Source organism: Thermobia domestica, chromosome 2, assembly GCF_964235325.1.
Source record: "Thermobia domestica chromosome 2, izTheDome1.hap1.1, whole genome shotgun sequence".
NCBI lineage: Eukaryota > Metazoa > Arthropoda > Insecta > Zygentoma > Lepismatidae > Thermobia > Thermobia domestica.
Window position 1 is genome coordinate 367,775,256 of NC_137455.1, and position 72,089 is coordinate 367,847,344.

A 72,089-nucleotide genomic window follows, 5' to 3' on the forward strand; every position below is an offset into this window, starting at 1 on the left:
TATCGTGTAGAACCAGTGTAACTAGGCAATAATGGTCAACCAATCAATTTTCACCAAATTTAATCACACAACATGCATTTACATGTAACCACGTGTTTCGAAAGTCAAGATACACTGATTCTACACGATACAGATCACATTTTCGAATGAAAACTTTACGGATCATTTTCGCAAAACTTCTCCGCCAAAGTTACAGCGTTTTGTCACGACACGGCAGATATAAAGGTTACATATTCATTAAAAAAAATACTGGGTGATCCAAATTAGCATTGGGGTACCCGGGCACCTGGCCCACCAGAATCGACGCCCTTTAATGAAACACAGAAGTGTTTCCACGAGTGGACAAATGAGAATCTCCCCTCCCTCATATTGAGTGTGTTTTGTAAGCTTATTAACAGTATTTAATACAGAAAATGAAGATTCCTCATAGCAGAATATGAAATATAATTGTTGTTTTCTTATGAATAGTGTAGCTTATTGTAAAGTTCGTACAACCTATGGATTATATAGACTTTTGAGATTCATGTTTCAACAAGTCAGCAAATTTTAAATAATAATAATAATTATAACATTTTACGTCATACGTCATGCCCCGAAGGATAAAGTTGACGGCAGATTAATGAAATTGAAAGAATTTGAAGTAACTGGTAAGAAGAGACTGTGGAAGAAAACAGGAGAACCCCGAGAAATCTCAGGGTTACGATGTTGTTCTCCACAAATTTACATTCGTTGGGATATAACCATGGATTCCTCGTACCAGAGGTGAGTGTTCTGTTGCTGATCAACCATGCTCTCAATAAGGGTAGTAATAGTAATGGATGTATTTATGGGGAACTATTAATGTTTTCATTTTCTGGAACAAAACTTGGATTCCTTTTCTTATGTTAGAGCTTAGCCCCCTAAAAAAGGCTTTATCCTAACTTCCCGATAGAAAAATTTGCTTGCTACACCTCTGGAGGAAAAAGAAATTAGAGTGAACATTAATCTGCGAAGAACTCGCAAAAGAGTTAGTAGGGTTCCGCATTCTATCTCCCAGATTCCCATATAGTATGTCTGTCAGGCATACTTTTAAAGGAGACTACTAGTCACTAATTTCTAGCACTAGATATAGGCTGTAAGGCAAAACGATGAATAAATAGATTTAAACAAAGAAATAATTTATATTGAATAGTCACCGAAATTTTGGAAAATCGTAACACGTTTAGATTCTAGTAACTGAAAAAATGATGACTTCAACTGAAACTGAAGACCAATGAGTGGAAATCAAATTTTCCTAGTACTTGGAAATACTTGTTGTGTAACGAATTGGGATCCTTAAAAGACAAAATACGTAGAAATTCTGATCTCTGCAGTATATTAGGGCCGTAGTGAGCAACAATAATTAGCGTTCTCAAAAATTAATTTTCCAATGATAAAAATTAGTGTCTGAAGGTAGGAAAGTGCAATTATGAAAGAATTATCCTTATGTAACTGTAGTAAGTTCACACACTCTATTCACTAACTTGACAACCATCGTGTCCCCTTCTGTGACGCGAATGGTGAATAAGACAACAACGTTTAAGTTTCCATATCTAGTTCCGATACTGTAAAAACAATCTAACAGTGAGTTCGTTGAACTTCCTACCGAAGTCCGCCCATAATTAGTGTGTTTATAAAACAATTCCACTGAAAGTACACAATACGCACGAAGCTCCATATTAAATGCAACAACATACATATTACATTATGACAATACTGTTGTTATTTTAAATGTTCAATGGAACTAAAAGTAAATAATACACTTTAATTTCTAAAAGATCTTCAATACGTATTCATAATATATATTTAGTATCAAAGTCAAAATGTTAAAAGTGCCTTATGATAGCATTCCACTAGAGAAACCTGGTTCGGAAAAATATAAGAAACAGAGAATATACTGAAATATATTCTCTTTTAATCTACTATATTAACTAATATTAGTTATGAGAGGTGTATTAACCACGTTTATTTAACACGAAGGAGCCATATGCAATTCATCATCTATTCCAAGAATAGCCAATACTTTGAACGGAAGTTATGGAGAGCTAAAACATACTTGTCTCTGTGGTAGAGTCTGTATCGATTACTTTTAATAATTCATGATTTCATCTAGTGGTTAGTGATTAAATGAATAGGACATAAATGATTTGTGAAAGGAAAAGTAGCCCTCAAATCTAAAATGGTTTAGCGTGGAGGTCCTGAATTCGATTCGGAAGAGCACAAAAAGTTTAAATATCATTCATTTTCATTAATCATCGCTCTCCTACTGCCTATACGAAAAAACGTACGACATTAACCTAGAATATTAAAATTCATATTATTGTTAAAAAAAATGTCTTAAATATGTTATCTATTGCAAACATACACCAGAGCTGATCAAATATTAGAGACCTGTAAAGAGCCTCTACTGATCAATCAGCTTCTTTTCAAAAATTATAAAAACTAATTTTTTGTTTCCTCTTTTACAAAATTACAGTACTTTCTAGTATAGTCAAAGAAGCAGTATAGTAAAAGACGGAAACTTAAATTCATTTCACACTTACGTTTGTAACTGATCTAAAGCAGTAAAATGGAATATTTTTTTTTGCTTTAGAAGTAAAGTTTTTAATAAATCTCGGAACTTGTTTTTATTACTTGTAACAAATTCAATAGTTCGTAAAATGTTATATAACTAATTCGACCAGCCATCTGGTACCAATAATGATGTCAGTTCATATGATGCGAATATCTCAAAACATAATATTGTCTCTTCCTTCCTTCTTCCGTCGTTCAACAGCTTATTGTTTGATTGGTTAGTTTGAGATTTGAGTTTCTCTTCACCACTAAGGTTATATGAGACGCGGAATTATAGTTTTGGGTGTAATATAAATCACTGCCATATTTCAGGGCTATTAGATCAAGAATCAAACCTAATTTCTCGTGCGTAGTTGAACCTCACATCAGTTTCTCGATATATATAGTATGCCGGTATACAGTGCCAGATTTACGTTTGATGGGGCCCTAAGCTGTTGAATGTAATGGACCCTTTTTATATATCTAGCTTTCTATTTCTGCTACAAAATAAAGGACGCCGCGAGGGAGGTCGAACTGTACCACCGCCCAAGGTAGCATGTCTAATGGGCAGCAAAAATTTATAAAGAAAAGAATACTATCAAAATATAATGCTTCGTAATAGGCCCGCACGGGAAAATGAAATTGTGTTCAAATGACAATGTAATTGAACTTACTTCACTCACAATCAGGAAAATACTCACCGATGAAAGTCAGAGCATACTCCCTCATTTTCAATTCTGAAAACCCACAGGTATTTCGTTCAATATTTGTCCTGCAAGGCGTACATAAAATTTTAGGCTAGGGTGGATAAGATTGTCAATGCATCTTTTATATTTTTTCCCTATTCAGCATTGTTCTCACGCTCTACTCCAACTTTGTACACCCTTACAAGACGCCGTTCTAGCGTACAGTATGTAGAGCCATTTAGCTTCTAGCAGCATGCTTATAACTGATTTTCAAACTGTTCATTCCAAATTTAGGAAATCGTACAGCATATATTTTCTTGAGAAATGTCTGCTAAAATAATTTGCGCAAATCTACATACATTATGGGATTTTTCCCTTTTTTCATACACATCTTCCTACTTTTCTTCTGTCGGATACCTTAACGACTACGTAATACATACACACTAGTCAGAACTGCAGTCATTAAATACAATTTAGAGCGAGTGCTAGTGCGAGTGCCTTCGTCTTTACACTTTTGTGAAAGCCCTAAGGAACATCTTTCTAAGGTCCCACAGGTGACGAAAAAGTTTATAACGTTCCTCAAAATGAAGATGAGTCAAAAGAATTAGATTTAAATTAAGAACACACTAGGCTATGAAATATAATCCAGAGGGTGTGCTCTGTGTTATTCAGTGATACATTTTTGTCTTTACGTTATTCTGAGGTCTCAAAAGTAACGAAAAAATTTATAACGTTCCTCAAAATGAAGATGAGTCAAAAGAATTAGATTTAAATTAAGAACACACTCGGCTATGAAATATAATCCAGAGGGTGTGCTCTGTGTTATTCAGTGATACATTTTTGTCTTTACGTTATTCTGAGGTCTCAAAAGTAACGAAAAAATTTATAACGTTCCTCAAAATGAAGATGAGTCAAAAGAATTAGATTTAAATTAAGAACATACTCGGTCAGGAAATATAATCCAGAGAAAGTTATCTGTGTAAGCTAGAAAAACACCTCCGTCTTTACATTTTTCTGAGGACCCAAAAGTGACGGTAAAGTGTATAACGTTCCTCAAAATTTAGATGAGTCAAAAGAAATACATGTAAATTAATAACTCTCTCCGTTAGAAAATATAATCCAGAGCGAGTGCTCTGTGTTATGCAGTGATACACCTTTGTCTTTACGTTATTCTGAGGTCTCAAAAGTAACGAAAAAATTTATAACGTTCCTCAAAATGAAGATGAGTCAAAAGAATTAGATTTAAATTTAGAACACACTCGGTTAGTAAATATAATCCAGAGCGAGTTCTCTGTGTAAGCTAGAAAACACCTCCGTCTTTACATTTTTCTGAGGACCCAAAAGTGACGGTAAAGTCTATAACGTTCCTCAAATTTAGATGAGTCAAAAAATTACATGTAAATTAATAATTCTCTCCGTTAGGAAATATAACTCAGTGCGAGTGCTCTGTGTTAGTCACTGACAAACCTTCTCCTTTTTTCATTTTTCTGATGTACGAAACGAGACGAAAAATTTCATAACTTTTCTCAAAATGAAGTTGAGTGAAAAGAATTTCATTTAAATTAAAAACTCACTCGGATAGGAAATATAATCCAGAGCGAGCGCTATGTGTTAGCCGGTGATACACTTTCGTTTTTACATCTTTCTAAGGTCCCAAAGGTGACGAGAAAGTTTATAACGTTCCTCAAAATGAATATAAGTGAAAATGAATTTGATGTAAATGAAGAAGTTACTCAATCAGAAAATATAGTTCAGAGCGACTGTTCTGTGTTAGTCAGTGATATGCCTTCAGCTTGACAGTATTCTAAGGTCCCACAGGAGACGATAAAATTTATAACATTCCTCAGAATGAAGATGAGTCAAAAGAATGAGATTTGATTTAATAACTCACTCGGCCATTAAATGTGATCCACGGCGAGAGCTCTGTGTAATACACCAATACATGTTCGTCTTTACATTTTTCTGAGTTCCAAAGGTGACGAAAAATTTTATAACCTTCCTCAAAATGAAGATCAATCAAAAGAATTAGATTTAAATTAAGAACATACTCGGTCAGTAAATATAATCCAGAGCGAGTTCTTTGTGTTAATCGGTGAAACACCTTCGTCTTTACAGTTTTCTCAGGTTCCAAAGATGACGATAAAGTTTATAAACTTTTTGAAAATGAAGATGTGGCAAAGAATTTGATTTAAATTAAGAACTCACTATAGCTTATCCAGAGTTAAGAGTGGACTGTTGGTCTTATGGGAACAGCGATGCCAAGTTGAGATTTAAAAACAAATGCAGAACAGATCGCGCTTCTATTATACTGCCGGCTGATGTTGCCAACTCACGTAGTAAAATATCCACCACCACAACGATTAATAAATAATAATAATAATAATAATAATAATAATAATAATAATAATAATAATAATAATAATAATAATAATAATAATAATAATAATAATAAACAACTTATCACATTGAATCAATTGCACTCTAAAGGATCGATTCCTTCCATATGTTTTGTCTTTCCACTCTTTATCCACGGCTATCCCAATATTTACCCACGATTCCCCCATGTATACTATGTTTCTATTTTGGTTTCGAAATTTTCTTATTTGCCGTAGATATTTGTGACGCAACGACACAATATTCTCTCTGCATGGCCTTACTATGTCTTTTCTCATGAACAAATTCAAGCTCTTTTAAACGTACGTGGAACGTGGATCTTTTAAAGTTCGGCCAATCGGGATCTGAATCAGGGGCGGATCCAAGGGGGGAAGCGATTGCCCCCCTACCCAGAAGAGAAAAACTTATTTATTTTTTATATATAAATAAAACCCATCCCAAAGTTTGGAGCCCTTAAAAGTAGCAGTATGACAACCCACCGCCCCCAAGAAGTCGGTCCTGGATCCGCCCCTGATCTGAATTCACCTGTTTGAGAACGGAATTGAGTGTTGGTGGCAAATTTCTAAAGAATAACTTATGGACCTTCTGTCTGATCATACTGTTAATAAATTTATTATATTTTACAAATCGACTGTTCTTTGTAATTTTCTTTCTTAATCGCTTCTTGTTCGGTGTTACTAAAGGTCCACGTTATAACTCGCGTCGAATTTTGAAAACAGTTGTCCTGGAAGTTTTCGTGGCTTCAGCTGTTTCACTCGCGAACCAGCTTATACTTTTACCCGGGTTTTTCTGCTTTAAGTAATTAAACACTTTCATAACAACAGCCCTTTCTTTGCTCTTCAACACTTGACCACTGTTACGCTTAAAAGAGGTGCTGGCTGTAACTTCTTCCATTTTAATATATTAACACACACTCACACACATATACACACACAGACACGCCCGATTTTGTTCCCATCGCCTAAGAAGTTTTATACTTAGCGTTTATTTTTAATACAAAGCAAGTTAATAGTTTTGGAAAAAAATGGATTATGGCTGTAGCTTTGTTAAATAATAATAATAATAATAATAATAATAATAATAATAATAATAATAATAATAATAATAATAATAATAATAATAATGACCTAATAAAACTGAACTACCTGAGATGGTAATTTCGTACTTGAAAAATCATCCTGCAGATCATCCCCTGAAATTATTACTGTCTTTTTATTCAGTGTCCCCCGTGGATGAGGGTTACGCTCGTCGCCTTGTAAGCAAAGGGTCACGGGTTCGATTCCAGGTGCGGACACAAATTGTTCGAATCTCATGTTAAGCTGCAACTCCTTTTCTGCTCTCTTTCCTTTTTGATTAAAATATTTCTCTTTGATTGAGATAGAAAAAAAAAGAAAGAAAGAAAAGGAGATGGAAAGAAATTTTACTTTTTTCCAAAAATCAGAAAGATTTCATTCAATTGTTTCTGGCTGTACTTTTATTTCTTTTTAGCTACGTGAAATCAGTAGAAGTGACAATACTAATGAGCTCACGAATGTAGGTTGACACTACGGTGAAATTTTTCGGCAGTTGGAAACGCTATCTTTGAGCAGACAGTTTTAGTCACGTACAAATGGATCGGCAACGTTCTAGCAGCCATTACGCTTATCGTGTCTTCCCCCTTCAAGTTTGAAAAACAAAAACTAGCTATTAAAAGCTAATTACATACTTTATAAGGAAAAGAGAAGTTATGAAAATTATTTTTGTATCGTCGGTAAATATTTAACATTTTTAAAGATAAACTACAGAAGTGAAATCTGTTCTCTTTAAGGGGGTAAGTACGCAGAAGTAAAAGCCCATAAGCAGCCACAGTACAGACTAAACGCTGGACGAGCTATAGGGCAGGAAATGTAACCCAGAGCAAGTGTTCCGTTTTAGTCTGTGATACACTTTCGTCTTTACATTTTTTCTGAGGTCCCAAAGACCACGAAAAAGTTTATAACGTTCCTCAAAATGAAGATGAGTCAAAAGAATTAGAATTATATATATTACTGTTCGACCCAAATACAACAATAGATAGAAAATTTCAGTATACAGCGTATTTTTATTCATATAAGACCTATAGTGCAGAAACGAACAGCGAATTCCAGTAAAGTGAAGGCACTCAATTATTAATATACCTTCATATGTAATTTTGTTTAAGACGATGTTGTCTATCGCTTGATGGAAATCTTACTTTTGCACACACTCGTAACTCGCTTGTTGCAGGTTAGATTTCATATGGCCAACGGGGAAAGCAACTGAAGAAATTAGGGAGGAACTACTGATGAATTTCCTGTAAAAGAGGCACATTCTTCTCGCAGTGTGGTCAAACATTTTTCATATACGCTTTCTACGTTGAAACTGTACGTCTTTTTTAAATGCAAGTGTCCTGATGGTATTTCATCAGTAATGCTCTATAGACGATTTAAGCTGAGGTTTGCTACTTCAGATGGAAGACGTATGTTGCTTCTGCGAAGAGAAATACCCCAAAATCCAAAACAATCATTGTGATAATAGCAAGAAAAGCTGGAGAACTTAGTATGAGCCACACAAGAAGGTTTTAGAAGTACCAACGACCACTGGAAGAATCTACGAAACGTTCCATAACATTTATTAGTGCCAAAAGTTTACATTTAAACCTAACGTAAAACGTTGAAGTCATTAAACGTTTAAGTTTTTGTGGAGGAGGTCTGGGATAAAACTCGGGAACGTAGCTTCTAAATTCGGATGTGTCGGGCAAGTACCGGTATTTTGGAACGTATAAAAAGGATGTTAGTTGCTATGAGGTGCAAGCTTCATTAAAATACAGTTAAAAACCAAAACTAATTTTGTAATATACTTGGTTGGTTGTATTTCAGCGTAACATTCTTTCCAGAGCTCATATGACACGAGAACCTATGGCTTGACATGGAGTCCGAGTCACATGTTCGCTCATCGGGAATAGTAATACACTTCTTTTCTCTTTAGTACATTGCATTTGTTTTCATGAAACTTTCCCAGTTCCCAAACAAAACTATTCTGTGTTACTATGCATAAAAATTATGTTAGTGGGGTAGCATAATGATAGAATCATGCATATTGTGATAAGAACATAAAATTTTGCACAGAGCTTACTGACATAGTAACAAATAAATTTTGACGTAGACACCAAAAATCTGACGACAATTTCCTGGAATTCCAGGCGCTGGAAAATCTGGAGCACTGGAGAACGGTGTGTTATCGCTGGAATATCCATTACGTGAAAACGGCTTGACCTACAGAGACAAAATAAGACTCAAATGCAAGAGAAATAACAAGCCTTTAATTTAAATTCTATATTGTCTTAATTGAATATCATCCAGGGCCGCACGGGGGGCCCAAAATTCATTATAAAAGAAAAACCTATGGCGTACTTTTTCTTTGTACTTTTTCTTTGGTCATTTCATTAAGAAAATGTTACGTAAAATAGTAATAAAGTCAAAATTTAAATTAAGTATACCACAGTTTCTTGCTGTAGTAATTGCATCAGTTTATAGTCATTTACACATACCATCACAAGCACACAAGGCTGTGCATGGAAGGAATAGGCCAGCACATTTATACATATTAGTGCACAGAGATTTGCATACGTAACGAACAAGTTCTTGGCAGTGCTTGGAAAGTTCTGGTAGCACAGACCATAAAGGTGAATACCCTGAATCACTTATTTTCCAGCTCCACTGTTCAGGATCTGGCAAATTAGGTTGTAGCGCAGACCACTGTAACCAAATATATCCTCCTTGCAAAACAGCTCTTTTCACATGTTGAAGAAGTGCAGCCTCAGTGAGAGGTACGCTTTCCAAGTGACGACATTTTTTAGTTACAAGCATTCGACGACAGTAGTTTACATTTTGCAGGTTGCTGGTTCGACCATATAGGTACACGGTGAAACCTTGCAATTTCATGAATGTAGTATCGTCTAATTTTAAAAGTGCATGTGAAAGTTCTACAAATACAGCAGTAATTTCTAGATTTGTCCGCCACGCTTCCCAAGCTGTTTTCCCTACCTGCAAAGGCAGATACAGTATCGCATCCGGTGAATGCGTGCCAAAACAAGATGCCGTCACAGATTTGTCCCTAGTTTCTCCGCGTATTGGTGAATAGGAAGAAAGCGTTTATGCTTACCAACACCATACTCAACCCACAGGTGGGACAGAAGTAGTTTGGGGAAAGCATGCAAAGCCAGGACAACTACATCTGAATCTACCGTTTTGATGATAATGGATTTATGGCCTGCTTCGACCATCACGGCTTATGCCACACGGCCTCATTTTTGTGCTGTCATCTCAGGTATATGTGCTAATATTGTTTCTTTTAGCCATGAGCTGAGCACCATTTTCTCGGCATCATTTACTCCAAATTCTGATATTCGACGAGCAACAAGGCGAGAAAGTTCTGAAAGTTTGAAAGCTGGTGAAGATTCATCACGAGACAAGATATCTTTAATATAAGTAATAGTTTCGGTTAAAACAGCTCCATAGATTATTGCATTATTGTCCCCATCCCCAAATGCGAACTGTTTCTTGACCTTACGTGCACGGTTGTGGAACTGCACAAGATACTTATGATGATATTTGGCTTCTGTTGCGATCATATCCCCATACTCAGTTTTGCTAATAATTTAGTGTCATTTAGGATCACAGCTTCTTCGCGTACACGATTACTTAGTTCCAACGTGCGCACGTTTACTAATGTTTCATCACCTGCTTCATCACAAAAGAAGCAAGTGAATTTGACTTCACCAACTCGGAATGATGATGGAGTAGATGGTCCCGCTTGAGTGTTTTTATCTTCTTGCCTTCGTTTGGCAGCAACAGCCTGCGGTAGCTTACTTTTGTCGAACTTATTTCGGTAAGTTTTGTGAAATTTCGCATGTTTTCTACTCATCGGCTTCTCTATTCCATTTCCATCGTCGAGAAGATTAAGTTGAATGCTTGATGGAAGTCCAATCTTTTCTTTAAAATCTAGAAGATCATTGCACAAAGATTTATAGCCTGCTCCCTTGTCCATGCGCAAGCTGTTCGCAGGACAGACCAACGATTCAGCTTTATCGTTCTGAAATAAAATACACATGTTCCAGTCTATGGTTTCAGAATTAGAATGGCTGAAATCGGCTGGGATTTTAACAATCTCACATTTTCTTCTCTTCGACATTTTTTGTAGCTTTTACTGTTTGTTCAGTAGTTGTTTCTCTCTTGTAAATACCTCAAAATATATCATACCTGCAAAATATTATATATATATATATATTGTAGCATTATCAGTTCTAATTGTTATATGTTCGACCATTATATACACATTTACATACAAATTAAAATTTCACATTACCGCCTGTTTTCTGAGATATTTTGTCCAATCTGTTTTTGCCCAATCTCAAAAAAATCTAGTCAGTTATTTTACCAAAAATGTATAGCAGTAATTTGATACAAAATAACCTCAGAATACTTTTCATTCCAAGATTTTTTTCCTTTTTGATATGGTATAACCAAACCTAACCAAATATATATCCACAAAATAGAACTATGGAAGTAAATAGTCGAATACATTCCGCAGATGTCGGGATTCACCTTTTTATTTTCAGAAAAAGAAACTATTCAAAAATGACCGTAATCCAAAAAATTCAACAGCTAAGTTTTCTTTCATTTAGCATCTCACATCACAAACGCTGTTGTACCCCTAGTTGCTTAACCTCCACTTTCTAAAATCTAATCCAACCTAATGTTGGACATGTTATCGCTTGTTAGGATCATGTCAGTAACAATGTAAATTAACCACACTTTTAGACCTTGTCATAAAGATTGCGAGAAAGTTATTCAGTAGTTGAGTAGGAATTTTAATATATTCTGGTAGCTTAAACAACGAAGATTCTTGTGATATATAAATCTTCTCTCAACTCTGTTTCTGTTAAACAAAAACTTTATCAACATTACCTGAATATCAGCATACATCCCAATGAACAGCAGAAAAACCGGCTGGTTATTTAAAGTTCCACCTTCAAGCTTCTTTCACACATATGTAGTATTAAAAGGCTTTCTTGATGATAAAATATAATTTGATTTTTCAAGACAACAACCCGTTTGTCAAATATAAATAGATTTCTTCAGTTACGGCGCAAAGTTGATATCATTACAACCATATTTTCAGCTGGGAGTCACTGTAGCCAGCTACTGTAATTATCTGCAAACATCTACCTAGACGCGCTTAATTTCTCACTGCTGCCTACACATTTGAAACTGTATACTGGGAGGAAACATTTACATACCTTTGTTATGCTTCCCTCGGAGTCAGATACAACCACTGGGTGGGTCACTTTTGCACTCATTTTTTGCTCACAAAATGATAAAGTAAAGTGTGATGGTTGCAGGCTTTTATTCAATACTAACAAGAACGGAAACCAGTGGTGTAGCGCATCACTTTAAATGCACATAGCTCCGAGACTATTGATCTCATATACACTAAAAGGATATCAACGTAAAGTTTAAGGATTTACTAAACGATTTACAAGACTGTTATTGCGATATCTGTTAAACCAAAGCTCCCAGATGGATAAAACCATAAACAAACGCCGTAGGTTTTTTGATTTTTTAAAATGAATTTTGGGCCCCTCATGCGGCCCTGGATGATGTTCAATTAAGACAATGTAGAATTTAAATTAAAGGCTTGTTATTTCTCTTGCATTTGAGTCTTACTTTGGCTCTGTAGGTCAAGCCGTTTTCACGTAATGGCTATTCCAGCGATAACATACCGTTCTCCAGTGCTCCAGATGTTCCAGCGCCTGGAATTCCAGGAAAATGGCGTCGGATTTTTGGGGTCTACGTCAAAATTTATTTGTTTCTATATAAGTAGATTGTGTGCAAAAGTTTATGTTCTTATCACAATATCCATGATTCTTATGAATTTTTCCTTTAATCCACTTCACTATGTGTTACTATGTTTGTTGCATGTAAATTCTAAATATAACTTATCTTCCGTTTTTATTCCCTCCTAAAAAACCTATGGTGTTCCTTTTATCTTTGAAACATCTAGCAATTTTACACAACGTTCTTATATGGCCCCATCAGCATAAAACTGAGGAGGAACACGGGAGGATGCCATTGTCTCACTCACAGAGCTATCTATGGAGCCCCTCACTTCTTAAAAAATTACACTTGTCAAACATGGGCACTTGACGGTGTGATGTTATCGGCCTCCCTACCTTTTCAGATCAACTTTTACTACTGGTCCCCATGGAATGCCTTTTTTTAACGTTGCCCAGTACACTGAACGATATTGATGAGAACGCTTATCGAGCAACTCGATCTATTTATTAATTGATGTTATGTAAATGTTAAAACATTCTTTGCTAGAATATGTTCACTTCTAAAGGCAATTAAAATAGTCAAATTTTATGTTGACTTCAGTAATAATTTATGACAAGGGCGGAATAAAGTATTTTCTTTAAATGAACTCTGTTGTTAGAGGTTTCTCAATAAAATTATACATTCGTTTTGTTTGACTAAGTACAATATTTACAGTCACTATTACCTGTTAAATGAACATAATTTCGCTTTAATGTCTTCGATAAAAAAGTAAAGAGATATTTTAAAAGGTGTGTTAAAATTGTAAATGTTTATGTCACAAGTCAAAAGTGTCACAATTAATTGGATATGTAACTATAAATAGAAAAGTAACTAATTCGTAGTTGACAGGTAGGAAAATAATTCAAAAAGTCAAAATTCTCCCCGTCTATAATATTAAATTTGTATGTGAAATATGAAAGATTCTGAAAAAACAAATTTACAGTGTAACGATTTCGACAACTTGTTTCCGTAGACACTTTATTATATACACTATCTGTTGCTCCTTTGATATCTCTTTCCTTCTCCTGTCCTTCCACATATTCTTTTTTAGATTTTGGGGAATCTCATATGCAATTCTATCCATCACGACTCTGGAATTCACTAAAAGAATATTAAACACTTGTGACCAGACTGTATATACACTTATTTTTTTTATATTCCAAGAGCGGGTCGCATCGTATCTAGAGATACTTTTACTTAAAAGTGGTTTGTGATAACTTCAAAATACACTCAGCACACTGTCTTATATCAATCCTGAAAGTTTACTCTTCAACTGAAAGAAGCAATATCTCATAATGTAAATAAAAATAGGTCTGATTAGGAAAAAATATGCTGAGAAATATTACATTTTCTCTTATAAAGCCGTGAAAGTCCAAGGACAAGAAAGGTCGCACGGTATCTGTCTGATCTCCGTCTGTCTGTTTATCAACACGTATCATGGCAGAAATGGTAAGAGTTATTCTGGCACAGTTTTTATTTAAAGATGGTTCAGCATCCCAAGAATACGTTCCATGTTCTTTATTAACGCTCTAAGCGAACCTCTATGTTGAAGTCAACTATTTCCAGTTTCAGCACGTATTGCTATAAAACAAAAATAGTAATATGTAGCGACAAACGGTTTTCTGCCATCGATTCAGCGTTTCGAGAGAACATATCATTACCACCCACAATATCCTACCAGAACTGCTGTGGCTCACTAGTAGAATATTCATCTTTGGTGCGTGGATTCCCTGGTTCGATTCCCGCTCAAGCCAATTGAACTTTGTGGTGGTTCAAACATCGTATGCGTTGGTTTTCTCAGGGTCCTACTGCCTCCCCCACTTTATTCATTCCACCATTTTTATTCATTTCTCATCATCACCGTCTTCTTTAGCCTAGTCGACTTAAACGTAGGACGTAAAACTTAAAGATTTTATTTCAGTTTCAATACTCTACCAAAGCCGGAGGTAGACTGAAATAGACTACTTCCGAGTTAAATACTCATTTAACTAGAGCAAAAATAGCAAAAGATATCGAGAAGAGACTTTTTGCAACCCATTGAGTGTGCTAAGAATAGGTTATATATCCTCTGTTAATCCCCTATTGAAAACGGAAATTAGAGAGATCAGCAATAGTTGGTTGTAATGGGCAGAGAACAGAAACAGAATTGACAGGGGCAAGAGGTTTCTGGAATTGATTGAGCGTCCACAAGGAACACAGCATAAGCACCCGCAACGTTCTATGGATCCCAGAAGTGGTATCTACGTCCTCAATATTGACTTCCGTAGAGCCGAAAATGGTAAAAGATTCTGAAAAACGTTTTCTTGGTGGAGACCGAAAGTTCCGAGAATGATTTGTTTTATTTTCTCTTTGCTATTGACGTTAAAAACAAATCTTTCTTTATTACAACTTTTTTCATCTTTCTTTCTTGTCTTAACATTTTGACTCTATTTCTTCGTACTTTCATCCAAAACGTTCCTATAACTGTTACGATAAATCACACTTTCTATCCATCTCTATTGTCACGTATGAAACTGTCCCATTAATACTTAGGGTTAGCGGTAGGTGACTGAAGCATGAGTATTCTGGATATTCTTCCCCTGCTAAAACTCCAAGGTCTTCCCTTTTTCTCTCTGAAAAGTCTGGTAACCATACTCAGCGTTCTTATAGGACCCATGCGATACTTCTTTTTTTCTAACGTTGGACAGTATGCTGAAAGATAATGATCAGAATGGTTATAGAATATGGTTCAATATATTACTTGATGATAGGGAGATGTCGAAACTTCTTTCGCCACTATGTATCTGTCCACTTCTAAAGATAATTAATAGAACAAGGAACACTATGCTTTATTTTCCAAATTATGCTTTATTGTTAATTTCAATCATTGTTTTATATTAATCGTATATAATGTATAATATTTACTATCATTAAATATTCTAAATATCTTGATCTATTTATTAATATTGTATGCAACCAATTTCTTTCATATTTAATGAGCTTTCTACTTAATGTATTGTAAACAGATATGCTTTACTAGAGTCGGTTTCTGTTTCACTGTGCGCGCCTTAGAGGTTCATATATACAGAATGGGAAAGTAATAGATGACACTAAAAGTACAGAAAGTTCTCAAGTTCAAGACGTGCACATAACAATACAGTGTGGAGTTCTTGTATACTATTCATTGTTGGCATAAAGTTTTCTTCTTTTCTCCACATCAAATGATTACACCGAAAATTTTACAGAAATAAAAATTAGCTTTTCATTGTTGCATTGTTATGTTCTCAATTATTTTGCTTTGTAAGTATTGGTTTTAAAAAATATTAATACAGTATGTTAAACTTGCAGTTAAATAGAATTTTCCAAGAATTGTGCTATATATTTTAAATTATGCTTTATGATTTATTTTCTAAAATTATGCTTTATTATGCTTTTAAAATTAGTTTCTTCTGGACACTTAAACAACCACAACAATGTTCCAGGTACCAACCATATGTCTAAATTGCTATTATGCTTTTATGCTTTTGGGTCGCTCTAGTAATTAACATACGTTAAATTTTACGTTAATTTCTAAAAAATTACTTAAGACAATAATAGGACAAAGTATTATCCTTAAATGAACTCATTGCCATCAGAGGGTTCTCGTGCAATTATACCTTTCTTTTTCTACTAGAGTCACTTGTGTTTACAACCACTATTAACTATGAAATGCAGTTAATTTCGCTTTAATGTGTGCGATATAATAGTGAAGATTTATTTTTATACACGTATTACAATTGCAAACCGTTTTACACAATGCAAATATGTTACAATTAATTAGTTATGGATAGAAAAAGTAATCAACTGGTATTAGATAGATAGCCAGAATTATTAATTAGCCCAAAATTGCCTTCATCTAGAATAAATTTGTAGATTAAAAATGAGAGATGAGTTTCTTCTTTCCTATGGTGAAATTAAACATAAACTAGACCGTCGTATTCCGATAATCGTTGAACATTGTTTTCTTTAATTTATATTTTGTATACTGTATTATAGAATGATTTCTTAAGGACTAGCAATATTTCTAAATAACTAAAATGATACAATTTAATTTTTGATCAATTTGTTTAATATTTATTTTGGTGCACTAGAATACAACATTACTTTATCTAAAACGGAGAAGCACACTTGTATAAATATGAACAGCGTCATTTGGAGGGGAAAAAAGAGCATTGGCCATTTGGTTTTGAGAAGTGTGCTTCTTACCCTTCTAACCTATGCTATGCTTAGATATCACAAATCTTACTGAACGACTATATCAACCCATCGCACTGTTTGTATATTGAAAAATATCAAAGCAGAAACACTAAGATACACCAAAGACCAGCATCAATCAATTTAGCATCTCAACAATAGGTTCCACCTGGTGTATTAACCCTCTTTTGACCCAAAGTGGCTGAAATCAACTATTTCCGGTTTCACCGTTTATCGTCATAAAACAGAAATGATAATAGACAAAGAGAAACGGTTTTACGGAATCGATTCAGCGTCTCAAGGGAACTGAGCGTTACTACACACAATACTCCATTAAAACCGGAAGTGGATTGACATGTACTAGTATTTCCGAATTTAATTCTGATTTTCAATTAGCAAAAACAGTAAAAGATATCGAAAATATATTTCTTGGAACCCTTTGAGTGTCTCAAGGATAGGGTCTACCTCCGTTCATCCTCTATTGAAATCTAAAATTGGAGAAATCAACAATGTTCTGTTTCAATGTTGATGCAAATGAAATATAAATGGTAAATATGTTGAGGAACGGTATTTTTGCAATCGATGTAGAATCCCAAGAACAGGTTCCGTCTCCCTCGGTAAGCTTCTATTCAAGTTAGATATAGTAAATTAATATTTTTTTGGTTTCAATGTTGATCCATGTTGAAACTGTAATTGACAGGGACAAGAGATATCTGCAATCGATTCAGCGTCCAAAGAGAACACGCCATAACCGCCAACAACACTCTATGAATGCCAGAAAAGGCATCTATCGATTTAATATTGATTTTCAAAGAGATTTTGGAAACGGCAAGAGATTTTGAAGAACGCTTTTGACAACGATCCAGCGTCTCGAGAAGTTTTACCTGTACTTCGTCTATCTGGTTCAAACCGGAAGTTATGGAAATCAATTTTTTTCAGTTATAAAACTTATTGCATAATGGATGAAACGAAAACAGACAGTGAAAACAAGTGATTTGATAGTATTCATTACTTGCAAGAATGTATTTCATCTCTGATTGTATTCGTTTATTGCAAAAAAGAAGTGACAGTAATGAATATTAGAAACCAATTGACAACCTTAGTTAATATTACATTCAGTGTAAAGCGATTTAAACTACTACAAAACCTTCTTAATATTTCACTGGGAAAAACATAATTCATAACTGACTCTCAACAATATTTCCTATCTGGTACTCGAACTACTACCATAAATTATATTTTGATGGTAGGAGAAACTCTAAAGCTAAACCGACTGAGCCGAATCTAGTCAGTTCACCCTTGCATATCGTTATTCATTTGATTATTCTGATTTTATACCTTACATAAACCGTTTTCTTAAATATTAGTTAAATTCCATTTTATTATTTCATATCCTACACAAAAGAAATTTCTATCGTTGTAGAGACGAAAACCGTTAATGTCTTAAAAGAGGCAAGTTCCAGCAAATTTATATTTATTATAAGTTCTTTTTATATTCTTGATTGAACTCACAAGGGAACCTTCCGAAAATGATAGTTGCAGTGAAAGATGTGACCTATGCCAATTGGAAGAGCTGTAACAGAGATGTTCATTCCCAAAAAATTAGCTGCCCATAGCAATAGGTTCAAGAAATATAAGGGGTGGAAGTTTGGGAAACAGCAAGGTTGAACAAGGGGGAAAAGTGCCAATTCCGCAACAAAGGGGGGGCACGGCAAAATACAATGCTGACAAGTGATGTATAGAAAGAGACTTGCCACAATAGGGAACAAATGAAGGCCACCAGTGGGGTTAACAGTGTTGCCAACTGCAATGAAAAGTACATGTTTTGCAAAGAGCACTATATGAAGTGAGTACAATATTCAGTGTCAACCTGTCATGTAGAACATAAGATCTGGCGTGTATAATCAGTGGTACAATCTAACAAAATAAAATATAAAAAAACAGAAGTACGAAAGATACGGAAAAGACAGAGTTGGCCATAATGCGCCACATTTGATCACGAGCTGTGCATATTAAAATGAACAAAACAAGAAGCACCGACTATGCAGGAAACCGACGTATTTAGAGTCGAAAAGAAAAACGAGTTCCAAAGTTGGCAACACTGGCCATGAACATCCTGACAAGTCTAATATAGTTATGCCACTCGCTTCACAAAAGGAAAATTCCGGCAACAGGCATCACTCGGAATGCATCAATGCTAGAGTGATTGAGGCAATGTCAAGTCGGGGAACATGAAATGGTTGGGTTGAGCCAACAACCGATAATAGAAGTAGTGAACATTATTTCATGGTTGCGGCGTATGTGGGAATATACAGGGTGTCCCACCAAACTTTGTGACCTGAAAGATTTGCGAAACGAACTAAAATGTGACGGATCCAGTTGTGCAGGAATGTACCAATGTTAGGGGGTGATAAAAGTCTGTGAGGAGCAAGTGCCCCAAGGATCCCCACCATAGGGCCCCAGGAGCGAACTTCAAACTTTCAAATGGCAACAGGGACCGAGTAGTACCTCTCTCGATAGATCATGGAATGATAGGAATATTTGCTATATGAAGCATGTTTTTTTCAAAATGGCCGCCACAAATATATGTTGTGTCTTAATATGGCATCGAACATTGTGATCTCAAATTGCTGCGAAGCGAAAAGAGATGTTTCAAATCCAATTGCACACGAGTGTACTCATGTCAAGGGCCAAAAAACTTTGTAAGAAGCAAGTCCCCAAGGGCCCCCATCATAAGGCTCGAGGGGTCAACCGCAACATTTCAAATGGGAACAAGGGGCGGATGATATTTCTCTGGATAGATACAACACCGCCTATAAGAAACATTTGCTATATGAAGCACGGGTTTCAAAATGGCAGCCGAAAGTGCACATTGTTCTTGTCACCGTGCAGATATTTTTGGCGGCCATTTTGAAATCCCATATAGTAAATATTTCTGATATGCGTTGTTGCATATTCCAAGATTTATCGAAAGAAATATAACTCGACCGATGGTGCTATTTGAAATTTTGAAGTTGGACCCTGGGACCCTCTGATGGGGGACTTGGGAGCACTTTCATCTCACAGAAGTTTGTCATCCGCTGACATGGGCACATTCTTGTACAACTGGATGTGTCACATTTTTTTCGCTTTGAAACTATTTCAGTCGCAGAGTTAGGTGGGACACTCTGGATATATCATATAGGCGGTGATAGTACTGCAGACAGCAACACACAGCAGATCAAGCCTTTGATTATGTTTGCTTTCTACAGATGTGGATATGTGATAGAAACACCACCAAAGGCTCCGACACCTCTAGAGTACTGTTTCGAGACATTCACAGGCGATCATTGTACCATGTGTGACGGATTGGTAGTATTCCGCTGTGCTCACTGCAAATGTATCTTCTGTTTGGACGATTGTCTCATCGAACAATTGCACGTACAATGTGGACGAGCATGTACAAATGATGCGAAGGCTAATGCCTGTTGCCGGAATTTTCTTTTTGTGAAGCGAGTGGCCTAACTATATTAGAATTGTCTCGATTTTCATGGCCATTTCGACTCTAGGTACGTCGGTTTCCTGCATAGTTGGTGCTTTCTTGTTTTGTTCATTCTAATATACACAGCTCGTGATCAAATGTGGCGCATTATGACCAACTCCGTCTTTTCCGTATTTTTCGTACTTCTGTTTATTTCTATTCTCTTTTGTTAGATTGTACCACTGATTATACACGTCATATCTTATGTTCTTCATGACATATTGACACTGAATATTGTACTCACTTCATATAGTGCTCTTTGCAAAACATGTATTTTTCATTGCAGTTGGCAACACTGTTAACCCCACTGGTAGCCTTCATTTGTTCCCTATTGTGGCAAGTCTCTTTCTATACATCACTTGTCACCAATGTATTTTGCCGTGGCCCCCCTTTTTTTGCGGAATTTGCACTTTTCCCCCCTTGTCCAATCTTGCTGTTTCCCGAACTTCCACCCCTTATATTTCTTGAACCTATTGCTATGGGCAGCTAATTTTTTGGGAATGAACATCTCTGTTACAGCTCTTCCAATTGGCATAGGTCACATCTTTCACTGCAACTATCATTTTCGGAAGGTTCCCTTGTCAGTTGGGATTCTCCGATAAAGATAATGCAGTTTCACTGTGCTGCCATCTTCTCAGTAAAAGAGACCAATGCATCAGTAAGTAGTTTATACTAAACTCGCTAGATGTCACTAAAGTAGAAAGACAATTGAAGTTTGTATCATGGCGCTTACGGAGATTGATGTTGCTCTTTGTTTTATGGCCATGCAGTTGAAGATTTTATTCTCTTATGGACTTATATTGACAGGTGTAGATAATAGAGAACTTTAATATAATATGTATTAGCTTTATAAAAAGTGATTTATATGATGTATTACTTAATGTTTGGTCCCAAATTCTAGACCTGAACCTTGCTTTTGATTTAATATCGAATCTCCGTGTTGTAGATAGAAAAAGCTCATTTAAATGCAGTAATTAATATTGTTTTTAGATGGCAAATTACTCAAGTATCGTAATATTTTTCACAAACTTAATAAACATCAGGTTTAAACATCAGACTTAATTAAATCAGATTTAAAATTTTATTTAAACATTTTACTGGTATCAGAAAATATGGATACATAATATCCTTACCTGCCAAACGAACTGAATTTAAGTTTCTCTCAACGCATGGCTTAGCTTTGAAAACTATATTACCAACAGCATCTTTAATAACTACGATTTTGTATTTCTTGAGTAGATGTTTAAGATAAGTTTACTTTGTACACATTTCTGATGTTGAACAACACAGGTTGTACCCAATACTAGTAGGACAATAATTAATGTTCCCTAAAGAAACATAACGACAAAGTTTTATGGGTTTCGTCTTTACAAGCGGTAGATGTACTCCAAATTCCTTCTAATTATGACTGCAGCAGATTGCATTACAAGGCACATTTTCATTCCTTTGAGTGTTCGAGAGTAATTTTAGCTTAAAAAATACAATACCTAGACCTAAATATCGGACATTCGGTAGAAGCTCGCATGTGTTTTCTAGGTTTTTTTCTAACTTTAAATAGAAATAAAATATGATGAAAGCAAACATTTTCAATAAATAATAACTTATAAGGGCCTGGTTCGTATTTTTGGTTAATCTTCTAAATAACACAACGCGTTTTATCACTTTCTTAATTGACTTTTAATATTTGACCATGATAAGTATATATAATTAACTTTTCTGCACATATAAAAAAATATATATAGACCTTCGTACACACTTATCTACTCGTTAAGATGTCTACGTATATGTACCATTATTTTTTATCGTTGCTATAGTAACAACAACTCATATTTTAGCTACCGATTACAAAATAATAATCTCGAAATCTCTACATGTCTTTCTTTTTCGTTGTACATTATATTGCTCATATAATTCGCCTCTGACCCCTTTCTGCAAATAGGCACAGATTGCCAATGATACATACAACGTTATCGTTGTAGATGTCGCCTCGAACGGGACTTCCATAATAGTTTTACTATGAAGGAAAGAACCCTGGGTTAGATATCATGAAACATTTATCTTTTGAATAGCCCTCATATATTATCAACTTTAATACACATACATAATTAACTTTTGCATTTATATATAATATACTATAACATAACATAATTTTATATTTTTTTAATATATCTCAGTATCAATAATGACGAATTACAATTATCATAAATAAGGCTATTCAAGAATTAATCCTAACTAATAGTTTCCTTCTAGGGTACAAATTCAACTATTCCTTCATATGCAAACAACACTCTTTACGAACAAAGATCTTCATAATATTAAATATTGATAGGATCAGTCAACAAAGTTGGAATATATAAAGGCATTGATGGTCATCATTTAATACATTAATAAGTTTTGAAAAATCAAGAGATTCGATATTCGTTATTCTTATTCTTTCCATATAATAAGGTGCATATATTTAATATATCTGTCATTACTTTCATAAGTTTACATTAAAATTACGATCTTTTATTTTTAAAGATTCATAATATTCATATGAAATCCGAATGAAATAAAAACACGGAAACAATAGTAGCTTCTTACAAGAAAACTCTTAAATAATTTCTCATCAAGAAACACAAATCAACATTTTCTCAGTTAATGCTATGAAAGGAAATTGCAACACAACTATAAGGAATAAATTCAATAATATTCTCAGTTAACCGCCAATAATTAACTTGCTTTTCAACGTACATTTGAATAATAGATTGAATGAAGAACACATTAACCATAGACGTAAGCAAAGGTTATTTTAATACAAATCCATCGGACGCCTTTCTGACAGTTCAAGTTACTTGACCAATGCATTTGTTTGAGTCGCATTGAGAGTCACAAACATGAATACAATATGTCACGTTAGTTGTATCTATAGTTCTTTGCTTCTTATTTTGAGGACTTTCGTCATCTCCGGTATTTCTACGTAATCTCCGTTGAACGAGATTAGACCTTGTATTTACATGTTTCCCAGGCAAACGTAACCGTACTTCACTAGAGTTAAGTCGAGTCACACCATCACAATCACATTTACCGTCACTACTAATGTTAGCTTCGGTTATGTTACCGGTATCACATTCATTATCATCGATAACACTAGGCTTAATTCTCCTTCGTTTCCCTGAAGGTGAAATATCATGTCTTCTAATAGATCGGTATTCGTCCTTTACGTGACATCCACGGTGGTCTTTTCTACCACGGTTTCCTTTTCTTCTATAGGTAGCCTTGAATACATTATCGGCATACATGGATTTAACATCACCTTTTACACTGGGGTCACACGTTGGTCTCCCCCGGCCACTTCGAACTTGGTTACGAAGATTAGTTTGATGTAAACTATTACTGCATTGAAACATTGATGTATTTTCTAATCTCTGCAGCAACATATTTGCATGATGGAAACCAACACACTGTATCACATGCTGTGAAAGCATAATCGGATTGTTCACTGACATCATACCTGTCATTTCGTTGAATGCACAATTCAACGGATTTAATTCATTCGCCCACCCCATACAATCATTGTTGCAAACACACGTCTTCTTTCTACATCTTATGAATACTGGAATCAACTTGTTTCTTACTAATGGGTAACGCAAACAATTAATAGCGTTCCCAAGAAAAGGATAATCATAACTCTTCACACATTGATACGTACCATAGTCTCCGCTACAAACAATATCAGTAAAGCAGTCAAAAACATTCAAACTAAGAGAGAAATCGGGATAATCCGATCTAACAAATACAGCAGTATGCTTATATGAACCTTCGGCTAACCTTATCAAAAGATTCTGCATTTGATCCTGCTTACCATCATTGCACTGCTGAAGTTGCTCTCGCATCTTATCATCGCATTGCAGCAATTGATCTAACTTTTGGTCCCAGTTTTCCAGTTTCTGGATCAGCTTCGCATGATGTTCATCGAGTCGTTGGTTAATCTTTGCAAGATGTTCATCGATACGTTGGCTAAACTTTGCTTGGTCCAATTTTGCATTCAGATGTTGCATTTGCACCGATTGGTTTTTCATCTGCTCGGACTGATTTTTTATCTCTTGAGCCAAATTCTTTAGAAGGTCTGCCGAATTGTCCCTCGGAATTCAAGATTCACACTTTGTTCATCAACCAAATTGTTACTTTCCGTGTCCACATTTCGCTTAATTACTTTTCCACTTCGCAAAATTGTGATATTAAGATCGCGTTGAAATGCCGTTTTTACTAGACCTTCGAAACGACACTTTATATGTACAACTCCCGCGGTGAGGCACCAATTTTTATAAGGGCCTGGTTCGTATTTTAGGTGAATCTTCTAAATAACTCAACGCGTTTTATCACTTCCTTAATTGACTTTTAATATTTGACCATGATAAGTATTTGTAATTAACTTTTCTGCACATATAACAAAATATATATAGACCTTCGTACACACTTATCTACTCGTTAAGATGTCTACGTATGTGTACCATTATTTTTTATCGTTGCTATAGTAACAACAACTCATGTTTTAGCTACCGATTACAAAATAATAATCTCAAAATCTCTACATGTCTTTCTTTTTCGTTGTACATTATATTGCTCATATAATTCGCCTCTGATCCCTTTCTGCAAATAGGCACAGATTACCAATGATACATACAACGTTATCATTCTAAACTTTATGGAATCGATTGCCTTCATCAGACAACAGACATCAATCGACTGCCTTCTTAAAGATAAAAATAAATACAGTGATTGTATTAAGTGACGCATTGTACGATATGTTCAAACATATCAGACTGTTCCTCTTGTGCTTTCGTGTAAGTGGTCTAGCTCCTTGACACAATGATAATGGGCCCACTTTTGGCAGGATATACAATGAATCAACTATTCAAAAATGTTCTTTTTTTCATCACCTATAATAATAAAAGGAATAACTCGTCCTCAAAAACTGAAAGAATATCATATGCAAATGTATTTTATTTTCTTTATTTTTATTTTTATATAAAAAAATCCGTATTAAAATATGTATTAGCTTATCGTTTAGCTTTAACTACAGGAATCTGCGGGTAAATATTACTGATACAAATATGGCTTTCTTATCCAGGGATTATAAAAGTAACTCTTTGAACTCAAAAGGAAACATCTTATATTGATAGTAGCATTGCCCAATCAGGCAATATGCAAACGATAAAAGAGTGAAGAAAAGTGAGAAATCCAAAGCTTTAGGGGCCGCCACCCAAAAACACAGGAGATACAGAAGAAAGAAGAATCTAGAATTATGTGAAGATAGCAATGCAAATGATACACTGGTACATAAAAAACTTCAAAATGATTAAAGTAATCAAAATGATATTTACACAATACAGGGTTTTCATAAAGTCTGGACGGAATTAATATGATCATAATTTTCATAAAATATGCTTATAATGAAATCAAATAAAGTGCAAACGGTAGCGGAAGGATTAATTTTTTAGTTGGCAACACTGTTGCGGTATCAAAGATGGCGTCGGTGAAAGAGAAAGGGCAATGTGTTCTGTGGTACGCAGAGCTAAAAATCACAAATTCTGGTGTGTCAAAAGTTCACCAAAGAGTTCAAAAAGCCGGCACCGACTGAGAGTGCAATCCGAAAGTGGCATGCTAAGTTCTTGGAGACAGGAAGCGTTCTGGATCGTCCTCGAAGTGGGAGGCCGCCAACATCGCCTGCAACAGCGAGCAGGGTAAGGGAAAGCATCATTAACAGCCCACAGAAGTCGATTCTTAGATGCGCCCAGTTGGAGGTGTGACGGTGAATGAACTGAGCTGGAGCAGATTATAGGTAAAAATTTAATCCTTCCGCTACCGTTTGCACTTTATTTGATTTCAATATGAGCATTTTTATGTAAATTATAAGCGAATTAAATCCGTCCCTATTTTATGAAAACCCTGTAGCATAGTAAGCAAACATTGTACCCACATACATCCTCAATAATAGCATATGTAATGCAGTGTTGCCAACTGAGCACAAAATGAAGTTTTGTTAAATGGCACGGAACATAAATTATAGCATGTAGAAAATCTAATTATGATTAGAACCATAGCTGTGAAGCCATTATATACCGTGTTCCTATCATTTGAAGATAAGGCTATATGAATTCCTACATTACCAACACACTGCTTTATGAACAACAACACTGAAAAATTGAGTACCAATAATGTGTGAGGTGATACAATATTACGTACATCAGAAACGTGAGGCTGCTAATCAATTGTCAATCCAAGAGCATTCATCATTTCAGTTTTGTGTGCTGTGTTTGATACTATTCTGATTTTACGCTTAGGCAAACCTGTTTCGACACTGAGCTTCGTCTCATATTTTAGTGCTTCAGTTATTATATTATTGTTTGTGGTCTCATATTTTGGATTTAACTAGTTAGAATAGTGTACTGTATGTTCTCTTCTACATCTGATATTCATGTAGGAATTCATATAGGCCTATCTTGAAACGTTCTTAATACGGGGAAAAATATAAAGGTCTGTATAGGCGACATTCATGCTTTTGGTTTTAAATACAGAAAGCATTATACAATGGGTCTGTAGTGTTATATTCATTTCTAGTGGGTATTATTTGCCCAGGTAATATAAACTTTGTAAAGTACACATCATGTTAATGGATTTCTTTTGTTGTTGTAAGTCAGAGTTATACCCTGTAGGGTAAAGAAGATGCGGATGATTGACTAAAGTAAATTGTTATTTCGCAGTCCATTCTATTCTATCCTAGGGGTCACCGTGACTCTCTGATAAAACTCTTGCCTCCTCTGCGCGGGGTCCCTGGTTTGATCCACTGCCAAGTAAGTTCGTAGTGTACATCATCATGTCCGTGGGTTTTATCGGGTACTCTCCTTTCCTTCCACACTCTCATTCCAACTATTCTTCCGCCGTCATTTACTTGCCTTAATCATTCGTTTTCCTTAGGCTAATGGACATAAACATGGAACGAAAAACTGCAAGATTTCTATTTTATTCTATTATATTCTAAAATATGTTCTATTTTACTCTTGACTGGAAAAGATACTGATCTTCGAGATAGAGAAAAATATGAAGTTTACACATGAACATATATTTAATACTATTATGATAATTTTAAAAGATTTAGCTCAGGGAGACTATGAATAAACGCGAAATGAAATGGAATTTTAAAGTTTTACGTTCCATGATTATCATCGTGTAGACCAGGCCTGCCCATGAATTGGCTCCCGGAGCCGAAGCGTGAGCGACAACGAGCGGAGATAAGAACAGGTGAGCACAGGTGTTGGTAGCTCCGCCCCTTCCACTGCATCCGATAAGTGTTGCCAACCACACATGATGGTAAAAAACCTACGGCCAAGCATGGTCACAAATTTGCACGATGTTGAAGCATTGAGCAGACGCAAGCGTGAAATGTGCAGGTGTGCTCTCCCCCTTCCCATTTCGAAAGCAGTGACGCGAAAACACTGCAGGAAATAAAATTGGTACGTTTTTTGATCTAGGAAGACGCATGATAGAGGTTACAGTTAGCGTTGAAGTAACTAACAAATGAAAAAGAAAGAAAGAAAGAAAGAAACTAATATTAAACATGTCAGCTTACAGACGTAAAAACGACTGCAAAAATCGGAAACGAATTGTTTCAGGCCTTTTTTAGCTTGCTTACACAATTCGTGACATTGCATTACATTAGCACTCGGTCTGTAACTTGTCACTCGCTTCACGTTTGCTAAGTTGTGAACGCCTTTCGTTGCTAGATTGATAGCAGAACGACGGGAGGTTGAAAATAATAATAATAATAATAATAATAATAATAATAATAATAATAATAATAATAATAATAATAATAATAATAATAATATTAATGCGTATTATTATTATTATTATTATTATTATTATTATTAATAGTAGTAGTAGTAGTAGTAGTATTCGGACCTAAGACTGATGAAAATGGGGATTTGAGGAAATTCATAACGAGGAATTGCATAGTTTATACCGCTCACTTAACATTGTTAGGGTCATTAAGTGTAGAAGGCTCAGGTGGCCATTCCGTGTAGCCAGAATGGAAGAAATTAGAAACGCTTTCATAATTTTAACTGAAAACCCAATTGGAAGAAGACCACTAGGAAGACCTAGACGTAGATGGGAAGACAATATTAAGATGGATCTTGCAGAAATAAGAGTACAGAGTAGAAACTGGATCCAGTTGGTTAAGGACAGAAGTTAGTGGAAATATGTTGTAATCGCCGCATTGAATCTTCGGGTTCCATAGGCCATAGAGTTAGTTAGATATTATTATCTAAAAGAAATGTTCAAATGTTGTTAAGAGACAATTACACAGAAGAACTGAGTTCCGACCAAACACTAATTTGCCGGAAGGAAATTCCAGTGCAGTTCAGCCCACTTTAAGCGTTATCCGTGCAATCCACGTTTCATGTTCAAGACATTGGGAATAATTCTTCGTATCATTCAGTTGGAACGTTCCCTTCCAAGTTTACGCTGTTACAGTAGGCCTACAACATCGTGACTTTCAAAACCAGTCAGTAACTATCGAAGAAAGACAAGCATGTAGCTTCAGTCGTTGATATGATTTAACATTCTTTTTCACTTTTAACAAGCCACCGGCAAGCAACCAGCCAGGGACAATATATTTTTCCTTATTAAAAAGACACTCCTTGTTAAAAAAAAAAAAAAAACTAATGGTACCCACTAATGGTCACTCTTAAAAATGGAAAATCTCTTTGGCTCTCTTAATATTTTGTTTGATTCTTTGCGATCAAAATAACATTAAAAGTGGAAAAAATGAAATGAAATCTTTGGGTTTACGTCCCACGGTTATACCGGTTAGGCTAAAGGAGACGGTGATGATGAGTAATGAATGAAATGATAGAATGAAGAAAGTGGGAGAAAATGGGAAAACCCCGAGAAAACCCACGCATACGGTGTTTGTCCACCGCAAAGTTCACTTGGCGGGGGCTGGGATCGAACCCGGGGCCCCAAGCACCAGATGTGAACGTTCTACCACTGAGCCACCGCAGCCCCACTTTAAAAGTGGAGTAAGAAATTCTATTCTTCCTATTGATAGTGTAATAGTGGCTTCTAGTCTCCACAACCAACCCCTTGCTAAGCCTATTCGTACACACATACATGCATAAGCTAATTTTCTGGAGATAATACTTAGATAATTACAAACAAGTGCTACAGTATTTTTTTTCGTATCAACAGATTATCTCTTTTCCTAAAAAGCGAAACAACATACCCACACTCGGATTAAGAACTTGATAATATATATATATATATATATATATATATATATATATATATTGAAAACTGGTTTTCCATTGGGCAAACTGGCAAATTTTTATAAATGTAAGCGATGGTTTGGTTCCACCACATCCTTCTTTAACAAAAGGAAAGAAAAAAGAAGAAAAGGAACGTACATAGTTTATCATTTGATTGCTGTTACCAGTTTGTGTTGTCTATAGTTAACGGTTACCACATTGTAAAAAACACTATACACTAAATGGCAATCAGTTACCATACATACTTTTTTTTATTTGGTAAGCTAGTGATTACCGCCAAGGTTGACAACACTTCCGCTCCTCTAAGGACAAAACCCGAAGATTCACGAAGCACGAACAACGGTGTTTGCTCGTAGAATGCTCGTGAGCGTTCACGAGGAGATTTTCCACTATCTGCTCGCCGTGGCCAGGGCTGGTGTAGACTAAAGGAAACGATAATGATCAGAATGAATGAAATGGTGAAATGAAGGTGAAATTAACCCCGAGATAGTCCACACATATGGTGTTTGTCCACCACAAATCCCATTTGGCGCAAATAGAAAACCAGGAACCCCATCCACCAGAAGTGAACGCTTTACCACTGAACCACTACTTCTTCAATAAGCAAGAGATAAAGATATATTTGCGGAAATACTGGTAACCCCAATTAAACCCAATCTGAGAAATGCCCCGGGAGAAACTTCTTGGCCTGGCGAATTTTCTCCCCGGCCACCCCTGTTATCATCAGTGTTTGTCTACATATCTAAGAGAAAACCGTTAGTTAGTTAATTTCAGTTGAGTCGATTTTCAGTTTAACGTCCGTTTCAGCAGCAAGTCTATATGAGGCGTGGACCTACTAATTAACATGAAATCCGAACCACATGAGCTTCCGCCGGGAATCGATCCCGGGTCTCCCACATCTTCTCGTTTACATGGAAGCGCAGCAAAACCATGTGTGTCTTCATGTATGTTTCAATAGAATTAAAGCGAAAATTAGGTACCACTGTGCTTCGTTCCATATGAACAAGTGTTTTTACTGAAAGATGCAATACAGTTTCTTCCCAGAAAGAATCTTTATTCGTCTTTCTACATATATATTTTTAAAGCCAATTTGGTACAGTATAAATAATTTACAGTACACTTTTTCTGTGTAAGTACTGTATTTACGTTGAATATAAAATAGTACTTTGAGTTGATTATAACACATTAAAATTGACTCTTTTGGCAACTGCAGTTGAAAGTGATGAAAATAATTTTATCCAATGCACGTACGGTATCTTAATAAAAGGGATAAATGCTCATCAAGAGTATGCTGATATTAACTACGAAATCGTATTACATCTAATTGAGCAACACTGCCAGTATTTCACGACAAGAAGCAAGCAACAAGAAAGTTTATTTTGAAAGTAATCTAACAACGCGGCTTCCTTTCTTCCTAGAAAACGACCCTACCACGCAGAAGAAATCGCACGCATCTACAAAAGCAGGAAAAAAGGCGCGCGTATGGTTTTCTTTCTTTTTCACTCCCCGTGAACTGCAAGCGTATTTGCAGAAGAAACCTCACCAATTGTCTCACACAAGCTGGCAGTTTGTGATTCTCAATTCATTTCGATCACAGGAAACAATTCAGTTAGAAGCAGAAATGATTTATTAGAAGAATCGATTCATTTGTGAAAATAATCATAATTCATTTGATTCACGTCATGATTCGTTCATAATGATCGAAACGTTCATAATCGATACAACACTACAAGACATGAAACGACGTTTATTAGTTAAGAAAATTCTATAACATAAATCCGATCACCCATCTAGTACGGATAATAATTGATCACTTCATATCATACGAATATTTCAAAATGTACTCAGTCAGTGTTTGGTTTCATTGTTCTTTCTTACATAGATAAAAATCCGATAGGTTGGTTGGTCAGTAGACATTTGGAGTACATTTCGCCAGCCCCCATCTTGGAATTTCGAATTAAAACGTAATATGTCATCGTTCGCACTACAATTGTACTGGAATGTACCGAAAAAATGTTCGATTGTACAGTTCCTGTAGAAATATATAAACGTTTTTAAGTGGGGAGGGGAGCTGTTGAAACAGATTACACAAGTCTCGCTGATCCGAACTAATTGAGGCTGCTCGGATTGCCTTGCTCGGGTGACCAGAAATTCGAAATATCTGGACTTTCATTGAGCTGGAAATTTATTCACCATCTTTAGCCTTTTATCCTGTTATTTTACTTTAATTACGGCGTGTAATTAAGATTTTACTATATACTTCATTACGTTCAATTCATTTTCTCGTACTTTGTTTATAAAATATAGCTATCCGAATTTTGGGGTTAGCGTTATTCTCATGTATTATTAGGATACATTTGTTTTCTTCTCTTAATCATGATAATACATAAACGAAACTCATGTTATCCATTCGCTTTTTAGCTGTCATCTAATCAACGTAAAGGTATAATAATTGCCAGTCCACGCGGTACATACCGGCACAAACGTGATTAAATCGATTCACATACGTTTTATTTCACGGTCAAAGCTGCGGGAATGTCGTTTCCACATTCACCAGTTTAAAACTCATACCATTCTACCGGAAGTGGTACAAGCGAAAATTGAGTGGATCATTCAGGTACAAACGTAGTACAAACGATGTGCATAAATTGTATTTCGAAATTAGAAGATGTGGACGTCCCGTTTTCACAGCCCTAAGCTTTGAAATTCTTAGGTGTTTGTATACCGTATGTGGTACAAACGTTAATTCTTGCCGTACATTTCAGTACAAACATTGTAGCTACAAACGATTGACATACGTTTTATTACGAAATTCCAAGGTGTAGGTCTACCGTTTCCACAACCCCCTTACTTTAAAACTCATATATCTTTGTACCGGAGTTGAAACAAACGAAAATGTTTACAGTACATTCCGCTACAATCATAGTACAAACGATTGGCATAAATTGTATTTCGAAATTCCAATGTGGGGCGACCGGCGTTACCACAGGTCTCCACATAAAAACTATAAGATCTTTGTAGAGATATCGTATAAACAAAACATTTTGCAGTACATTCTGGTGCAAATGTATTACAAACAATTGACATACGTTTTATTTCTAGATTCCAAGGTGTGGGACTTGTTGTTTTCACAGCTCACACGTCAAATTTCTTATATCATTGTACTGAAAGTGGTACAAATCAAAATATTTGCGGTACATTTCGGTAGAAACCTAGTACAAACGATTAACATACGTTTTATTTTGAAATTTCAAGGTTGGGAGTCTGTTGCAAAATGTACGCTGAGATTAATATCCCTCTTCAACAACTATCCTGTACGGGACGTAGACTAATAGTACAATGTTAAATTCAAACATACGCTCAAATTTTTAAATACCAGATCCTCAGTTGAACGTCATACACGTTTATTAAGCATTATTTTAAAGTGGAGTGCTTATATGGGGCCATCGAAGCTACTTCAAGTAACGGACCTAAATAGCAATTGCGTTGCGCTACTGGCATGAACGGAAATATAAACCAAGCAAATGATAGAAAACAATGACACCTTTTCCACTGTTTTCAATCTCTCCACACCCACGTATTTTTTCGGTAGCGTGGCACAGTTGTAAGGAACCTAAAAATATATAGAAATATATATAATATCTAGGCTGTTAGGCTAGGTTAGACGTGGATCAAATTCTCTAATCCAATCCATAGAACCTAGCAGCATGAATCAAACCCTGCCTCCTGCATAGGCAGCGAAGTTCTAACCACTTAGTCACGAATATTCCAATCGATATATGTTTGGTTCTGGGAACAACATATCCCCTCCTTTACTTCTTTCCTTAGTGATTACACATAATAATAAACATATATGCTAAAATGTTACGTTTGGCATATCGGGTTTGCTGGAAATCGGAGGATTAATATACAAAGAACAAAACATAATAGATGACTAGTTAGATTTGATGGTCACATTTAACGTTACAGGAAGATCAGCATTGAAAAGCTAAATTGGATGATAGTAGTAATATATAAAACACACAACAATCTATTCCTGGTATGTTATCCGTTCATCACAGGGATGATACCACTTCTATTTAAGACAATGCTTCATCATGAGTTGCGAATACTTAGAGTTGCTTGTAATAATTGTGCGAGAGCAGGCAGTGTCAGCCACTGTCCTAGTGGCAGCAACCTCGTATGAAAGTTCTAATTTAAAATAATACTTCCCAAACAGATGCGCGTTTCACGTCATTCAACATTATTCAGAAATTGCTGGTAAGAGTAAGAAAAAACGTCTTTCCTTAGTGCTCGAAAAGAAGTAAAGCATAGGGCAAGACTAGAACGTATGTATGATCATCCAATTCTATCAACCAGAATGGAAACAGTCTTTATCATACTCTCTATCGTGATCTTTTTGCAGACAAAGAAAATTGTTCAACTACTTTCGCATGTCGAAGCCTCATTTGACAAACTTCTAGTTAATATGAGCAGATATTACAGAAATTAACACAGCAATGAAAAAAGCATTAAGCCAGAAGAGAAGCTAGCTGTAAGGTAAGAATAATAATAGAGACCGATATCTTACATATAAAGCTTTAACTCTGAGGTGCAAAAAATAATACAGACACAAATAATATATAAATAAAGTACTTTTTTGCGAGAACATGCCGGAGTATTTATAGGGATATTTTAATAATATTGAAGATAAGGTGCTACAGACTAATGAAATTAAAACATTGATGACTTTTAATCTATAATATTTATTTTGTAAATATAACTCTAACTGTTCCTTGTAGTTTTGTAGAGCAACACAATTAGTAAGAAGCATATACGTTGCATAATATGCAAATGAAACTTGATTAATAGTACCATAAAAGGAGACAATAAATCATTTTGTATTTGTATCGAATTCGAATAAATATAAGTTCGAATAGAGATCACGATGAGTTCATTTATTGAGTAAGACTGAAATTCTTATAAGATATGACTATATTATTATTATTATTATTATTATTATTATTATTATTATTATTATTATTATTATTATTATTATTATTATTATTATTATTAGTTAAAGTACGAAGTTTGAAATTAGGTGATGTAATATTTTCGTAAACTAAATGATAATTTTTTTGATAATATTCACTAGCCAACTATACATTTGTGACGTTTTGCTTTGGGAAATGAAATGAATGACATTGAATACAAATATATTACAATAAAAACACTGTATATTATTAAAAATATTGATTAAGTAATTATAGTAAAACATGCTTTCCAGTAAGAATTATATACAGAGAGGATTTACTTAAGTGAAATGCAAACGAATATTCGAGTTTTATTCCGATTTGAAATTGATAACGTACAAAATAACATTCTCTTCATTAGTTCTATAAATCTTTATGCTTATCGTATTATAATTCACTTTAAAATTATGATTTTGTCATTTCAAAACGTAGTGCAAGAAATAAATGTAATGTTGAACCTAGGTATTTGTTAAGGAAACCTTTCAAACAGTAATGATTTCAGGACATGACGTGATGGACTCTGTCGACATAAATTTCACTCCCCCTTCGTGACCATATCTTCGATCATGCTCAAAGTGGACTAATAATGTTTTATCAGTTTTCTCTAATTCATATGTTGACCATTACCCGGGGAGAATTTTTTGAAATAATCAATTTTTATAATTAGTTTTTCCTTACAAATCAAAGGATAATAATGAATTATTGAACATACTTAATATTTTATTTTCAGCTGTGGGATATATGCTCCATTCTTATCGAATTTGAGAGAAAAGTAGTTGCCAAAGATTTATTCAAAGAAATGTTCTCAGTCCTCTGATGACGATAGGAACACACTTTTAAGAAAGAAAAAAAAAACGAATACTTCCTACAGGGTTTGAACACATAAATTTATGATTGATAGAGTTTGACCCAAATCACTCGACGCGCCTTTAGTGAGCTTCTTTAGACTTTTGTGTGAAGTTGTTTCCTGCTTCATACTTTTTCTGTTTATTTCGATACGACTATAACTTTGTGATGAATATTTGGGTGTTACAGATCTTGCAATGCATAAAATCTCTTTCTTACAAACTACATTGAATTGTACTTCCTAATAACTTATATACAACTGGTTGAAACTGTGAAATGATTGGTGTTGGAGTGATCGTAAATGTTTTCATAGTTAGGAGCCTGGCTATGCAAACCCGCTTAACGTAGTGATTTACTTCTGTAAAATTTGGTACTTAATTAATAAAAGTAATATACTTTTATGTATTGCGTATTTGTTTATCAATAACGTTTACTTCAATTGAATAGCTGGATTGAAGATAGGAAAAAGGCTCTATATTTTCGAAAAATGAGTTCGAATATGAAAATTATTTATTTTGTGTAAATACGCCATGTGGTGTAGAATGGAAGAAAACCTGGGTTTCCTATAAAGGGTGCAGCAAAAACAAAATTTCAGCTTTCGTAGAGGACGATTCTTTTTTCTAATTTTCATCAATAAAATGCCGGTTGACATACTTTCCTTTTCAACTCAGTGATTAAAATACAATAATTTAAATAAGACATGCTATTAAAAATTAAGAATTAAAATTCAAAGGTGAAATTTATGGGAAATATACTATGCATTATAGTGCCATTGGTTAAACGTAACATAATAAAATCACAAATAGCGTGTGCAAACAGCATGTTCTTCCGTTTTCCCCTATTTCCTTTATTAAAACATTCATTAATTATCATGATCTCCGTCTCCCTTAGCCTCTATGCACAATCATGGAATGTTAAATTAGAAAATGTATTTAATTTCATTCTCATGGATACAGCATCTGTACAATATAATATTTATTAGGGTTTGGGTACAAAACCTCGCGGCCAGAACCTCGCGGCGACAACCTCGCGGACCAAAACCTCGCCTGGGCAAACCCTCGCCTCCCAAAACCTCGCCGGACAAAACCCCGCCTTGCCAAAACCTCGCCTCCCAAAACCTCGCCTTGCCAAAACCTCGCCTCCCAAAACCTCGCGGCCCAGAATCTCGTCGGGCCGAAACCTCGCCTTGCCAATACCACGCCATCCAAAATCTCGGGGGCCAAAATCGCGCCGGGTCAAAACCTCGCCTTGCCCAAACCTCGCGCCCCAAAACCTCGCGCCCCAAAATATCGCCATACCCAAAATTTCGCCTGACCAATACCTCGTTGTAATGATCTCGCAACACAGAATCTCGCCTGGTCTAAATTAAACGAGACGTAGTGTCGCCTGGGAAAAAATGCCGTCAGGATACAACCTCTTCACGACGATTTCTTCAATGTAGAATGTTGTATATATTACTATATGTATATATTTAGTAATAACTAGACTTCGGATCGATATGCACTATAAAACGGCAAATATGCATGCAAATATGCGAAAAAAGCACGAAAATATGCACTGAAAATATGCAAATATGCACTAAAAATTGCAAATATGCACCAATCAAAACCTGATGTTAACTGAGGAATTTGATTATCTTTAGAGAAAAAAGTTATACTTGGTGTATAACTATGATGCATTCATGCTACAATACATAACTACGTAGTTTTTGGTGTTTTCTGGAAAACCTACATTTATCAGTCAAAACATTACTGTACATCGAAAATATTCCTTCTGTGTATTTCAAGGGAGCATTGTTACTTGCCGATAAACTTGAAATTCGTGCGTCCTTGTTCCCAGGAACACTTCAGACACATTAGACAATAATTTTATGGAAGGATTTTTCGCGTTTATTGAGGTGCGTTTCAAAGATATGCTTGTTCGTTTGGTCTTGGTGGCGTCTGTTTTATTATTGAATCAAACTGCTCAAATGCACTACAAAGTCCTAATCATCGCTCTTCTAATATCGTTATGATCTTTGAAATTGAACTAAAGTGAGTATTGATGAACGCAAGGCCCCTTTTTAGCTCCGCAAGTGTCCAAGGCTTCTTGAATAGATTTGTTTTCTTCGGGTTCAAACAGCTCACAGTCAGTATGTGAAATCAAAATGCATATACTTGTATGGCCTCTCTCTCTAGATCTATGAAAAAATAAGGTGCATACATATAATGGACATAGTGAGATAAAATAAAAATGTTGTACATAGGCCCACCGTATTCAATTACAGTATTTATTTATGCTACGAATCAATACACATAAAACTTGCAGTGAACAAAAAAAAAAGCCTACATACGGCTTCAAATGCTCAGAGAAAAAGTAGATGCTATGCCCTTTCCAGTGCTCCTCCTCCTACTTTTGGCTCCCTTTTGATCTATTGTGTATATTATGCTCCTTGTTTCAGTTGGGAGCATATGGGCAGAAAGTGTTAAAAATTAGTGAACACACTGAAAAAGAAACTGAAGAGCGTTGCGAGGTAGATTGTTTGTATAATTGTGGTAGATTTTCATAGTGTGTGTTTATGTAAAGTTGGCAGTTGCTAATTTAAGAAAGGTGTAAGAATTTTCGTGATTTGTGGTTTAAAGGAGCAATTCGGTAGAAATGTAAGATTCGGTTCAAGTTAAACCTGATAAAATAATAAAAAGATGTTTTGATGAAAGTTAGAGTTATATAAGAATCAAGGCAGTCTTTGGTAGAATTTTTTTAGGATGTTTAGGATTTGGATTTCTGGGCTTTCGGCATCTAAGGCCATGTAGCCCTTCACGATTTGAGGGATGACGTCCCTCGGCGAGCACACAATCCGGGGAAAGGGAAGGAAGAAAGGATTGGGAAAGGAAGGAAGCGGCCTGGGACCCATAAGTTAGGTACCACCCCGGCATTTGCCTGGTGTGAATGAGGAAAACCCAGGAAAACCTCATTCAGGGTGGCTGGCCTGAAAAAGCTGTTACACTTTTTCGACCGAGTAACCCCACCGGGAATCGAACCCGGGACCGCTCGCACCGAAGGCGAGAGCGTTAGCGACTACGCTACGCGGGGCCACAATTTGGTAGAATTTGTTTAGGCCTTACAGTTTCATGTCTCAAGACCAGCAAGAAAACGAGTTATTCATATTTGGAAATTACTATGTAAATGCACTTCGTTCAAAAAGTCGCAAGGTATCTAGGGCCTTTTATAGCAGTGGACTAAAGGTTAAATGCGTAGGGTAACAAGTAAACGAAGATCTTTACAGACAACGTAGTTCATTTACCTAACCTCTCACAAAATGTCTAAAATTTTTCTAAACGCTGCAGTCCGGAACTTGAAAATTTCCGTTAAAAATTATATTAACATCCGTTAAGCAACACAGGTTCCGCTTAGTCAAGAAAACTTTACCTTTTTTTAACTTTTAAATTCATGGAACCGTGAAATATTTCCGTTTAATACGGGGCCTGTTGAAGGTAGTTTTTACTGTATTAAAAACCTGCATTCAAAAACCTTATGTTCTTGTTTAAAAGAAAATAAATCCAATTGAAATTACTTCTTGTATCCAATTACGTGTAAATCCTAGAATCTTTTCTTCTAGCGTAAAATCGTCCGTTTCGAACAGCAATAATTTACAATGTATAATGTGGATACTTTAAATTGAATAAAGTTATTTGAGCGAGACATGGAGGATGAATGGGAAAGTTATCGAAAACCTAACAGAAGCCTTAGTAGGAAAGTTACGTTTCGGCAGACCGAGGTACGTATCAAATCAACATAAGCTTATACTGTATTTAAATATTCTCAAAGACTCCTTAAAGGAAAACTCTCCTTATCTCAGAAAGTAACTGCTGTGACAAGTTTTAGATTTTGTAAAGCAAATAATTTAATTAATTTAGATCTCATTTTCAGAAGGGTTGTTCATTTCTTCCCGACATACATTTCTCAACGGTTTCTTTGGGATAAACTCATGAAAAAAAAGCCACATTTGGTCTGTTTCGTAGTTCTATAAACTCCTTACCAAACTTGAAACTGCTATGAAAAAATAAGGCCAAAAAATAAAGCGCTGCTGAAGTTTGATGTTTTGCTGTCGATCAAAATAAAAATGTTCTCTTCTGAAAACAAGCTTGCTTACTTCGAAAATATTACTTGTTTAGCATACACTTTGTACAATATATTTTCTTCTTGAATTGTTAACGTCTCTCAACTTCAATCAATTGTTTCAAAAGATAACCTCTAGACTCATTTGGTTGTAGTGCGACATCTTTGTTCAATTTTTGTTCATTTTGTACACACAAGAAAAAATGTACCATTTAAATTAACAACGGAGGACTATTTAAAAATTTGGCCACTTCGATCACGTGTAGTGCATCTTCAAACTCGAATTTTAAGTAGCTCAAAATTTTGTCCAATTTTTATCCATCCAAGAAAAATGTGGTACCATTCATATAAACAATGGAGAGCCATTTCAAAATTTGACCACACCGATCACCTGTAATGGACATCTTTAAATTCGAATTTGAACAAGCTTAAAACTTTGTTCAATTTTTGAGCATTCATGTACCACCAATAAAACATTTTGTGCCATTAAAATAAACGAGGGAGGGCCATTTCAAAATTGGCCACTGCGATCACCAGTAGTGCGACATCTTTAAATTCGAATTCTAACTAATTTGGAATTTTCTCTATTTTTTGTATTTTTGTACCACCAAAGTAGTTTAAATTCGAATTTGAAAATGTCTCAGTATAGGTGATCAAACTGGCCAAATTTTTAAATGGCGTCCCTGGTTTATTTCAATGGTACAGAATTTATTCTTGGTGGTACAAAATGTTCAAAAATTCGACAAAATTCTGAGCTAATTAAAATTCAAATTTGAATATGTCGCACTGCAGGTGATCGAAGTGAGCGAAATTTTGAAATAACCCTCCCTCGTTTATTTGAATGGTACAGATTTCTTTCTTAGGTGGACAAAAATTGTACAAAATTCTGAGCTAGTTAAAATTGAAATTTGAAGATGTCATACTACAAATAAATGGACCCAGATTTTCCTTTTGGTATTCTTATACTGCCATAGAACCGCACAATTTTAAATCCACACACACACAGCTGTAGCAACTTTAGCTTCCGAGATGGGTGAAATGAAAATTTTATTGTAAGTAATTTGACACCATTATTTATATCTTCCAAAAAGGTGACAATCTTGCATCGTTGCCGGGAAGATGAATCACTCACCCTTTTCTTATTCTCCCTTCACATGACCTTCGAAGATATTCTAAACCGATAACAATGAACCTTTTAAAGATCATGAGTCTATTTATATTAGAAACTTGAAATTCCATTTATAAGGAAAGTTGTTGGACATGAAAAATTATTAATTTGGTCGTTCCTTTAAATATGCATTTATATGCAATAACGACATAAACATGCACTAACCTCCGAAATATGCAACTATATGCACTATAAAACTCTGCTGTTTTATCCCTAAACAGCTGAAATGAATTTCTGTTTGAAGAGCATATCAATATCACAACAGGAAAAAAACATGCAAATATGCAAAAATCCGAAGTCTAGTAATAACACATAATTACATTAAAATAATGGCAAGAAAAATTCTAATGCATGCATTGGAAATCTATATATATAAAAATTAAATGACCATGTTTGTTACATTATACCTCTTGAGCCATCCTACCGATCTCAATCAAATTTTCAGCATAGATGAGGTTCGAGCCTAGGATCTCTTTTATAATTTCACTTTGTCGGCACAACAAAAAGGAGGGAGAGTGGGATATATATATATTGGCCCACGAGGTTTTGGCGGCGAGATTTTGGCCACGCGATGTTTTGGGTGGCGAGGTTTTGGCCCGGCGAGATTTTGTCCCGCGAGGTTTAGGCGGCGAGGTTTTAGCAACGCGAGTTTTTGGCCCGGCGAGATTTTGTCCTGCGAGGTTTTGGGCAGCGAGGTTTTGGCCACGCGAGGTTTTGGCCGCGAGAATTTGTCCGTATCCCATTTATTAGAAGAATCCTCCTTTACTTTCTGTTCGATGAAGTTTCACTTGTTATTAAGGAAACTATAGATTTATATAATTGGATAGCTTAGTTCAGTCGTGTGTAAAAAAAATATATATTCATACTGCTTTCAAGAAAAACAAAGTAGCTTATAATATGTTTTGCACTTGTTGGTATATGTGAGCAGAATGAGAAAATCAAGATATTTATTTATGGAAGAAATAATTCAAAGGTTTCATGAGAAATTAAGTATTTTTATTGGTGTCCTACATTGAAATATGTATACTTACACACTGATTCTGGCTAATTGAACAGTAACTGCTTTATATTTGTTAAACATTTAAACGAAAATGCAACAGAGGAACCATTGTTTGAATGTGCTTAACCGGAGTTTTAGAACAACCATTATTGCTATTTTATTAATCACAACTCTTGACAGGCGCGAGAGACTCAGATTCGATTCCCAGTTGTAGCTCATAAGGTTTGAAACCCATCTTAAGCTGAATATCCACATTTCGAAAGATTAGCTGAAAGGAAAGCTAGACTCGATTCCAAACAATTGACTCATAATGGATGTCTTATGTTATTTATTGACTTAATTACATTTGTAGATTATTGTACCTTTCAAACCTGTCTGTGTATTACACTCTAATTGTTAAACAAACACTTTGCTCTTATCACTACGTGTACCCCATGGCATAAGCGTCGGTGGACCACCGATGGGAAACTAGAGATATCTCGCCAAAAATTGGCGGCCCCGCAGCAACGATCCGCTGTGGCCCCTCTTCCGTTTCGAAAATTATACCACCAGCATCCCGTCAGTGGCAGAGACGCGAAAAAACACCAACAAAGCATAAAATTACAAAAGTGATCTCACCGTGACTCTTGAGAAAACCTCTTGCTCACACAATTCCTTGGCAGTTTTCCTTAAATTGGTTTTCATGCCGATCAGTTTTGTGCAGGTAGCTTACTACGGTATTGTGTCCATTTATCCCTAATAGAGGACATGCTACTGTCAGAACTATGCGAACTCCGCCTAAGACATAACCCAGTATCGTACATTTTGTGTAGACGGTCAAAACCAGAATAAAAAGAAGATATGAGGAAAGTGATTGAACTGAGCGGATCTTCTTGGAATCATGACCCTCCGGGAATATATACTCAATCGGAAACGCCAGTGTTCGAGACGAACCAATTGCAAATCAGTCTCTTGACTACAACGTGAAGATAAGGTAATTGTAATTACGCTGTTTTCCCCCGCATGAACACCACATGTCTCCTGCCATGAAATTAGCAACAGTTTATTTGAGCAAATAGTACATAAAAATAATATACTGCAATGTTTTGACCAATTTATTGGTTTGTTAACATATTAAATACCTGTTACTTCCTTTATATGTCATAAGATCAATTTTAGTGTTTACACGTATTATGGAAAGTTTTTATTTATAGCTTCTTTACGTCAGTTTTCTAGGAACACACACACCGAACCCGCAAAATTCCTACAAAACATATATTCCTACAACTATTGAACTGTTCAGAAGAGTTTACTGACATGTTATTGTGTTTAAGTAATGTGAAAGCGAAGTCCATTCTTCGACCAGCGTTGACGCTTCACACATGTACTTCGAAGTAAAGTCTAAGCAACCACTAATGCGCCTATATTTTCAATCTTGTTTTAACCTCTTTCTTGAATGTTTTAACAAATTTTGTTCCATTGTCTATTATATCATCCTATGAAATACGAGTTTATTGCTCTCCGAATTATGATAATCTTAAACAGTTTCTAGTTGAACTATATACACCGTTTGGTACTTTTTAGCTACTTACTATGTTTTCAAAAGGTTTTGATACACTAACTAAAAATGGAAATGTATCTAGGAAGAGTTTAGTGCCTATGTGTAACTTGCTTCTTTTCTAGTGAGTCAGTGTTTTTATTATTTATCACAACTTTTCACTAGTACTAACACATACTTTAAGCAACAGACTCACTTTCCATTTTTATTTTTTTTTAATTGTTAGTCTCTGCGCTATCAGATGACAAACTACAAGAAGAGAGAAAAGTATCGCGCTCACCTCGTTTACAGACTTTAAAAAAAACAGTTAATATACGCAAAATCTCACTTTCACAACCGAAAAATAAATTCGGGGAGAAACAGATGTGAACCAAGAGCTGTTTGCCAATGGCACAAAAAGGAAGGCCAAACTCTACTTATTTTGCCAAATCTTCTGCCATGTGATGCCTTCTCTGCAAAGAATCTGTTATCTATCCTGCCATTTCTACTGGCGCTTCTGAAATTTGCCCATGATTGTCGAGCGCAGAAAATTTTGTTTTCACCAGTCCTCCGCAACTAATTTTCAGTTCACAGACCTCTGCAATGGTATAGATTAGTCATTATTGATTATAGTAAAGATACATGTCCTCTAATAACTTTAATATAATTTCTGTGCATGCCCGAAATCACCCAGCAAGTAGCAGGTTTGGATTATACACATTTTTCTCGATACCTGCTTACACTAAGCCTGCAACACACATGGATACTTGGATACTTCAACAGACACAAAACATACAATAGCTTATATCTTGCATCTACTTAACATATATTTTGTTCTGCATATACTTCGTGAACAGAACAACAATTGACTCCTAATAAATTTACACATCGGCAGTGCTGTCATGCGGATTTTTTCTGACCTTGAAATAATACAAAATTACATGCGATGATAAGGCTTATGTTACTGGCACCAACATAAAATATTCCTTAACTGCCCAAAGTCACCTCATTTTACAGCATACTAGAGTTGACGAAACGTTAGATACCCGAACAGTCTCTACTACCTGGTACTACGTATGTATTTCCCTTTAATACATATTTACTTTTAATATAAATTGAGCTATATATTTACCATTAAATACCAGAATACTGAAAACTTATGACCTTCCCTTGGAATATTATTATCATATATATATATATATATATATATATATATATATATATATATATATATATAAATTTTTTATGTATAAAAATCCATCAAAATTTTATTAATATTTAAAGTTTCCAAATTACAACATACTTTTATACATAGTTCTTCCTCCCAAAATGAAAATTACTTCATTATTTTAAAAATTGCAACATAGGTTATAAAAATATATTTGATATATTATTAATTAGCAGAAATTGCGTGAGTTTGGTGAGAGGAGGGTGGTTACAGAAGGAAGATTTCTTCCAGTGCCTTTCCCGGTTGAAGCGTTCCTAGCATCGCTGCAACGTTCCCTCTTTGCACAGCCATACTTAATCTCTGTATAAGAAAGACTGAAGTTCGAGTGTAGCCTCTCTTGAGAGTTATTCAGCGCCCAACTTCTTTAATAAAGTTTAGTCCTTCATGGCCCCAGGTCCCACAAGTTTCGATGGCAATGGTGATGAAGTGCTCAAAAACGTTCCGCACAAGCGATTCCATTAATTATATTGTAAGTTTGCTGCACTTTCTAGTATAGCTGACGAAACTATAGTCAGGCATGACGGAACCTTATTTTAAACTTAACGTCTATAACTGGTTCACAGCAATAAAGTGGAATGTCTTGAATTAGAACTAAAATTCTTAAATAAAGTTAAAACCCATTTTAGTAGCATATGTAACCAAGTTGGTCAGTTCGAAAATAAGTTTATATTAATTCGACGAGCCATCTAGTACCAATAATTCTCTATCAGTTCATATATTATGAATACTAGAAAACTTACCATTGACTTTTTAAATTCTTTTTTACGGAATCAATCTTCTGATTGATAGACTGGATGGTTGTTTGGAGAGTGGTATTCACGAAGTTATACGAGACACGGAATTACGGTTTAAGTTTGAATCTGAACCACTGTTCAAACTAAATTTTTCGGTTTAACGTCACACATTTTGCTGCTAAGGCAAAGGGAATGGATGTTTATTGAATGGGAATGTGGAAGGAAGAGGGAGTTGAGTTGATTTTGAATTTAACGTCCCGTTAAGCAGCGAGGCTATATGAGACGTGGAGCTACTGATTTATGTAGAATCCGAACCTAATGAGCTCCCGCCGGGAATGGAACCCGGGTCCCCCACGCCAAAGGCGCGTACGCTAACCGATTAGCCACTAAGGGGCTCAAGGAAGAAGGAATACGCCAAGAAATCCCACGGACACGATGTTATTTTGCCAAGTTTTCCAACCGCCAGTGGTAAGCGCTCCGACATTGGACCAGCATCGTTTCAATTTCAAATCTCTTCTACCAAGAACCGAAACTAGGACTCCCATGTAGAGTTTAACTTCATTTTAGTTTCTCGATATACGGTATCCTCGTAAAGCATTAAAATTCTTGAGAAATGAATATTCAGGCGGAACCAAGAAAAGACAAACGTGATATCCTTAAAACTTCAAAAGACAAGTGATTAGAAACTAACACACTGCTTTAACTTTATGAATGTAAGACTGAGTGATAGGATTGGTTTAGATTTTTTTTAAATTTATGATATTCTGTTTTCGGAATTCAGTAAACCACCGGTACATATTGTTGTACGCACAAACGAACCCGACTCTTTAGGTACATTGGAAACCTAGAATTCGATTCTAGATGTATGCCTAGTTGGCTTCAATATTTCATAATTGAACGTTCAGTTATCTTTTGTTGCTACTTCCTATGCTCGAGGACACTAATTCTGTTCCGATATCGCCTTTAATACTAAAATAAGTAAAATTATAATAGTAGTCTCAAGCATCTCACGGAAGCAGTAGTTTACCTTCCTACTTCACTCAAAAGTGAAAATGAAGTTGAGATTCAGGTTGTTTACCTCCGACCATGTTACTTGTTAAACTTTCCTGATCCATAGTTATCACCTTTTTTACTATTTTTAACACTACGTAGCAACATGCAATCTAAGAGGCACACAGGTTCGTTGCCTTCAGATGTGGGGTCACCAGTGTATCTTTGAGACACGTTTCTGGGGGGCACTAACCCCAGGGCAAAACCTAAATTGTATATCTATAATACAATAACAAATAGAATATTACTGTTTAATAGAAATACGTGCCCCTACAAATATAAGTGTGCCAGTAAGTCCCTGAATTTTTTCCGAAAGAAACACTGCTGGTCAATATTACGAACTTCGCAAATCCAACTCTGTATACCCTCTGTACGCTTGCAGAAGTTTATAAAAATTACGTTGCTTTAATTTGAAATCGATTGCTGGGGAGCAACTCATGGAGATGTCTCTCATTTAACTTTCTTTCACCAGCTTATGTTATAAGAACTAGAGGTCTGTTTTTACGTATTTAGACAAATTGGTCTAGCTAGTTGTACTGTAACCGATTACCGGTGGGGATCTGGTCAGGACATTAAAGAATATTTCCAATAAAGGATTACAGGACTTGTCCCGGATCGCTCTCACGTCTCAACAATGAAGTGAGCATAGAGGACCAATAAGTTCGGATGTCTCGTCTACGCCACGACACAAAAAACAATATTCACACATGCAACGAAAACATATTAAATCAAATAATACTCTGCTTATTTATTAAATACACTATGTGTAAAAAATATAAATTGGAAAAATAATCCCAACAGTACACACTTATATGGATGCAGACTCTAAACTATTTCCATAAACATAAAATTACACTACACATTTCACGACACGATAGCCCTTTAAAATTGTATATTATATATGAACAAAATGTTATATTCTGGAGATGACCGCAAGCACTTTTCTCACACCAGTAAATAATACGTGTGGCCCCGCGTACAGTATTCGCTAACCGCTCTCGCCTTCGATGCGAACGGTCCCGGATTCGATTCTCGTTTGGGGCACTTGGTGGAAAAAGTGTAAAACGCTTTTTCAGTCTAACCACCCTGAATGAGGTTATCCTGGGTTTCAATCATTCACACTAGGCAAATGCCGTGGTGGTACCTAAATTATAGGTCCCAGGCCGCTTCCTTCCCTCCCCCATCCTTTCTTCCTTCCCTTTCCCCTAGTTGTGTGCTCGCCGAGGGGCGTCATCTCTCAAACGTGAAGAGCTAAATGGCCTTAACTGCTGAAAGCCCAGAAATCTAAATCCTACCCTAACCTAAATAATAGGTATTGGGGTTAGCACGGTGGGATAACACTGAAAGTAATCCCAGTGTAAGTTCCTTGCGCCTACGCTGAGAATTCATAAGAAAACAAGGTGTCGTGTCCATGGAATAAATGTCTGTCGGCACTGTATAAAAATCGAAAAGTTAATCGAAACATTTAACTGATTCGAACTGGGTCAGAGGATCCGGGACTTACTAAATGGGGGCTAGTCGCTGAGTAAGTCTTTGGGCGGTTACTTGTCTTGTGCCTCTGTAGCAAATTACATGAACATGTTGGCTGTATCGACACACGAAGAAAACAGTAGATTCGAGATGCTACAGGTACGAACCGGGTTGACTTAATGGTCAATTTTGGCAGTTCATTTCAAAATGTAATCAGGTTAAAGCATCTGTATGAATACACAAATTAAATATTGAAAGAATTTGCTTTAATTGACGGGTTACTAGCCACAATGTAGAAGAAGATAACACTAGTTTGATCATGAGAACTTTAAGATAAAAACGCTGAAAAAATAATACCTGGCGACGGTCCGACTTGGTCGTACCTTTCATGCTAGTATTACCACAAGTAATTGGAAAAGTTTCAAATAACTATATAATGTACTCTTTGCACATTGAGGAAAGAAGAAACACTGAAGTATCTAGAAAGACGAAACAGAGCTCACACACATATAGCTCACAAAATGAATGTGGTCTTTGCTGCAAACTAAAATCTTCTCACCTTGAAACAACGTTTAATATATATGTTCTAATCCGTAGGAGAGAAATTGTGTTATTAGCAATTCTCATCGAATAAAAGAAATTATTTTCGTTTCAAAAATGAAATATAAATCGAAGAATGGTTCTGTGTTTCCAAAATATACAGAGCGTCCACAGGAATTACATATATGATTTGGGAATAATTTTAGTAACAAGAATTACAAGAATTACACATATATTTTCTACACTTTGTTTTATATATAAAAGCATGCATTTATCAGGTGCAAACTATTGGCTCAATAATAACATTAAAAAGAAATAAATAATGGGTCATTTATTATTAGTAGTTCTTGGTACAGCTCCGTCTTTACTTCCGTTGGATGTAGCTTCACTTGTTATTAAGGATAGTATAGATTTATAAATCTATTAAATTAGTTTAGTTATGTGCGCAAACTATAAATTCAAATTTGTGTTTGAGGAAAAGGAAGTATTTAATAATATTATTGACAATTGATTGATTGGATATGTAAGTTGAAAGAAAGGTTTTAGAAGTTTTATGAAGGAAGAAATAATTAAACGTTTGATGGTAAAATTCTTCCTTTTTTATTGATTTTCGACGTTGAAATGTGCTTGGATATTGGTTTAAGTTCATTGAAATCTATCCAGTAGATACTGTTTAATTATTGATTGGGAAATAAACCCGAGAAACCAATATGTATATGTATTTCTTTGGATGTATAGAATAATCATTACAGCCACTGAATTCATCGCTTATCAACTCATAACAGATGCGGAACCCTCAGATTTGAATGGATGTGGTAACTCATGAGATTCGAATCACATTTTAAGCTGAAGACCCAAGTCTTACGTAGTTTCACTACTGATGTGGACACTATACTCGAATACTAACAATTTACGCATAACTAACGCATTGCATTATTCATTAACGTAATTACTTTTGGAGATTACTATATCTTTAAAACTTTGTATAATATATTATTCATATTGCACTGGTACTATGTTCTGACCACCACCTACCTTCAATTTCATTGTGTAAGTTCCGAGCCAGATTCGTGACAACAACCTGAGTGTTTTAAACGTTCTCAAAGTAGAACTATCTCCAATTTGACTATAACAAGGACTACTGATATATCATAGCGTGTTTATTAGAGTGGGCTGAAAATAAACGATTTTCTTTTCAAATCGAATTCCAATAGCGGGGAAAAGATTGACTGTCTATTCAAACGTGTAATTGTTTTTTTTTATCTCAAAATATCTTCAGTTCACCCCTAGACCGAGGTTTTCACAAATTTTCAATAGTCGTACTGTCTTGAAAAAAAAAACTTTTTTAAAACAAAGTTCAATTCCTATAGTTTTAATAGAGCAGTAGTTTTACGAAGGCATGTAAAAATACAGGGGTTGAAAGAAAATCGAAATCTGATAGTATCTTTAGTTCGTGCATTGAGTCAAATTTCCGCCCAATTGTTAAAAATTGTACTTTGTTGTACACTGTATATAAAATACAGTTTACTGTTTTTTGCATAATTCTAATAGAGATGTAATTAACTAGCAGGTATGTAGCAATTCACAGAAGAAAAGAAAATCGAAATTGGAAAGTATCTTCATTTCTCGAATTCCAACTTAATTACAGAAAACTTTACGAAAAGAATGATTGGTTATGTTTCGATCTGTGGTTGAATCCCCTCGCTCATTTCTGAACTTATAAATGATCTTGAAATAGCAGCGTAGAGGTGTTATACTTCTAGTCGTTGCACATGATTCCCAGAGCTCCTCCGTGGCTAAGCGGTTAGCGTACGCGCGCTTGGCGCGGGAGACCCGGGTTCGATTCCCGGCGGGAGCTCATGTGGTTCGGATTCCACGTTAATCAGTAGGTCCACGTCTCACATAGCCTCGCTGCTGAAAGGGACGCTAAACTGAAATTCAACAACACATGATTCCCAACCAATCAAAGAGTTTCAAAGTTGTTTCTTATTTTTTGGCATAACTTTGAAATCATAATTTTCATATTTTTTGACATAACTTTCAAATCAGACTTCTTACTGAAATCTGGCATGACAGAACGAGAGAAGACTGTAGTCTAATAAAACCATTCCTGTTTAAGGAAGTCAGAGAGTTTTGCAGCAGAAACAGCCTCTGTTTCAAATTTCATACATCTTTCTACGCACTGCATGTGACATAGAAATTTTATATATACAAGCTCTGGTAGTCCCTACGATTTTAAAAATCATAAAATACACTCTGTTGTTATATAAACCATCATTGTGTGTAAACAAAGTTTTCACGTTCCCGGATATATATCAATTCTGTATAATCAGTGGCTTGAAAATTAAGATCATGTTTCTGAAAATTTCTCACTCTTTTATGTAAAGACGGTTAAATAATGGATTTTATAAACTTTCTTAAAGGTAATTTTCCGATGTGTTTAACGTAATTCATCGCCATTTTCAACATAATGTTTTTATTGTGCAGAAAGATAGAGTTCCGCTATATTACAGGATCGAATTTCTGGTGAGAGATCCGGTAGATATCGTGATGTCTGAATCAGTATAACCACATGATTTGCACCACCTTTTTCATAAGAATCCTCTTCTACCGGAAACCAAACCCCAAGATTTTATAATGAATATTGCTGATACTTTCATTCAAATCAAGGATCTTTCGTCGAAATATAAATATCAAAATAAGATTGCCTATAGTTAGTCACCTTGAATGACTTATAGAGCATGGATCCTTTCCAGCAAGGTATCTTGGACATTATTTGCTAGTTATAGCTCTCAAAATATTGGAAACATATATTTGGTCTTCGTATCGGTCTTTTTTGTTACGGAAATATCTTTGGATGGAAATATTTCATTATCAATAACAGGAAGATGCTCACAGTAATTCTACTGTTTACCAATTGTTCCAAAAAATATTTTGGGCCATCTAGATGCTCGAGTAAATGTCTGTAAGAAGGTTCATAAAATGTAATAAACAAATAACCTATTGAATGCATCTCCCAATTTGACATCAAATATTATAAATATTGCCACTTCTCTACCCAGTATTAGTTACTGTGCCATTCAATATCAAAATGTCATTTAATTCCAAGCATTTCAATAAGAAAGTATACTTTCAAATATATTCTTTCAGATCAACTTCTAAGCGTTACATGGTCAGTAAATTGATTATCAGACTCCTGAAGTAAGTATGTGTGATCTTTTCTTATTCTGCGGTACATTTTATTGCCTACCTCTTCTTATACCAGAGTTTCATCTTTCATACCATCAAAGTCTATATAGCTTTGGTAACCTTTCAAATCTATTTTGTAATGCTCTTCTAATTTGCTGATTTTCTCTTAAATGTCATGTATAACTATGGATGTGTCCTATTCTGTAAATAAACTAATCTTGTAAGACACTGAAAGCAACTGCAACGGTCGCTCTCTCCGGTAAATCTAACCTATCACTTACTAAAGCAGTAGCAATCAGTTTCAATCTCATTTGCAGTTCTGCTGCTGAACATTCTCCTTGTATGTTTCCTTCAGGACAGTGTTCAAAAGTCTCCGTATTCTTGTACAAACACATCTCAAAAGATATAGAGTCACTTTGGCAGTGAGTAGTAAAAAATACATGTTAGTGTTTCTTTCTCTCTTCCTATTACCTAATTATTTTTTCCAGCCTACGTTACTGATAAAATAAATTCTTAGCGTTCTTCGTGAAGAAATTTCTGTTCAGTAATAAGTAAACCGTATTTTAAATATGGTGCTCCACAAAGTCCGATTTTTGTCAACTTTACAAAGATTTTACCTCGATGCCCGAACTAAAGATACTATCCGATTTCAAATTTCTTTCCTTCTTTACATTAGTACATATCTGTAAAAGATGCACTTCTCTCTTAGAACTATAAAACGTAAACTGTATTTTATACAGAATGTTCAAAAAAGTAGTTTTGTTTGACAGCTTGACTAAACTTTGGTCTCAATGCACGAACTTAGGGTATTGAACGATTAACAAAAATACAGTTATATGTTTGGATATACCTTTCAATTTTACGGCACTATTGGAGTTCGATTTGAAGAAAGAAATAGTTATTACTTACCCATCCTAATGCGTATACCTATGTGCTTAGATAGTTCATGATCACCTTTAGGATAGTGTTCGAGAAAGCTAGTGGCTACATTGCATAAAAATAAATAAAATACTTTAAAAACATGGCGGAGACTGTGTCTGATAACAACTACGACTATGGGGATTAGATTCAATAGAAAGTCATTCTTTAGAATTTGAAACCAATTTTGAAAATGCTATTAGTAGGTGATTTCTCAAAATTCATTCCAAGAAATTTCACCAAAATAACTTATCAATTATTTTGACTTACTACTTAAGGAATGATGGATTACATCATTGCCTACATTCAACAATAAAACACTAAATCATAGGCTATCAACAAACTAATCGGAATAAAACACACCCAAACTAGTAGGCTTTCTTTTCTCAAATTCTGTGAGAAAAAGGAATTTAAGGATCTTTGATAGGCTTGTTAATTAACTAATTATCTCTGATATATAAACAGAATAACTAGAAATGTTTTTTTAGTCGTTCACTCTGTTCAGAACATTACGTAAGGGGATTTTCATCTATATTTGTGATATTATGGTTTCTAGTTCCAAAAAAATGGAAAGGGAACCGTGAAGTGCATTATATATCAATGTGTACTTCAGTGTATACACGTATTATAAAGTAGAGAATTCACACACAATCACACACACACACACACATATATATATATATATATATATATATATATATATGTGTGTGTGTGTGTGTGTGTGTGTTTGTGTGTGTGTGTATGTGTGTGTGTGGAAAAATATGAAAATTCTTCAAGAAGACACTAAGTGACTTCCAGAAGACACTTATTTGTGAACCTGTGATAATATCTAAGTAAAATGTACAAGATTGAAACAATACAGTTGAGTTGAGTTGATTTTAGTTTCAGCAGCGAGGCTATATGAGACGTGGACCTACTGATTAACGTGGAATCCGAACCACATGAGCTCCCGCCGGGAATCGAACCCGGGTCTCCCACGCCAAAGGTTGAAACAATACATTTTTCAGACTAATTGCACTGAATAATTTTTCCAAACACAAAACTATCGCTCGAATACAGATTGTTCTTCGCTCTTTGCATTGCAGCGATAATAACGTTATCTGCTGAAACAGTTTCATCAAAATTCAACAGAGCGCTGTAATCGTTTAGTAGCTTCCACTACATAAACTGCACTCATTTCGCCTTTATAAGAATTTAATCCTTGTATCGTTGTTAGGGTAATGTCTTAGTCGCCAATTGTAAAATTATCAGAAAAATACACCTGTTTTTGCCTTATATTGAGTGTCGGAGTAAATTTCGGAATACGGCAACGAACATAAAAAAATTGTTTAGGCATGTACTTCTCATAGAATGTCTATGTTGAATCCCCTGTTCCAATGACGATGCTTGGCTAAATATACAACCCTAAAAATTTAGTTCTTCTTTTGCCAGTGGCTCAAAGAATTTTACAATTTGCTAGAAAGCCGTGCGAGATTAGAAACGAGGTAAAGTATTGATCTTAACAGTTCAGCTATTTTAAATATAGATGATAAATTCACAGCATGTATTGACGGAAACTTATTTTTCTTATATACTTTGTTTTACACTTAACACGTTAAAATAAAGTTAATCTATATTTTCTGATAGACAAAAATGTTTCAAATGAAGTTTGAATTCTGATTTTTAAGATGTGCCAAATGTTTATTTAGTTTTGGAAAATATTACAATGATAAAATATTTTGCCATCTAGAAACAATAATAACATATGAACTAAAATGATAAAAGATAGCAAGAAGCTGTTTATTGTAGTCCATTCCGTGTCTTAAGATAGCACATTGTTAAAAGTAGCATTAATTTACCAAAGCAGGCAGTGGTTTAAATTTCCTACTAGTTCCAGTTTCAATACTAATTTTCATAGAGCGAAAATGGTGGAAGGTATCGACACGCAATATTCTGCAATTGAGTAAGCTTGGCAAGAATAGGTTCCACTTTCTCCATTGATCCTATTCTCAAGTCTGAAGAGGTTCGCATGAACCATCTTCGGCTTCAATATTTATCGAACATAGAACAAATCAATACTAGATAGCGACATGAAGTTTTTTTTGCAAAGGATTCAGGGTCTCACGAAAACGTACCATCGCACACTACAAAAACTGTAAGTTTTTAAAATTTACTTCGGTCCCAATACATTTTTCAGTAGAGCTAAAGCGGTGATGAATATCAAATTGCGTTTTTTTCTAATCGATTCAGCATCCAAAGAGTAGCTTCTATCTCCTTCTTAACCAAATACGTAATCATTCTTCACAGTCATAGAGCAAAGACAGAAAAGTATACCTAGAGTTGGGGTCTCTATATAGATTCAGCGTCTTTTGAACTCGTTCTATCTTTGATCTTACTAATCAATTGTTACCAATAGCTATAAATATAGTACTTCAAGTGTGAAATGAAATGAAAAGAAATCTGTGAGTTTTACGTTCCACGCATATGCCGGTTAGGCTAAAGGAGACGGTGATGATGAGTAATGAATGAAATGGTGGAATGAAGAGTGGAAGGAAACGGGAGAACCCCGAGAAAACCCACGCACACATTGTTTATCCACTACAAAGTTCACTTGGCGGGGGGCAACTTCAAGTTTGAGTATTGACTTCTTACAATTTGGAAGTCTACCGTAATTTCAGACTGTGCTCCGAAACTTGTTTATTTCTCTTTAGACTAATCGAAAGGAGAATTAAGTAAAGTGAATTATCCTAAAAGACTGGTGGAATGGTCATGTAGACGAAACAAGGAGAATTTCGAGAAAACACATGGGCGCAATGTTTTCTATCTCAAACTCACATAACCTAGAATGAAATCAGAGATCAATGACACCAAAAGGAGCAGCACATCATAATTCAACCACCATGTCCTATCCTATGGCGTAAGTGGTGAATAAGCAAAGAACTTTGAATTCTCTATATCTAGTTGTGAAGCTATAAAAAGATCTAACAGTTAGTTGGATAAAAATCATACTAAGGACGATGAATGAGTGAGATTATACAAACCACTCCACAAATTACAAGAACAAAGTTCCATGTTAAATGCAGTAGCAAGTAGATCGTGTCTTCTTTTGCACTCAATTCGACGGTTTTTTGCAATCGGTACAATGTCTCAAGAGAGCACATTGTCACAACCCGCAACACTCCATCAAAACCCACAGCAGTTGAATATTTCCTACTACTATTGGTATCAATGATTTTTCATAGAGCAAAAACTGAGACGTACCACAATGCTGTTTTCTAAAAAAAAAAAAATCAGTTTTGCGAGAATATGTTCTGCTTTTATTGGTCAACTTTTACTCAAATTGAATGTGGTCCAAATTAATCATTTCCAGAGTCAACCTTTATGGACATAAAACAAAAATTGTAACAGAGAGCGACAAGCGGTTTTATGTAGCTGATTGATAATGCCAGGCGTACATACTATCACATATCGGTGTACTCTATTAAAACAGGAGGTGGTTGAAATGTGATATTATTTCGTACCTCAATATTGTTTTTCGGGGAGCAAAACGAATACGATATATCGAAATTAAGTTTTTCTCAATCTATTCAGCTTCCCATAAGTAGATTTTATCTCTTCCTTTACCCATATATGCATTCATTTCCGAAGTGATTCAATTTAACCATTTCCAGAGTCAACCATTATGGCTATAAAACCAAAATGGTAACAGAGAGCGACGAGCGGTATTCTGTGGCTGATTCATGATTTCAAGAGTACATATTATCACACCTTGGTGTACTCTATTAAACAGGAGGTGGGTGAAATCTAATATTATTTCATACTTCAATACTGATTTTCGTGGAGCAGAAAGAATAAGATATATAGGAATTAAGTTTTTTTCAATCGATTCACCTTCCCAAGACTAGATTTTATCTCTTCCTTTACCCATATATGTATCCATTCCGGAAGTGGTTCAAATTGATCATTCCCAGTTTCAACCTTTATTGCAATAAAACAAAATCAGTAAGGCATAGCGAGAAATGGCTTTTTGATTAAGATTTAGCGTTCGAAGAATAAGTTATATTACTCTATTGCAACCATTAAGTATAGATGTACTACTTGAAGTTTGAGTATCGAAATCTTATAGTTCGAAAATTGAACTAAGTTTCAGGTTCCAATACGTATTTTCATAGACAAAAACGCTAACAGATTGCGAGTTGCGGTTTTCTGCAATTGATTCAACTTCCAAACAGTAGGTCATATCTTCTCCTTACTCACTCTATTGAATTCAGATGTTATTAACATTATCCATTTCTGGTTCAACATTTATCACTATAAAACAAAAATGATAACAGATCACGACAAGCGGTTTTCTGTAATCGATTTATAATTTCAATAGCACATACTATCCCACTACGGTACAATCTATCAAAAGAGGAAGTGATTGACATTTACTTCTACTTCCTATTTCAGTACTGATTTTCGAATACCAAAAATAGTAAGAGATATCGAGTGATAGTTTTTCTCAATCTATTAACTTTCCTGAGAGTAGGTTATATCTCCTCTTTTAACCATACACATATTCATTCCTAAACTGATTCAAATTAACGATTTCCGGTTTCAACCTCTATCGATATAGAATGAAAACACTAAGATATAGAGAGTAATGGCTTTTTGATAAGGATAACCGAGGAACAGGTTCGATATTTGATCTTATTAATCCATTGCAACAAGCAGTTATAGACGGACTACTTGAAGTTTGACTACCGAAACATGTAGTTAGGAAATTTACCTTAGTTTCATACTGTGAAACGAAACTCGTTTGTTTATTTCTCTTTAGGCTAATACACAAGATAACTAAGGAAAATGAGTGATTAGGAAAGAATTAGCGGAATTCTAATATAAAAGGAAGCTGGAGATCTTCGAGAAAACTTAAGAATCAACATATCTTCAGTCACAACAATATTAACGTGTTTATAGAAACTATTTCAGAGATAGCATAAGCAAGAAACTTCCATGTTAAATGTAGCAGCCTTCAGGTCACATTATAAAAATTATTATTTTAAGTCCTTAATAGAAGTGAAAGTAAGAAGCACACGTGAACTTGTAAAGGAATTTTCAATATGTATTTATAGCATCTATGTCGGATTAAAGTCGAAAATTTAAACGTGCCTTATGATAGAAAATTCTACTATATAAACATGTTTCACTAAAAGCTAAGAAATAGAGGATATACTGGAAGATATTCTCTTTTAATCTACTATATGAACTAATGTTCGTTTTGAGAGGTGTACTTACAACGTTTATTTAAAGTGAAGGAGCCATATGCAATTCATAATATATTCCAAGGATAGGCAATGTTTCGACCGGAAAATCATGAGAGGTAACCTACTTTGGTTTGTATTCATCACTCTTATTATTTTATAATTCCTTCTAGCGATTAATGAATAAATAAATCGTTCAGAAGTGATTTCTAAAACAAAAAGTAGTCTTCACACCTAAAAAGGTTCAGTGTGTCTGCCTTGAATTCGATTCTCTGTAGAAGAGCACAAAATGTTTTATTTCAGAGACATTCACTTTCATTAATCAGCTCTCTTTGGGCTAATAGTTTATAACGTGGGATATTAACCTAAAATATTAAATTTCATTTTATTTATTAAAAAGACACTTATGTTGTCTATTTTATCTATTAGAGCTGATGATATAATAGAGACCTGAATAATCTCTACTGATCACTCAGCTTCTTTTTAAAAATTATAGAATATAGACACTACTTGACTTTAACAAAATTACACTACTTTCCACTATAGTCAACGAAGCAGTAGTAAGATATCACGGAAAATTAAATATATTTTAAATTTGGGTTAAGTTCCAAGGTTGGGCGTCCGTTTCCAGCAAAATTTTTAAAATCTACAGGAAAGATATGGATAATTTGATCCTTTGTATGCTTGATAATATATAAGAGTATCGAAAAATCTGTTTATTTGTTATATATAAGCGGTTATAAACATGGGACTATACCGCGAGCGGAGGGAACTACTTGGCGCAAGGTAACCGAACAGTTGCATTGTGGAAAAGAAACGAGCATTTATGTTATCAACATGGCGAATGTTCAAGGGCAATGAACTAACAGTTTTAACATTTGGGAACCAATACGTTGATAACGAGCAAAATCTTTTAAAAGTTTGTGAAGAGCAGGGATTAATGAACCTAATAACAAATTGCAGAAAGTGTGGAAAAGAGATGACAGCGAAGAAACGTGCTGAAAGCGGACGCCCAACTTCGGAATAAATGCCTTAAATTTACTTTCGTAACTGATTCAGAGCAATTAAACAAAACATATGACTTAACTTAGAAGTAAAGTTCTTAAATAAAGTTTGGAACTTCTTTTTAATACGTGTTAAAAACAATTAACAATTCGAAAAGTGATTTAATATTAATTTGATCAGCCATCTGGTACCAATAATAATTAGTAAATTTATATAATACGACGACTACAAAACAAATTATTGAGTGTCGTTTTCTTTCTTTGGGGACGCGGTGGCTCAGTGGCATAGCGTTTGTCTATAGTGCATGGGGTCCTTGGTTCGATCTCAGTTCGCGCCAAGTGTACTTCGTAGTGAACAAACTTCGTGTTGGTGGGTTTTCTCGATGTTCTCACGTTTCCTTCGACTTTCTTCATTCCACTATTTTATTCAATTCTCATCATCACCGTCTCCTTTGGTCTGGCCGGTAAAATAGTTGGACGTGAAATTTAAAGGTTACATTTCATTTCATTTTGTCTTCCTTCTTTCCTAGTTGAACATATTGTTGTTTGATTGGTTAGTTTGAGATTCAGGTTTCTCGTCAACACCAAGGCTATATGAGTCGTGGACTAATAGTTTTAGGTGCAATTCGAATCACTGTTACAGCCTTTCATATCTCAAATCTCCTCCACCGAGAATCAAACCTATGTTATCCTACGTTCTTAAACTTCACATCAGTTTCTGGATTTTTATTTTGCTTGTAAAAACATTAAATACTTTATAAAATCAATTTTGAGACGAAGCCACGAAAAAAATATTTGACCTATAAAATCCAGGAAATATATTAATACTACAACGTTCTGAATCAATTATCAGCCAGCTTTAGGACAAACTTTTCGTACTGTCGAAATTAGAATTTGGTTATGTAGCCCTAGATGTTCACTTATTTCGATTTCATGTAAATCCTGACTACACTTTTCCCCGTATGATGAAATTGAATCTTTTGGTTTAACGTCCCAAAGTTATGCTCTTGATGCTAAAGGAGTGGATGATTAAAGGAAGTAAAAGATGAGGGAATAATTGGTGGAATGAGAATGTGGGAAGGACTTGGAGTACACGAATAAAACCCACAGATACAATGACGCCGACCGCCAACTTACTTTTCCGAGAATCGAACTAGTTACCCAAGAGAGAAGTTCTCTACCACTGAGCGACCGTGCCCCTCTCCTCGTATTATGAGAAGTTTACCTTTGGAAGATGAAGGTACTAAGATCAGTTACCGAAGATTATGATATCGGACAAGAAGTATGTAACGATGAGTAACTGTCCTCAACTGCATTGGACGGATCACTACCAATTCCATGTAAAATTTCATCGTCCCATAAACGAAATTCAAAAGCTGTTAACAGTTTTACCGTAGTTTTACATAAAACATTCTCAGATGTGAAGATAAAAAGAAAGAATTAAAATAAAATTTTATAAACATGACGATTACCTACGGTGATATCCTTGAACATCGAAGACAAAAATATCGAACTAGGCTGAAACCATAAAGTTAATGTTTATAGAGAAGCCGAAACATAAGAAACAGTAGACATTCGAATGTGCCTTATTTGTGGAAAGTTGTACAGGAAGAATGTGTCTTACTTAACGAGTTATTACAAAGGAAAATTTGAATGTCCTATATCTATTTATTCTGAAGGATTCTTTAAATTCTGATGTGAGATAGCAAAACATTCACTGTAAATGTTGAATAACTCGCGTGACATACTAACACCTTGTCTGACTCTTTCCTCGATCTCTACGCTGTTGGGTTCTTCTTGGTAAGGTTAATTCCATGTTCTTTGTACAGATGGCGAAAAAAGCGATAGTCCCTCCAGTTGACTTCGATTTCTTGAAATATTTCCAGAAGCTTGGTCCAATTGACCCAGTTCAAAGGTTTATGCCAGTCGATGAGCTCCGTCATTTACGTCGAAAATTTGTTCTGAAATGATTCTCATCAACCGAACAACATCTTTGGTTCTTTTTCCCTTTCCGGAATCGAAATTAATCTTCTTCAAACACCTCCTTTATCTTAATTCCTAGCTTTTCAGTATGCACGCGGTATCTTTTCGGTGTGGGAAACTTGGCTAATAGTTCTGTGATTACCATATTTCTTGCCTTCTTGTCCTTAGATCATCCAAATATTGTAACATCCAGAAAATCATTTGGCGTTCTCCACTTAGGTAGATCTTAATAAGCGAAATCAGCACTTTAATTGCATTAACTCCTGATCAGTGATCAAAGCAGATGATGTGTAATCTTTTTCAGTGGCATTCCTCCAACGCATGCTTTTTGATGGTATGTATTTATTACTTCATTTTCCAATATTCTGGGTCCTGTTTCCTTTACATTCACTTTTCTTCTTCATGCACTGTTCGATTGCGATCCTTCTGGTCATTTTGGGTCGTTCATGTATTATTCCCAGAATCTAAGAATGTGTTGATAATCATTGTCTACGTGAATGTATTTCTTTGGCTTTCTCTCCCAATTCCTGCCTTTGGGATACATAAGATAATCTAGCGCCGTGTGTACATTGTGGTGGACAAACACCGTGCTCGTGGGTTTTCTCGGCGTTCTCCCGTTTGCTCCCACTTTCTTCATTCCACCATTTCACTCATCTATCATTATCACCGTCTCCTTTGGCCTAACCGGCATAAAAGTGGGACGTTAAACTTAAATATTTCATTTCATTTCATCTGATAATCTATTTGACGTTGCTGAAGATCCTTACTTTTTCACGTGTCTCTTCCATGTATTATTTCTTTGGTTCTATCAGTTTTTCTCAATTCATTATTCAAACTTCTTCATTCTTCGATGTCCGTAGTTTTCGCCTTTCTGTGATTATTGACTTTCTTTAATACAGTGTCAATTACTAGTGGTTTTAACCATGCATTTACAATCTAGTAAATGTTGTGGATATACCGTACAGAATTTGCTTAACTCTCTTCCGATTCTTTTCTATGCTACGTACCATATCGTAAATTACAAAAAAAATTTCTTCTACCTTTTGTGTCATACTACTGTACATACTTAATTCTATTTTCGATTTGTCATTTCATTTGCCCTTATTAACACGGTTTGTACCTCAAGTGCTAAGAGATTGGGTTCTGAATCAATGTTCGCGCTTGATAATATTTTAACGTTCTGTGAACTTTAGTGGGTGAAGGCTCCTTAGTAGGTACTTATAGCCTCTATTTCGTATTAAAGTCGAAAGTTTAAAAGTACTCTGAACAATACACTGTAAACACGTGTTTCGTTAAAAATAAGAATTAAAATTTTGCTGGAGAATAGAATATGTTTTAATCTACCCTAGACACATGCCTCGTCAAAAGGATAGAAGCTATTCTGCAAAATAATTATTTTATATTAACCTGCCCTTACCACTAAACTTCCTATGAGAAGTGTGCTTATTTAACGTAAAGGATACAAATGCAGTGCTTCATCCATTCTAGGGAAACCCAAGTGTAGACCGCAGATACTAATCAACATAGAAATCATGAGAGTTAATCCATTGGGGCTTGTTACAAGGTCTGTGTCGATCCAAGTTATTATTTAATGATTCTCTTTAGCGGTTAAAGAATAGATAAGTAAGCTAATAGTGTTTTTTGAGATGAAAAGTAGTCGTGAAACATAAAAAAAGGTGTAGCACGTGATCTCGGTTTGACGCCTTGTTTGAGAGCAAAAAAAGGGGGAAAGAATGAGAAAGAAAAAAACAGTCAATTTTCAATCACTTTTATTAATCATCTGCCGGTTTGAGTGTAAAGGGCATAAATGTGGAACGTTAAACTAAAATATTTCGTGGCCTCAAGAGATATATGTAATCATCAAACGTAACATAGGACCTACCAAGTACTGCGAATGATAACAATGTTAAAAATGTTAATCTTTCTTGACTGTCTAATACTTTTCGGTGGCAAATCTGATAACTTTATTTTATTTTCTTAGTTTTGTTCTCTTGACATGGTTACTGTTTTATTTCTCCCATCTACTTTACATGGGAAAATACATAAGTTCGGAGTGCAGAGAATGTTCGTTTATTATTGCATTTCACTTCTATCTCACACCCTGACATTTTAAATATCTAGACTGACCAATACTTTTTGAGCCACGCATGCATTTCGGCAAAAGTTAGATTAGACACCTCAACTACTTGTCTACCTACTTATCAACTCCATTTAGAAATTTAAACCAAATTATGTAACGAATTATTTCCTAAAAGAGAGAAGAAATTTACAGTATAATTAAATAAGTTGTAATAACACATAACGGAAATTTAAGTTCATTTTTCACTTGCGTCTGTCACTAATTCACAGTCGTTAATGGAATAAATGTCTTTGATTAAAAATAATGCACGTAAGTAAAGTCTGGATACTCCTTTTGAATACATGTAATACCATTTATTAGTTCGGAAAATGATGTAATATTAATCAACTCCCCCATCTAGTGTAAGTAATACTTGATCAGTTCATGTCTTAGAATATTTACAAACGTACTATTTAATGTTTTTTTTTATAATCAAAAGATCCAATATATTTTAGGCAAAAATTATCTTTTAGGCCTGATATCTTGAAAACTGTATATAATGTAGCCAAACCAAAACTAACAACTTACTTAGTATGATATGCTTATTCCGTAAAAAAAATACGAAAACTCGATTATGGGAAAGTTAAAATTGTGTGGTCCCTGATCCACAAAACTCAATATATTTCATACAATCCAACATTTTCTTTAAGTCCCAAATTTTGAAAACTACGTGTAGTGTAGCCAAACCAAAACTAACAATTTACTCAGTACGATTTGCTTATTCAGTAAAAAAAATACGAAAACTCGATTTCAGAATCGTTAAAAAATTATGTGGCCCCTGATCGCAAAAGTACAATATATTTCATATAATCGAACAGTGTCCTGTATGTCCCAAATTTTGAGAACTAGATATATTGTAGCCAAACCAAAACTAATAATTTAATCACACGTATCAATTTCCAAGTATAACACTCCGATCTTGATAAAATTTGGAACGTAGATACTACACACAAAATAAAGGAATATGTGTTTTTATTTACAGCGGAAAAACGGTTTTAGAAGAAAAAAGCCTCCACCCAAAAGTGTTAAAGTTGACACCCGAAAGGCAAAAACGAGTGGACAGAAGTGAACGAAATTGTGCACAGATATTGCAGACGAAAAATGAGGGAATATGTGTTTCGTATTTTCCTGGGAAAAACGGTCAGTTGGGGCACTGACCCCTAAAAACCTTTCATCACGGAATATCAACAGTGCTAATATCTGTATGTCAGATGTGTGTAAAGAAGAGGAAGAATTGCAATGAAACTTTGTATATGAACAATACGCAAAAATGAACAAGTATGGGTTTTCAGTTTCTGCGGAAAAACTGTTTTAGGAGGCAAAAGCCCCCACCCAAAATGTTGAAACTTGACGCCCGAAAGACCGAAGTGAACGAAATTGTGTATAATATTGTAAAGGTAAGATGAGGGAACACGTGTTTCGTATTTTCCTGCAATGAAAAAAAAATGTTGAGTGGAACGAAGCGTTGAGAGGCGGAAGGAGTAGGCCGAAGCTAATGAAATTGTTTGTAGATATTGGATATATAAAATAAGGCCTTTCGTGTTTCACAAGTGTCTCCAACAGATTTCTTGAAATTTAGCAGATCAACAATAAGCACAAACAGTATAGCGTATTTTATAGATTTTCAGGTGTCACCTTTAACCATTACAAGGTTTTTCAGCGTAAATAAAAAGACGTATCGATTAACTTCGTGTTTGCTCTTGATTTGCCTAATTTGAAGCAAAACGGATAGGAACACTTGAGAAACACGAAAGGCGTCGTTTTACATAAGGTCTGTACAATATCTACAGACATTTTCATTTGCTTCGGTCCACATCTTCCTGCGCTCTTACGGTAATATTTAACATTTCGGAGTTGCCTAGGCCCCAACACTAGTTTCCAGCACAAATTATAGCACGCTTCATTTATTGTTTTGCAAATATTTCCTATATGCAGTTTCGTTGCAATTCTCCATATTCTTTCGGAACTTCTGATGTATATTTATTTGCATTTTTGACCTTTCGTAATCAACGGTTTGGAAGGTCCGTACCAGACTAAACCACTTTTTTCCAGGACAATACTAAACCAAATTACCTCAATTTACGTCTACCATATCTATGTACAATTTCATTCAATTCGTTGCATTTCTTCTTGCCTTTTCGGCCTCAAATTTCAAAATTTAGGCTGGGGACTTTTTACCCCCTAAAACGTTTTTCCGCAGAAAAGAAAAAAAACTGTTTTCGTTCATTTCCTGCTTATTGCTCCTACACGAAATTTTGTTGCCATTGATCATATTCTTTACAAACATCTCACATACCGTTATTAGCACTTTCGATATTTGTGATAAAAGATTTAGAGGGGTCCGTGAACGACCCAAATGTTTCTGCCAGGATAATGAGAAATACTTGTTTCCTCATTTTACGTCTACAATATCTATTCACAATTTCATTCTTTTCTGTCCACTTGTTTTTGTCATTCAAGCGTCCAATTCCAAAATTTGGTAGGGGCTTTTGCCCCCTAACACCGTTTTTTTCGCAGAAAATAAAACCCTTTTCTGTTTATTTTTTGCTTATTGTACATACACGACGTATCGTTGCAATTCTTCATGTCCTTTACACACATCTGATATAATTTTATTAGCACTTTCGATATATCATGATAAAAGGTTTGGAGGGGTCACTAAAACCATCCAACCGTTTTATCCAGGAAAATACGAAACTCTTGTTTACGTCTACAATATCTCTGCACAATTTCAAACACTTCTGTCCACTTGTTTTTTCCTTTCATTTGTCAAAGTCCAAAATTTTGAACGTGCGTGTCTGCCTCTTAAACCCGTTTTTTCCGCAGAAAATAACAAAATACGTTTGTGTTTATATTTTGGATATCGTCCATACATCATTTTTCGTTGCAATTCTTCATGCTTTTAATACACATCTGGCATACTCTTATTAGAACTTTTATTATTTCATGATCATTGGTTTGGAGGAGAACGAGCCCGTCCTAAGAGTTTTGTTTCCAGAACAATACAAAACCCGTATTTCTTCATTTTACGCCTATAATATCTGTGCAAAATTTCTTTCACATCTGATCACTTCGTTTTGCCATTCGCGCGTCAAATTGCAAAATTTTGGATAGGGTTTTTGACCCCTAATACCGTTTTTCCACAGAAAATAAAAACAATTACTCATTTATCTTTTGCGTATTGTCAATATACGTAGTTTCGTTGCAATTCTTTATGTCCTTTACACACATCCAACGTACTGTTATTAGAAATTTTGATATTTCGTGATCAAAGGTTAGGAGGGTCCGTGTCCCACCTAACCGTTCTTTCCTGGAAGACACGAAACATGTATTCTCCCATTTTACGTCTACAATATGTATATACAATTTCTTTGACTTCGGTTCACTTGTTTTTGCCTTTCGGGCGTCAACATTCAAAATTTTGGTTGGGTGCTTTCCCCCCCTAAAACCATTTCTCCGCAGAATATAAAAAGCACGTGTTCGTTTATTTCATGTGTAGTATCTACCTGCCAAACTTTAAGAAAATCGGAGAGTTACACTTGGGATATGTTACTTGTCAGTACGAACTGCTTATTCCCTATAAGATACGAAAATTCATTTTACGGCCCGTTAAATTTTTGTGACCCCTGATCCGAAACCTTCAATAAATTTCATTCAATCAAACATTTTCTTGTACGTTTCATATCTCGAGAGCTGCATATTGTGTAGTCAAACCCAAAGTAGCACTTAACTCAGCATGATATACTTATTTCGCAAAAAAATATATCAAAATTTGATTTAGGTTAAGCTCAACTCATTTGTAACCCCTGATCCAAAAAATCCAATATATTGCATTCAATCAACCATTTTCTTGTACGTCTTATATCTGGGCTGCTAATCCACAAAATTTAGTATATTTCATACAATCAAACATTTTCTTATACGCCCCATATAATGAGAAAAATATATAGTGTAGCCAATTTGAAAACTCGATTTAAGGACCGTCCAAAACTTTTGTGGGTCCTGACCCAAAATCTAATTACTGGACATGATCGCAATATTTTGATGCATTTTCTTTTTTATTTCTAAATTTCTTGGCCAAGATCGGTATCGTTTCATCATTTTCTTGATCATTCCTAAAATTCTAGTATCATTATTTTTACGGTTAAACTTCTGATTGGTTGGTTGGTTCGTTAAAGATTTGTATCCCCCTTTAAGGGAGAGGGTGTATGAGACATAGGCTTATAGTTTAATGTTGAGTTCGAACTATCATTTAAATTTCAAATACCTAATTATCAGTTGAACTTCATACCAGTTTATTCATATATAGTAAACAATACTAAAAGCTATGAGAAACAGGGATAAGGGGTGTGAAAAAATAGGGGGTCGGATTACGTCACGCCGTTCCCCGTGCCTATTTTCTTCAATTGTAATTTTATGGGAAGTGGAGAGAAGCCATAGATATTTTCTGATGTAGAGGAGCACAAGCCTTCACGTTCCCCCTCACTTATACACCTGATGAGAATATTCCTCAAACGAAAACAAGAAAAAAGTTCCGGAACGGTTCCTATTAAGCAACATTTCGGATTAATCTTTAGAAGACTTAGAAACAAAACCGTCACACCTTAGGACTTGATATGTATCTGTACCTAGGTATTTGTTCAATAAATAAATAAACAAATATTTATGGAGTCTAACTGTAGGTAATCTTTATAAACAATGAAATGTGAATTACAAGAAAGAAAAATCGTCATCATAATTAGTAATTGGATACTTTTTTCCGCAGAAATGGAAATGTGTGTCATGATGTTAAATACAGTGTGCAATAATCTAATGAGTAAATAAGAAAACCAAGTCCAATGATTTGTTTTCATAATCTTTGGGGTAGATTATTTTTCTCAATAATTTTCACCCTCATATAGCTTTAATTACAATCAAACAATAAGTATATATAATAATAATAATAAGCATATATATTAAATCGAATTTAGTTTATATAAAAGTGATGGCTAGAAGAGAATAAATTAAAATTGCATTTGATGATTTTTTATAGTTTTGGAGAATAATTTATTTTTTTGTTGTGATTGGGAATGAGAAAAACATGGAATCTTCAGGTCTGAAGGTATTAAAAGAATAAATGTGTTCTGAATAGTTGATCCATTGTATATCTTTCCAAGAATGGGCCCATGAATAATGTGTCAAGAGGGAAGAGCTCTCACATGAAATTACGTAATGAGTGTTATTGATGTTTAAATATTTCGTACAATGAATCACTTTATACTTCTTGTTCAGCTCAACCATAGGTTGGTGGGCAACAGGGATATTTTCAAACTTTTCTCTCCATTGGGAGATCTTTGTCAAGAGGGAAGAACTCTCACATGAAATTACGTAATGAGTGTTATTGATGTTTAAATATTTCGTACAATTTATCACTTTATACTTCTTGTTCAGCTCAACCATAGGTTGGTGGGCAACAGGGATATTTTCAAACTTTTCTCTCCATTGGGAGAGCTTTGTCAAGAGGGAAGAACTCTCACATAAAATTACGTAATGAGTGTTATTGATGTTTAAATATTTCGTACAATGAATCACGTTATACTTCTTGTTCAGCTCAACCATAGGTTGGTGGGTAACAGGGGTATTTTCAAACTTTTCTCTCCTTTGGGAGAGCTTTGTCAAGAGGGAAGAACTCTCACATGAAATTACGTAATGATTTTTATTGATGTTTAAATATTTCGTACAATGAATCACTTTATACTTCTTGTTCAGCTCAACCATAGGTTGGTGGGTAACAGGGATATTTTCAAACTTTTCTCTCCATTGGGAGAGCTTTGTCAAGAGAGAAGAACTCTCACATGAAATTACGTAATGAGTGTTATTGATGTTTAAATATTTCGTACAATGAATCACTTTATACTTCTTGTTCAGCTCAACCATAGGTTGGTGGGTAACAGGGATATTTTGAAACTTTTCTCTCCATTGGGAGAACTTTGTCAAGAGGGAAGAACTCTCGCATAAAATTACGTAATGAGCGTTATTGATGTATAAATATTTCGTACAATGAATCACTTTATACTTCTTGTTCAGCTCTACTATAGGTTGGTGGGTAACAGGGATATTTTCAAACTATTTTCTCCCTTGGGAGAGCTTTGTCAAGAGGGAAGAAGTCTCACATGAAATTACGTAATGAGTGTTATTGATGTTTAAATATTTCGTACAATGAATCACTTTATACTTCTTGTTCAACTCAACCATAGGTTGGTGGGTAACAGGGGTATTTTCAAACTTTTCTCTCCTTTGGGAGAGCTTTGTCAAGAGGGAAGAACTCTTACATGAGATTACGTAATGAGTGTTATTGATGTTTAAATATTTCGTACAATGAATCACTTTATACTTCTTGTTCAGCTCAACCATAGGTTGGTGGGTAACAGGGATATTTTCAAACTTTTCTCTCCTTTGGGAGAGCTTTGTCAAGAGGGAAGAACTCTCACATGAAATTACGTAATGAGTGTTATTGATGTTTAAATATTTCGTACAATGAATCACTTTATACTTCTTGTTCAGCTCAACCATAGGTTGGTGGGTAACAGGGATATTTTCAAACGTTTCTCTCCTTTGGGAGAGCTTTGTCAAGAGGGAAGAACTCTCACATGAAATTACGTAATGAGTGTTATCCATGTTTAAATATTTCGTACAATGAATCATTTTATACTTCTTGTTCAGCTCAACCCTAGGCTGGTGGGTAACAGGGATATTTTCAAACTTTTCTCTCCATTGGGAGAGCTTTGTCAAGAGGGAAGAACTCTCACATGAAATTACGTAATGAGTGTTATTGCTGTTTAAATATTTCGTACAATGAATCTCTTTATACTTCTTGTTCAGCTTAACCATAGGTTGGTGGGTAACAGGGATGTTTTGAAACTATTTTCTCCCTTGGGAGAGCTTTATCAAGAGGGAAGAACTCTCACATGAAATTACGTAATGAGTGTTATTGATGTTTAAATATTTCGTACAATGAATCACTTTATACTTCTTGTTCAGCTCAACCATAGGTTGGTGGGTAACAGGGGTATTTTCAATCTTTTCTCTCCTTTGGGAGAGCTTTGTCAAGAGGGAAGAACTCTCACATGAAATTACGTAATGAGTGTTATTGATGTTTAAATATTTCGTACAATGAATCTCTATATACTTCTTGTTCAGATTAACCATAGGTTGGTGGGTAACAGGGATATTTTGAAACTATTTTCTCCCTTGGTAGAGCTTTGTCAAGAGGGAAGAACTCTCATATGAAATTACGTAATGAGTGTTATTGATGTTTAAATATTTCGTACAATGAATCACTTTATACTTCTTGTTCAGCTCAACCATAGGTTGGTGGGTAACAGGGGTATTTTCAAACTTTTCTCTCCTTTGGGAGAGCTTTGTCAAGAGGGAAGAACTCTCGCATGAAATTACGTAATGAGTGTTATTGATGTTTAAATATTTCGTACAATGAATCACTTTATACTTCTTGTTCAGCTCTACCATAGGTTGTTGGGTAACACGGATATTTTCAAACTTTTCTCTCCATTGAGAGAGCTTTGTCAAGAGGGAAGAACTCTCACATGAAATTACGTAATGAGTGTTATTGATGTTTAAATATTTCGTACAGTGAATCACTTTATACTTCTTGTTCAGATTAACCATAGGTTGGTGGGTAACAGGGATATTTTGAAACTATTTTCTCCCTTCGTAGAGCTTTGTCAAGAGGGAAGAACTCTCATATGAAATTACGTAATGAGTGTTATTGATGTTTAAATATTTCGTACAATGAATCACTTTATACTTCTTGTTCAGCTCAACCATAGGTTGGTGGGTAACAGGGGTATTTTCAAACTTTTCTCTCCTTTGGGAGAGCTTTGTCAAGAGGGAAGAACTCTCGCATGAAATTACGTAATGAGTGTTATTGATGTTTAAATATTTCGTACAATGAATCACTTTATACTTCTTGTTCAGCTCTACCATAGGTTGATGGGTAACACGGATATTTTCAAACTTTTCTCTCCATTGAGAGAGCTTTGTCAAGAGGGAAGAACTCTCACATGAAATTACGTAATGAGTGTTATTGATGTTTAAATATTTCGTACAATGAATCACTTTATACTTCTTGTTCAGCTCAACCATAGGTTGGTGGGCAACAAGGATATTTTCAAACTATTTTCTCCCTTGGGAGTGCTTTGTCAAGAGGGAGGAACTCTCACATGAAATTACGTAATGAGTGTTATTGATGTTTAAATATTTCGTACAATGAATCACTTTATACTTCTTGTTCAGCTCAACCATAGGTTGGTGGGTAACAGGGGTATTTTCAAACTTTTCTCTCCTTTGGGAGAGCTTTGTCAAGAGGGAAGAACTCTCACATGAAATTACGTAATGAGTGTTATTGATGTTTAAATATTTCGTACAATGAATCACTTTATACTTCTTGTTCAGCTCAACCATAGGTTGGTGGGTAACAGGGGTATTTTCAAACTTTTCTCTCCTTTGGGAGAGCTTTGTCAAGAGGGAAGAACTCTCGCATGAAATTACGTAATGAGTGTTATTGATGTTTAAATATTTCGTACAATGAATCACTTTATACTTCTTGTTCAGCTCTACCATAGGTTGTTGGGTAACACGGATATTTTCAAACTTTTCTCTCCATTGAGAGAGCTTTGTCAAGAGGGAAGAACTCTCACATGAAATTACGTAATGAGTGTTATTGATGTTTAAATATTTCGTACAGTGAATCACTTTATACTTCTTGTTCAGCTCAACCATAGGTTGGTGGGTAACAGGGATATTTTGAAACTTTTCTCTCCATTGGAAGAGCTTTGTCAAGAGGGAAGAACTCTCACATGAAATTACGTAATGAGTGTTATTGATGTTTAAATATTTCGTACAATGAATCACTTTATACTTCTTGTTCAGCTCAACCATAGGTTGGTGGGCAACAAGGATATTTTCAAACTATTTTCTCCCTTGGGAGAGCTTTGTCAAGAGGGAGGAACTCTCACATGAAATTACTTAATGAGTGTTATTGATGTTTAAATATTTCGTACAATGAATCACTTTATACTTCTTGTTCAGCTCAACCATAGGTTGGTGGGTAACAGGGGTATTTTCAAACTTTTCTCTCCTTTGGGAGAGCTTTGTCAAGAGGGAAGAACTCTCACATGAAATTACGTAATGATTTTTATTGATGTTTAAATATTTCGTACAATGAATCACTTTATACTTCTTGTTCAGCTCAACTATAGGTTGGTGGGTAACAGGGATATTTTCAAACGTTTCTCTCCTTTGGGAGAGCTTTGTCAAGAGGGAAGAACTCTCACATGAAATTACGTAATGAGTGTTATCCATGTTTAAATATTTCGTACAATGAATCAATTTATACTTCTTGTTCAGCTCAACCATAGGTTGGTG